The sequence below is a fragment of the Prionailurus bengalensis genome, chromosome E4 (assembly GCF_016509475.1).
Source record: "Prionailurus bengalensis isolate Pbe53 chromosome E4, Fcat_Pben_1.1_paternal_pri, whole genome shotgun sequence".
Taxonomy (NCBI): Eukaryota; Metazoa; Chordata; class Mammalia; order Carnivora; family Felidae; genus Prionailurus; species Prionailurus bengalensis.
Genome location: NC_057360.1, coordinates 60,075,337 through 60,142,470, shown reverse-complemented (window position 1 = coordinate 60,142,470; position 67,134 = coordinate 60,075,337). Strand labels below are relative to the sequence as shown.

The window sequence follows — 67,134 nt, the reverse complement described above, 5'->3', positions numbered from 1 at the left end:
TCTCTCCCTCTCTCTCAAATAAATAAACATTTTAAAAAAAAAGGAGGCAACAACCCCCTCTAGGCCAAGCCTAATTTTTAATTAAGATAAGCAACACAATGGAAACTTCAGCATACTTCCCAACTGTAATCCGGTGCCCTGGAGTACATTGTTATTCTCTACTCAACACGCGAACGCACAACATTCAGATCTACGTGCGTTTCAGTGTTGTCTTCTTGAGATTTCTGTTTTCCTATATCCAAGCAAAACTGGACCTTGTCCCCAGTTTTCAGGGGGCTTTGCCTGTGTCTGTGCGTCTGCTTCAGAATGTGAGAGATGGTTATTCCAACACCCCTCTTGGCGTAGATGTGACTGAGAGTGACAACAATCAGAATCCTACCGGTCATTGGAGGCTCGTCAACCCAGCAGACTCCGCTGTGTTTTCCGGCAGCTGTGCTAAACGGCAAGCCAGTCCAAGTTTTGACCCAAAACGACTCATACGACCTCTGCACGCATGACTCATTCCGTATTCCAATGGTTGCCAAGATGTGAAATGTATCTTTCTGAGGAAGTTGCATACAAATAGTGTCGTGATTTATTTGAGTGAAGAGAGAACACGAACAATGTGCTGAGCCCATTGGTTTCCTATAAAAAAAGAAAAAAAAATCAATTTGGGGAACGTTGGGGGACTTGGGGTCACTGAGGAATTTGGCCGAGTCCCTTAAAAAGCTATAAATAGGTAACTCACAGAATAGGAAATCTGGAAGGTTACTAAGGACAGTGGGAGGAGCCCAGTGTTTCTCCCGATCAGAGAAAGGTCTCACTGCATGTGCAGCACACAGAGTTAATCACTTGAATATACCGAACGCCGGGAAGGGCAGGCAGAAGTGGGCCCCTCGAGCATATGGCTGGGACATATCACTGCAAACCTCTCATGGAGCAGCGAGGACACGTTAGTGACATGGGCATGTGACTACAGTCTAGGCAAACCCTCTACCCTGGAGATGCCCCAGGAAAACTCCTGCACATGTAAGCAAGGAGACTCGGGCACGAGTGCCTATCCTGGTAAAGAACCGGAGGCCGCCGAGGAGGGTGCAGAAATGCTAGGCGGCAGTCAGGAGGAGTTAGCTAGAGTCACCGAGAGCATCACCGATGGACCTCAAAGCAGAGCACAGAGTAGACCAAAGAAGAGTGAGTCAAGGGGGCATTGATGGCGAAAAAAAATTACGTACGTTTTTAAAACACAGAGAAGAGTACCATGTAATTCTCACGGCTGTCATCTGTGGGAATCAACAAACGGAAGGTGGATTCTCAAGGACCTACTAGAAGTACCTGAGAAGTGGGTACTCTGGGGGAGATTTTGACCTGAGAGAGAAGATAAAGGGGAAAAAATAAGCCAAAGAGGCACCTTGGGGGGTCGGCTTCACAAGAGAAGCTAACGGGGTCTCCCCCGCACTGGAAAGCACCCTCTCGCCTCTGTCATTTAACAGAACGCTAAACCCAAAGCAGGGGCTCCCTTGAAACTCTGACAATGTTTAACCTGTTTCATCCTTCAGATTCTGAGCTTCCTGAGGACTAGGATCTTTCCGGGTTTTCTCTGGAATCGGCACTGTGAGGTCAGGGTGCTCCTGTGCCTGGAAAGTCACGGAATGGGGTCGGTCAATTTCTAAGAGACACGACTGACTCAGGGAGGTGGAGGGGAACTCAGAGATCACGCAGTCAGCGCCTTTGACTTTGCTGACAGGGATGCGGAGCCCTGCGGGGTCCAGTGACCTGCCCAGGGTCAGAGGAGGAGCCTCTGTGTAACCAGCAGAGGACCCCAGGCCCCTGACTCCTCGCCCTCTGCTCTTTCCACCGGGTCGCCACGTTGCCACCCGGCCTGAGAAACGAGTCTAACGGGAAGCATCACCAAGGGAGAATCTGCTGTCACAGCTAGCGGGGACCGCTTGGAGCCAGCCCTGCTGCGGCGTGACCCTCCGGCCTCCTGTGTGATGTCAGTGACGTGGCAGTCGCAGCTCTGTGTGTCGTTAGTGTTTAGCAGCTCCGAGGGAGGTGGTCCTTCCCAGCTTAGACCTGCTCCTGCGCTCAGCATCCCCCCTGGAGACTCTCCCCTGTTTCCTCGTTGAGATTCCTCTTGTGAGCCCGTGTCTCCAGAAACGAAGACGCCACTGAGTATCCGGCTGGCGGGGGGGGGGGGGGCGCATATTTGAGTCTCATTCTTCGAACTCTTCTTCCTTTTTTTTTTTTCTTCTTTTCCCATTTTGGAAATTCCAGCCCTCCCAGACTCCCTGGCCGCCGCGTTCCCAGGAAGGTGAGCGTGATGCCCCGAGCTGGCAGCAGAGGGCGCCCGTGCCCCACAATCTTGGCACCAAGCGTCCCGCTGGGGCTGGGTGGGTCGCACGTTTGCCTGCAGCCGCAGGGACCTCGAGGGGCTGCCCCTGGCGGGGGGGGGGGGGCGGGGAGGGGCTGGCCCCGGGCCAGTTATGGCTGTGGGCGCCAACGCTGTCACGGGAGACATTTCCGTGGAGTCTTCCATGGAACGGGGTGAGGGCTGCTCTTCCCTGGCTGGGAAGGAGTTTGCTTCCCCAGTCGTCTGCTTCAAGCCAGGGAGACCCACGGCGCAGGCCGGCCTCAGCGGCAAGGGTGGGGGGCGAGCTTTCCAGGGCACCGCCCACTCAGCCCCTCCCGGTAAACTCATCCCACATCGGGGGGCCCCCAGTCACCCTCCTAGAGGGAAAGACGTTACTGCTTTATGGCCTGAAGCCTTGAGATCATTGGGGGGAAGGATCCTTCAGAGCCCGAACCCCAGTATTTTGGATTACATCAGCGGTGGCAAATTCTCACTCTGGGAGCGTAGATTTGATGTTTGGAAACAGCCAAGACTCATTCAGAGCCTGACCAATTAAATAGATGAGGTGGGTATGAAAGTTCCGAGCCCGCCCGGGGCCTGATGTAGGGTGGGGTTTATCTGGGTCACGCGGGAGTTCTTGTCCTTGTTATTGGAGGAGCTTTTAAGGTAGAACCATGAGATCATTGTTCTTAGGGGGCCTCTAAAGCAGCTCTGGAGATAAATGTAAAAGAGGACTTTCAAAAAAAAAAAAATATATATATATATATACATATCATTGTAGCAAAAGTCTTAAAGAAGGTTTCAAAGCTAAATGCGATTCCTTTGCCCAGGTTCCGTATTTACTTAAAAACACCCTTCGTATTATTTTTCTGTTTGTTCATTGTTTATGCCAGTCCCCCGATGTACAGATATTTCTTGGGCACGGAATATACAGTTAGCCGAGGAGACAGGTGCAAAGATGTTGGAGGCGGGGTCGTGCTTGATACGTATGGGCAGTGACAGGGGCCGAGTTCCACGGACTGCCCACCATGTGTTTCCCGGCTCAGGTCTCTGAATTTCTAGTGCCTTGCTTTCTTCCTCCTTAAAATGAAGATAACAGGGGCGCCTGGGTGGCTCGGTTGGTCTTCGGCTCAGGTCATGATCTCGTGGCTCATGAATTCAAGCCCCATATCGGGCTCTCTGCTGTCAGTGCAGAGCCCGCTTCTGATTCTTGCCCCCCCCCCCCCCCCCGCCCTCTGCTCCACTCTCCCTCTCTGTCACACAAAATAAACTTTTAAAACAAATGAAGATAACAAAAGTTCTCTTGCCCACTTCTCCCAGGCCAAATTACAGTCACAGATCTTTTTGTGCTGTGTAAACTCTAAAGTGCTACATAACGTATCATTGTAGCCCTTGATCCTTGTGCCTTGTACATTTCTCGGCCGTAAGTGCCCCGAAGGCCAAGAACATGCCTCAACGTCTTGGGCCCCGCCCACTGTGCCCGTGAAGGTGGAGACCTTACGCCTGCTGGTAACAATCCACCGGAAGCTGGTTTCCCGGCTGACGGCTCCAGCGGGGAGGCTCCTGGGCTCGCTGCTGGACCGTGCTACACGCAACAGGCTTCCACTGAACATTTATTGAGTGCCAAGCCCCGGCTGGGCGCTCTGCTCAGAGCTGTCGTGGATACGCAGTTGAATCCGGCATGATCTCTGTTCTCGAGGCGTTTACAAGTAAAATTGATTGTTTATACCGCCAGTCAAGAATGTAAAGCACGGTGTAGACGTGTGCAGAATCCGGGCACAAATAATGATGAAATTAGAAGGATGGAGAGATTGGGAAACGGGCCAGAGGCATATAGCACCTGCACTGGACTCGAGCAGGAAGGGCAGGTGCATCCGTGGTGCAGGAGGGGGACGGGCTCAGCGAAGACAGTCAGCAGGGGCCGGAGGAAGAGCTGAACCGGCCGGAGCTGGGTGCACCGTGGGATGTGCGAGAAAGGGAAGGCTGGCAGGTTTTTCTTTGGGGCCTCGCCCTGGAGAGCCTTGACGGCCCTGCTAAAGAGCCTCGGCCGGTCTCAGAGGTGAAACGAAAACTTTGTGGCTGATGCACTGGGCCGCGGAGCTCCGACTCCTGGGCTCCGTCCGAGGGGACAGCCAAGGCTGAGGGCCGAGTGACCCAGGAAGGCAAAGCCAAGGTGGTGCCTGCCCCCCAGCGCCACTTCTGGGTAACGCAGCCCAGCCGGTCCTGGGAAGCAACGGAAGTCGCTGGGATGCGTGCAGGGAAAGCCTGTCTTTCCTTCCAGCCACGGCCTCCACGCCTGCTCGGTGAGGCCTCCACTGCTTGCCTGTGTGCAGAGACCTTTCCAGATACCAACCGCACATCGCATCCAAAGCCTCGTCCTGTCGGGCCTGACCGCTGCCTGGGGACCTGCATGGGGGGGGGGGGGAGAGGAGGGCAATTCTCTGACGGCTCCTTCCCCTCCCTCCCCCTCCCTGGGGTCCTCCCCTCTGTAACCGGGGAACTGGGCCTGGGAGGAAGGATGGCAAGAGGGGAAGCTCTTAAGGATGGAGTGTTGTCAGTGGCCTCCACGTGGCAAGCACCCAGCAGAGGGCGCTCTCCAGGGCCACACGGGAGTTCCTCAGGAGGCCCGTGGGGGACGCTACCCTGCCCAGTAACCAGCTATGGGCAGCACTTGCTCTGCTGACTCCCGTCTGATGCGATAGCTTCCCCCGTTTGACCCCTAAGTCACTGCCCCCGATAGCTCAACCTCTTACTGCTCCCCCCCCCCCCCCCAGCCTTGCTTGACAGGCGTTCTCTTGAGCTTGGTACCTTCCGGATATTCTAAGCGCAGCTACCTTGCGGAGTATTAACTTGGCTCATAGAAAATGCCACATCCCGACCAGACTGAGCACAGAGGACGGGGGAACGCGCACCGCCGCCCTCTCCCTTGTCCTGCGTCACCCTCGAGATGGATTCCTGTCTTCAGAGCTCTCTAGTCAAGAGGAAGGCTTCGGTCTCTGTGTTCACGAGGATCCCCGAGTCCCTCACTCCCACCAGGGCAACGCGGGGTTTCTGCCGCTGAGCAAGCAGCCAGCCAGGAGGAGGGGACAGCCTCCCTTCCTATCAGTACCCCCTTCTATTAGGTCCAGTCCCAGGGAGGGGTCTTTTGTGCTCCTCGTTCGGCTTGGGTATGGGGGGGGGGTGGCTCCTTCCGCCTGGAGGAGTGGGGCAAAGCCACAGCACTGCCCCCCAAGCACCCCTCCTTCTTAGGATCTTCCTTCTTAAATTTCAATCTTCTCTGAATACAGGCTCAAGAAGAAATCTAAGGTAAAAGTTACAGAATCAGTTCTTCTAGCTTAATAAGTTCATGTGGGTGCATCTAGTAATTCCTCTAGAACATGTGGGCGCCTCCTGGCCTCACCTTGGGGCTTTAGCCAAAATTCTGAAACCCAGGAAAGAGCCATTTGACTTCCTGTTCCGTTAGTGATGCCTTAGAGCAGTTTCTTAGTCTCGGCCCTGTTGACCTTTGGGGCCAGACGCCTCTTTGTTGCAGGGGCCCGGCCGGAGACCCACGAGGTCTCCCGAGTTGTGACAATCTCTTCAGACATCGCTAAACCTTCCTCGGGGGCAGAACTGCCCCCTGGTGACCACCGCTGCTTAATAGACAAGAAGTCACTGCAAGTTTTTGTGCAAAGAAGTAACATAAACCAATAATCACATGCCATTTGGCTGGTTTCGCTGAATGGTATGAACAGGCGTGGTCAAGGCCAAGAAGCGTTAGCTGTGCAGAGGACAGCTTTTCAGTCCTCCCTGCGCGTGTATGCAGGAATGTCACGAGATGCTGTCGCTGATGTGACACGGACCATCCGAGGAAGGCGGGGGCAGGGGGCGACGGTGCCACGGATGCAGGGTTGGGGGGGGGGGCTGCCATGGGGAGTGGCTATCGGGCTGAGGCGTGGAGGCGTGGGGGAGAGGGGTCAGGCGTGAGGGGGAGGCTTGTCCCTGGAGTCTAGGACCTTCTTTTCAGAGCAGGAATCTCGTAGAAATATTTGGGTCAATAATCGTGTAAGTGAAGCTAATTGAGAGCTCACCACATCACCCCGTTTGATTCTCTCCACGAGCCTGGTGCCATTATCTGTCTCAGTTCCCAAAGTCAGAAACTAAGGTTAAGCCACTTGCCCGAGTCGCTGAGACCAGAGGTGAAATTCTGATGGCGGCTGGCGGGACACCCACACCCTCGCGGGGAGCCCTCGCGGGGAGCCCCGGCAGCTTCCTTGGAACCCGGTCCTCCCGGCTCCCACAAGGCTCGCCCTGCAGTCTACACTGTCAGCCGTGCTGGGGGACGGGGGCGGGGAGGGGGACTTACTGCCACTGCACTCAGGAAGGTACAAACGAGAAGAAAAGTGTTAACCCAGACTAGAAACCAGAACTTTCTGGTTCCTTGTGTACAAACACGTTGGGCGATCCTGACCAGGTTGTGGAAGAGGACGTTCTAGTCATCCCCGAAACCCGGGATGCCAGTTTTGACTACGGTCTCACCCTCCAGAAGGAAATTAATTGAAAGCTTTGCTTTACCCTTCTATGCCAGGTAATGTGATAAAAGCTTCACACGCGTTATCTTACACATGATCCTCACAAAAACCCCAGAGCAAATAGAATTGTCCCATTTTACGGATCAGCTCATCGAGGCTTAGTGAGATTTAAGTCCATCACGAAAGGCAAAGACCCCGACCGTGTCTTGTGCCAAATCACGTGCCCTCACGCTGGACTCTGTGCATCCTTTTATCTTTTTGCCCTTATAAGGTGCGTATTATTACTGACGTTTACAAATAAAGGCAACAGGCGCCAGAGAGGTTGAGCAACTTGCCCGCAAACACAGGAGGACCAGCCCGTAGTTCCGGGAGCAGACTCTAGCTGGCTGCGTCCAGCATCCAACCTCTGCCCACCTTGGCCCTGTCTCTACGAAAACCCCGAGCAACACAAGGCTGAGTCCCTCGATTTTGTTACCTGTGTCAGCAGCCTGGGTTGTGGCGCTCAGGAAACACTAGTCGGCACCGATGGGACAACGTGCTGTCTCCACGGCCGACTCCTCCGGTGACCAGGCAAGTGGAAGGAGGAGGGGTTTCTCTCTGGGGAGGCTTCTCATGGCTGCTGCGGAGTTGAGCCTTAAAGAAGATCGAACATCCACTCAGTCGCTCGTCTTGGAGTGTGAGGGGGAAAGGGTCAGGAAGGAGGTGGCCTTTGGGGCCCCGGATGTCACGGAGCCAGCCTGGGAAGAGACACCTGCCCGTCTCTGGCCAAGCTCCGTGTCTGTGGTGGCAGCTCAGGGGACACCGCCTGGCGGGTGCACAGACACCCCCCCTCTGGGCCCCCATCAGGCTGAACTCTGCTCCAGGCAACAGCCACGGTTCTTTGCGGGAGGGGTCAAAGGTGAGGACGGGACTCGGCTTACCACGAATGTTACCATGAATGGCGGGCCATGTTGGGTTCCCCTGGAAGCCACGTGCAGCTGAACGTTTCCAGTGAGCTATGCTGGCCGAAGGGGGAGGTCAATTAAATCTGCAATTAAATCTTAGTCACCCCAGTCACAACCCCAGTCGCTTTCATCACGGTTCACAGAAAATGTAGATAAAAAAGAAAAGGAAAAAAAAGAGAGACAGCATAATTAAGATTTTAATTCCATTGCTTAATGTCCAAGGATAAAGGATCCCTACACTTTCCCCAGGAATAAAACAATTTTAATTTCTCAAAATTGTGTGCCCACTGACGGATGTGTTTGGACTGGAGAGTTAGCCCTAGGGTGTTCTGAGAGGACAAGGTGTTGGTGGGGAATAAAGCAACTGTCATCCACAATGCCCTTTAGGAAATTCTTTCCAGTTACATGGACCCCAATTCAACAACACACATTTGCTATGTGTCTGCTGTGTGCAAGACCCTGGGTCAGGTTCTGGTGTACAGAGAAGGTAAGTCGGCCTGACATGTGCAGTTGTTCATGTTGTACACTGCACAGCCCTAGCAGGTGTCATGTAAAGCACAGCACAGATTTGTGTATCCATTAAGTCCTGTTCCTGTAGATGGCAGGAAGGTGACTCAAGGAAGATGGGATATATATATACGTGTGTGTGTGTGTGTGTGTGTGTGTGTGTGTGTGTAGTCTAGCTGTGGTATCAGACATGGCCCTCAAGGAGCTCACTGTCCAGCAGACAGTAGGACTCTAGGACCACAAGGAAATCACTCAGAGGCTAAATGCTGGGAGAGGTTTCCTCTTTCCCTTTTAAGAATAGGCTATGTAGGGCCAGATAATGATGGAAAACAAACTAGATGTTCTCTGGTCGTTTTGCTAATGTTGCCAGTTAACAACAGAAAATTCCTTTCCTTTGTTACTACCCCCTATCAACTGTCCTGATCCCAGAATCTTCCTCCATCCAGATAGCATCTTCTCGTGGCCTTATGCTCAACTGCTCTCAAACAGGACAAGGCTGTTTGTACTCGTTATTCTTAGGAGGAAGGAGGGAAGAAAAAACAAAGCAAGCTCATTCTGAAAGACAATGTGTCTTACCACTCTCGCCAGGGGCTAAGCTAGCTGGGGACAGCTTAGACTCAGGCTGCCGAACGAACGGTGGGACTGATTTACCGTTTCAGGGCCACACCCCCATTCCCCAGCCCCGAACAACTTTCTTCCCACAGCTGAGAAAACTTCCCCCCATAACAATAACACACCCCGTGCTCCAGGCAATGTCAACATCATATATATTATTTTATTATTCGCTCGTTTGCTTTCCATGGCAAGTGAAAAAATAATTTAAACCAATTATATGTACAGAGGCTTGGTGAGTTTTTCCAAGAACTTCCAGAAAGATCCCCAGCCCCTCAGATTGCAAAGAAGGGTTTCCTTTAACATCTGTACAAAACCACCTATAAAAGTCGCACGTGTAGAAAGGTTTCTTTATTGTAAGCATCACATTATTGGAACGGGAAAGGGTCAGGGCGGGAGGCGGCGGGACGTGTGCAGGGTGGGGGGTCCACACACACCCGCCCAGGGGTAGTCCCAGGCTGGGGGGGCTGCGGCTGGGGGCGTTCAGGTGATTTGCAGCGGGGTCTCCAACATCTCCATGAGGAAGGTGTCAATGGGCGTGTCCCCGATGAGCTTGAAGAAAAACAGGTGCTCCAGGCACTTCAGGCCAATGGAGCGCAGGGCCGGGAGGCGCAGCAGCAGCTTGGCAAACCTGCAGGGGCGGAGGGTGGGGGGCGAAAGGGCGTCAGGAGCCCGGTGGCCGCTCCAGTTCGTCTGGTCTCCCCGTGGGAGAGAGAGTCTGGAAGGGGACACTGGGGTGGCTAGACAAGCTCTACTCCTAGGAAGCTTCAGCAATGGACTTTTAATTTTTAATGTTTATTTATGTTTGAGAGAGAGAGAGAGAGAGAGGGAGAGACAGAGTGTGAGCAGGGGAGGGTCAGAGAGAGGGGGGGACGCGGAATCCGAAGCAGGCTCCAGGCTCCGAGCTGTCAGCACAGAGCCTGACGCGGGGCCTGAACTCACCAACTGTGGTATCACGACCTAGAGCCCAGGTCGGAGGCTTATCCGACTGAGCCACCCAGGCGCCCCCGCAATGGAGTTTTTTAAAGGGGAAGCCGAACCCTGTGGCCTCTTGAGAGTGTTCTGAAACCTGCGCCCACGTCCCGGGATCCCGGGCAGGAGCAAGAGCCAGGCTCTGGCTCATCTCCCACCAACCAGCTGGGGCTCCCTACGTCCCCACCCCACCCGGGGCTGCCTGCGAAGGCCTGCGGGGATGCCGGGAACGGAGCAGGAGACACGGCTGTGCTGACCTGCGGTGGCCGTCGCCACTCACGTGCATGTGGGGGCACCTGCTGGGGCACTGCCAGGCCTCCCGGGAGGTTCTGGAACACGAGGTGAGCGAGGGCGGGGCCGGCGGCTGAGTCCGCCTTTCCTCTCACCACCCCTCCCCCAACAGACCATGGCGGGGGGGGGGGGGGGGGGGGGGGGGGGGGGGGGGGGGGGGGGGGGGGGGGGGGGGGGGGAGGGGGCGGGGGGGGGGCGGGGCGGGGGGGGGAGTCACCAAGGTTTGTTACCAGCTCGCAAGCAGTTGTTACCAACGCGAAGGAGGTGCTTCCTTTAAGCAGGAGGAGAGTGGGGTGGAATATACTAGTCTCGCCCCCGAGGGCAGTGTAGGGACACGACACACACGTGTGCAAACACACACATTCTCATTCTCACACCACACAACCCCACCACTGGCACGCATGCACACACACGTGCACACCCACACCCTCGCGCCTGACACACGTTAGGTAGACCCACTCACACAGTCTCACGCACCCTTATACACACTCACCCACACCTGCCTCACACGTGTCACACACATACACGTGTGTGCACACACACTCACCCTCTTACCCACCCTCACAGACATGAGCTTGTGCACACGCCCACCTACGCACACACACATTCTCCTACACTCACGTGCCCGCACACGTGCACGCTCTCTCACACGCATGCACTCACGTGCGTGTGCTGCACATTCCTGTACAACCAAGGACCTTGGCTGTGAGGTTCACCGCAGGGAGAGAGGCCTGTGTGTGAACTAGCCTCACATCTGCACATCCTCCTGGGTCCCCTCGATTTGCTGTTTTCCAACCTGCCTCGGTGGCCTTTCTCCATCTCTCAAAATCCTTTTTTTGCCAATAAAGCTGATTTTTAATGTTATTAATAATAACTGGCAATCCAGTCACTCATAACTTCCAACGAAGGGACAAGGACCGAAATCCTATCGGTCACCCCGGCCTGAAATCAGAGACTCTGGTCAGGCTGGCTCTTCACGGAGCGTCACAACATGAGTTCACGGGGGGAGTTTCAAGTTGGAATTTTAATGCTCCTGGAAAACGTGTATGTTTCTATATTCAGGCCACATGAAGTTTCAAAGAAATGGGGCAATATAAGAAAAATAAAATGGCACCATCTACAAAAAATCGGGATTACTTCTTTACCTAGAAACATTAAAGGTCTTAATCGGTTAAGCATCTGACTTTGGCTCAGGCCATGATCTCGCAGTTTGTGGGTTCGAGACCCAAGTCGGGCTCTGTGCTGACAGCTCAGAGCCTGGAGCCTGCTTCGGGTTCTGTGTCTCCCTCTCTCTCTCTCCCTCTGCCCTTCCCCTGCTCACGCTCTGTCTCTCTCTTTCAAAAATAAATGTTAAAAAAATTCTTTTAAGAAAAATCAGTCTAACCCAAGGCCACACAACCCTTCAGAAAGTTCTGCAGGGCGTCCCCAAGCAGGAAGAGCCATTTAGGTAAAGGCTGAGCTCCTGGTCCTGACTCTACCACGAAAGACTTTTATGGAATTAGATGAAGGGAATGGCTTCTCTGCAAAGTACAAAGAGAGGCTGAGACAGAACTCTGAAAATGTATCGTTCGCTCTAAAGATGCCCGCGTTTTACAATCCACAAAATGCTAAATACACTAGGGGACTGCTGTCTCAGCTGACTGGCCCTGACTTAGGGGCTGAGATCGGGACTGGAAACCAACACACCCGTGAAGGGCCACAGCCCTGGGGACAGACGCCGCGTGCCTCCCTCACGTGCTCGGCAGCCACAGCCTTTGAGGTGCCTGCCGCGAGAGAGAGACAATGTGCCTGCGTCCTCCTGAGTTCTGATCTCTGCTTCGCTGGAGCAAAGCGCACTTCCGAAGTGTTTCCAGGGAGTGGCAGCCCAGTACCACGGAGAGCACCCGGCCGTGCCCGGCCCTCCTTCCACCTGTTCCTGCCCAGCCGAGGTGACCAGCCTTCGGCACGCTTACCTACCTGCCTGAACCAAGTGACATCCCCGATGCACCTGCTCATCCTCAGGGTGGTCCCCCTCTGTCCAGGCTGTGCCGGACACACCCCGGGGACACGAGGGGGCCCCACCTCTACACCCCCTTCCCTGCCCTTCCAGGTCCCACCCCAGTCCGGCCAACAAGGAGGCAGCCGGGACCCCCTGGCAGGCCCGTTCCTAGGAAAACGGGTAAATTCCAAAGTTTTGAAAGTAACATTCAGCGGAAACAACCTAAATGTTCCACGGGCCAATGGCTAAATACATTAAGATCCGTCCACCCCATGAAACGTTACAGAATCACTGAAAATGATAATTTTGTACCTTTCGGCATCTGATAAAGTAGCTAAAAACGGCTAAGAGAAGGAAAATAATACACCAAACTGTACGATTTCATGTCTGTAAATGCACGTTTCTGTGCACACATGCACTGACACACAAAAATACTGGAAAAATATATACCCCCAAAATGTAGGATTCGTCTTGTCCCGCGGGGGCAGAGCAGAAAGCCAGGCAGCGGCCCTGGAAAGCACAAGCTCTCTGAAGCCAGACAGACCTGAGTTCACCTCCCAGCCCCACTGCACACCAGCTCCACGATGCCGGTGCAAGTGCCTTACCCTTTCCGGGCCCTGGTGCCTCGCTAGAAACTGGAGACACTGAGACCCTCCTTCATTTCTGCATTTGCTCGTCTGGGCAACATTTACAGCCCTATACTATGTGCCCGGCACTGCTTTAGGCTCTAACATTAGAGCGGGGAACGGCGAACAGGACAGGATCTCTGGTGTCACGGAGCCAATGTTTCGGCAGCTTTCAGCTCGTTAGAAAGATTAAAGAATACTTGAAAACCCTAGACGGCACCTGCTGCACGTTACCAGGTATGCAGGGCAGGAAGAGGCCTCACCTTGGCCATTAGATTCTTCCCGCACTCTCTCTCTCACCTGCCAGGTTGTTCCGGATACTTCTGCTTCGTGTAGGCCTCGAGGGTGGCATAAACCTTCTCTCGCAGAGTCTCTACCTCCGAGGGGTTGGACAGACCCTTGGCATCTGAAAAAGACGACTGATTTAGCCTGTGGGGACACATCTCAGGTGGACACCCTTCCAGAGAGGCTGTCCCCGTTCACTCTGGCCTCTGCCCCAAGAGTTACTAGATAGAGACGCCCTGGGTGGGGAACAACAGTGAAAGACACCAAGCTGGTCCCCTGGGCCCCCCAGCTCTCCCTCTCTGTGCCCAGTCCACCCAATAGACTCCTGGAGCAAAGGCTGAAAACGCCGTTGATGGCCAAAGGCAGCCACTACCGACTCCAAGGAGGAGAGTTTTACTCTATCCGCTCATTCTAGAACGATTGCATCCCCACATTTACCGAGTGCCTCCCATGTGCTAAGCCCGGACTGAATGACGAGATGGTACAAAAGCCAGATCCACTCACGTGCCGTATCAGCTAACGAACCGCCTGATTCCTGGGCTGAAGCCTGTGCAGAAGTCACCATGAAATTCTGAATGGTCATCCTTCCTGACCCCCAGCGGCATGTGAGGAAGCCCATCCCTTCCTCCTCCTTGAATCGCTTCTTTTCCTGGGCCACCAGGACATCACTCCTCCACTTCTCTCCCTGCCCCTCACTGGCCTGTCTCGGGCTCCTTGGCTGGTTCTTCCTTTTCTCCCCAGCCCCTACGTGAGGGTGCACCCCTGGGCCCACCTCTGCCCAGCCCCCTTCTCTGCCCCACTGCACTGACCCCCTACGTGAGCTCACACCTGTCTCAGAGTCTCGTGTGCCCGGTAGAGGCTGACAGCTCTCGAAGGCACATCTCCGGTCCTGACTTCTCCTCTGAGTCCCAGACTCACGAACACTAGCTTCCTGGACAGCTACTCTTGGATGTCTACTATCCATCTGAAAAACTTTTTTTAAGTAATGGGTTTTTTTTTTTCAATGTTTATTTATTTTTGAGACAGAGAGAACCAGCATGGGAGGGGCAGAGAGAGAGGGAAATGGAATCTGAAGCAGGCTTCAGGCTCCCAGCTGTCCGCACAGAGCCTGACACGAGGCTGGAACCCACGAACCGTGAGATCATGACCTGAGTCGAAGTCGGAAGCTTAACCGACGGAGCCACCCAGGCGCCCCAGAGATTGACTTTTTAATTTAAAAACACCCAGTGCTCATCCCAACAAGTGCCCTCCTTAATGCCCATCACCCATTTAGCCCATCCCCCCCACCCACCACCCCTCCAGCAACCCTCAGTTTGGTCTCTGTGTTTATGAGTCTCTTCTGGTTCACGTCCCTCTCTGTGTTTACTTATTTTTGCTCCCCTTCCTCTGTGTTCATCTGTTTTGTTTCTCAAGTTCCACATACGAGTGAAATCATACGGTATCTGTCTTTCTCTAACTGACTCATTTTGCTCAGCACAATACACTCTCCTTCCATCCACATTGTTACATGTCCACCTGAGGTTTTCATGTCCAGAGACAAGGTCCTAATTCCTACCCCCCCTACCCTTAGGATCCCCCACGTCAGCAAATAAAACTCCATTTTCACGATAACTCGGGAAAATGAACCCAAAACCCCTGAGAATTATATTTAACACCTCTCTTTTCACACTCTATCTCTAATCCCTCCGCAAACCCCACCGGCTTTGCCTAAAACTGTCCGCCAAATCTGATCCTTCCGACCACCTCCTTCACCGTGACCCCGGGCCACTGTCGCCTTCCCCACTCGTCCCCAAATATGCACACTCCGTGCTCCTTCAAGACGCCCGCAAGACAGGCTCTAGGAGTCGGAACCACGAAGGATCGACTCCCGGCCCTGCCTGCTCTGCCTCAGCTGAGCTGGGGGACGTCAGAACGCGGGAGCGCCGCGGCCGAGCTCGGAGGAGGGCGAACCACTGCCCAGTCACCTGGGTTAAACAGCACGATGGCCCGCAGGCACCCCAGCTCCGCCTTGTCCATCTGCATGTCTTTCATTTTGGAGACCAGCTCAGTCAGGACTCTGTTCACAGGACACAATGACAGGCGATGAGAAAACCGTGAACACCAGGCCAGGGGCGGATGAGACGCACGCACCCCACGCTCCTTATGTCCCCATCCCGTGTCCCAGATGACGCGGCAGGTGCTAGGGGCGCAGAGACGAAGAGGGTGCCGTCCCCGAGCTCCAGGAGCTCCCAGTCTCACTGAGGAAACAGGGAAACAACGCGCAGCAACACAAAGCCGTGAGCAAAGTCCAAGGGAGCACCGAGGGGGAAGCAGTGAACTCTGGGGGTTGCAGGGGAGGGCGGTGCTGGAAAGGCAGCCTGGAGGACTGGAAATCAGTAGAAAGGTAACAGGCTAAGCAGGGTGAGGGGTGGCCCGTCTAGAGGGACACAGCAGAGGGCAGCCTCCAGGGAGAGGGTGGAAATCTCCATGACGACGGCGGAGTCCATCAAAGACCGTGTTGGTCCCTGCATGGCCTCTGCGTGTTGTGGGAAAGGGCAGGGAGGGAGTAGAGACGCCTTGGGTGGACATTCACGTGGCCTGGAAATCCATTTACAACGGAGGGTGGGAAGGGGCCACAGGGCCCCGGCCCTGAGGCTATTTTCAACCCTATCCTCGTCGTTACCAGCTGCCCGTCCCCCTGCCCCACATCATTCATCCCTACTCATTCCGTTCATCTCTCTGAATCACATGCCTTAAATTTCCGTCAGCACCACTTAAGGCGCAGAACGCCAGGCTGGGGCTCCTGCTGCCTGACCCAAGTGGGTCCGCTCCTGCTGCGGCCCTTCCCCAGAGACCCTGCGACCGAGTCCAGCAAAAACCTCAGCTCATCTTCCCCGACTCCCTAAGTCAGGTCCTGGCTGCTTACCTCCATCCCGGCCCCCTGGCAGTTCAACCTCCCCACCCCGCCCCCGGGTCATGTCAACGATCCAGTCTCTCCTTTGGAAACCCGCAGAGGTAACAGGTTCACCCTCCTGCTCCAGCAACCGTGCTGGCCCCTGCCTGGCTCCACCTCCATCTCGTCATTTCAACCTTTCTTGTAATCCACACACGCGCGGGCACACACACACACACACACACACGCCCTGGAAGCAAACGAGAGCCACCTGTCATTCCTTCCTTGGTCTATGTTCCGATGTGTTCCATGGTCTCCGCTTCTTGCCCCGTGCAGATGTGTGGGTGGACCATCCTACATCCAAGCGCTGCCCGCAGGTCCACACACCCACACGCCCACGGCACCTGACGCACGTGCACACGCACAGGCACGCGCGCGCACATGCACAGGCGCGCGCACACACACACACGCACAGGCGCGCATGCGCACACGCACGCACAGGCACGCGCACGCACAGGCACGCGCACACACAGGCACGCTCGCGCACACGCACGCACTGGAAGCAGACGAGAGCCACCTGTCAAAGATGGAGCCGACCCCAGCGCTGTGGGCGCTGCTGCGGTGGACATGTAAGCCGGTGGCCAGAAGGATGCCGTCCTGCACGGAGACGGAGCGGTGGGAGAAGGAGGCAATTAGCAGTTCGTTCCACCCTGCAAGGAGAAGGAGGAGGCCTTGAGGGAAAACTGACCGCATTCTCGCTTCACCAATCATCATCCGAGGCACGAATTGTCGCCCCCGTATAACAAAAGCAGAAACAGAAATCCAAGGAGGTTAAAAACCAGCTCCAGACGATACAGCTCATGAGTGAAGAAACAGGATAAGACGGGGGTCCCCTGACTCATGGCTCTGCACTTCCCCCCTCTCCCCCCCAGTCTCCCCCAGGACAGCTCAGAATGGCAGCTTGAGGATCAGCACACTGCTCCTCCCCCATCCCAGTCAATCGACAAATACGGGTTGAACATTTCACAGGTAATCGTCAACATGTTAGCTGCCACGGTGGATAAAGTGAGGATACCTCTGCCCCCAGCACCTGACAACTCAGTTTTATTTCTTTGGTGTTCGCTGTCTGGCAGGACTCAGCACAGCGTGTAGCTTTCAGTCAACACTCAGAGACTCTTCATTATCTAACAGGGATGAAGTGAGGGGACTGGCTTCCAATGCTTAGCCAATCTTTATGAAATTTCCCTGCTGGCGCGGTGACAGAGGAGAGCGGTGGCACATGTCAGCTGCACAATGTTCCAGAAATGGAAGCCGAGAGAGAATATAGCACACAGAATCTGAAAATAGGAAGGGACCCTGGGGGCGCCGGGGTGGCTCAGTTAAGCGTCCCACCTCGGCTCAGGTCAGGATCTCACGGTTCGGAAGTTCGAGCCTTGAGTAGGGCTCTGTGCTGAAAGCTCAGAGCCTGGAGCCTGCTTCGGATTCTGTGTCTCCCTCTCACTCTCTCTGCCCCTCCCCTGCTCACACTCTGTCTCTCTCTCTCAAAATAAATAAATAAACTTAAAAAAAAAAAAAAAGGAAGGAACCCTGGATAAATAAGCTTGAGAAAAAAAAAAATCCTTGGCTTCTCTCATCCCACCTGTGAAATGGGAAAACCTCTATTTTCCAATTTTACAACACTGCTTTGGACTGTCATCAATAAAACTGACTTAACTGTATTTGAAAATTAAATGCCAATTATAAAACCACGGTAAAATTTACACGGAAGAAGAGTCTCACCCTCCATTAACAATGTTTCATTTGGGAATAAAGGGTTTGGGGGAGGGCCACCCAAACTTAAGAGCCTATAATTAATATATAAAGACTAACCCTGGATGGGGTTATCCTGTCCTCAACACGGCACACGGCTTGGATCGGTTACAGCCTCATTGGGTGACTTGCTTTAGGATCCCAAGGGTAATTTCAAAATGGCAGCCCAAGCGATTGGCCCAAGGAAACCCAAGCCCCGATGTCCTTTACCTGCCCGGAGCAGGATGACCTGGTCCTCCAAGGTGAGGTCAGAGAAGTGGGGGATGCGCTTGGCCCATTCGACAAGAGTGAAAAGCTGCTTATCAGCAGCATGGCATATGTTCGTGACAGGGTCGTTCGTCTAAGAAAAAACCCAAAGCCCTGTGAGGGGCAGATTCCAGGACTCTTGTCCACCCCTCACCCATCTCCAGCCCAAGAAAGAAGTGGGAGGCGGGTGGAGGTCTAAGACCACTGACCGAGTTCTCCATATTCATGTCACCATAGGATTCCGTCTTTGGTTCAACAGCAAGCTCGGCTTCTAGAATCCTCTCCACAGGCATATCTTCATGGCCACTACTGGCACATTCGGCCTCACTCTCGGCCCGCTCCCGGCTCCTCTGCCTTTCTTCTTGCACAGCTGGCACACGAGAGGACAGGCAGATGTTACCACGTGCCCAGGACAACTGTGGGAAAGCGAGTTACCTACCGGAGCCGAGCCTCAGTTTCCTCATCTGTCATGTGGGTGTCCTTGTGGTCCCTGACCAGAGGGGTTGCGATGTTGACAGACAAAACAAAGAAAGGAAAGCGATTGGCTTATGCGTGGGCAGAACTGTGGGTTTTTTAGTTCGCATCCTTTCCCGTTCGTTATGGTGACCAGTCTAAAAAGTCTGCATTTAAAATTTTAATAACCTCTGATTCTGCCCTCTCTTTTAATGAGCCACGTTCTCCATGATCTCTCTTCAGTCTCCTGGACTTTACCTCTAGCTGCTACCTCTAATAAGCTGCGGGCATGCGATAGTTAAGTGGCAAGGACATTACTTGGAAAATCCCTCTGTCAGGTCCTATGCATCAGCCTTGGCATTCACGTCCCATTAGGTCTGCCCCTAATGCACCAGCCTGAACACAACATCACCTGATCCGACTTGTCAGGGAAGATCTTCAGGGAGCCATGAGGGTATTTAGTAAGTGAGGAGGTGGAGGAATGTCACCTAGATGACATTTCAGAATCAGCGGCTGGTTTGGGGGGTGGGGAAGGGTAGGCAGGCAGAGGTGCGGACTGGAATCATCTCAGCCTCCCCAAACTTAGGGTTTTTTTTTTATCGAAGTTCGTTCTAACCCCCAGAACCCTAAGCGTCCATGCATTAGGATGCCAGGCAGACCCCCTTGCCAATTCTGTCCTCTTCACTGACAAACACTCTCTGTTGGGTTAGTTTCCATAATCTACAAAGCTGTGGTTTCCATCTTCCTTTCCCCAGCATTAAGGAGCAAAATTCAATATTGGTACGCTTTTTTTTTTAATCCCAAGAATCAATAAAATTATATTCGAAGCCGGTGGCTAATCTGGAATTCAGTGATAGCTACTTCACTAGCAACTTCTACCCTTCAGCTTCTGTCCTTTCCTCCCCTGGGGCCCACCCCCGATGGCACAAAGGCTGTAGAATGAGCCGGAATCAGACGTTGGACATCCAGTTTGTCATGCAAGTGATATCAGTGACCTTCCAAGGTAGGTCAGAGAAGGCTATGCCTACAAAAACACAACTCACACTCCAAAGTCTCCAGTAGAGACACATCAAAATGCCTCAAGATGAGAATGATATTCAGTGGTTGGGACGGAGGGAGGGAGGGAGGGCAGGAAGGAAGGAGTGGAGGGAGAAATAGAAGAGAGAATAAAGGAGGGCAGTGGCAAAAAGAAGAAACAGAAGAGAGAGAGAATGAAGAGAAATTAGGAAAGAAGAGAGCAAAAGTCATGCACCTTGGAGTCCAAGGAGCCTTTAGATGTCTGCTCCAACTCCTAGTTTCTCTTTCTCCCTTATCCTTCCTTCCTCTCCACTCTGTCAGTCTTCATTCTCGGACAGCATACAGACACATATGTATTTATATTATCAGCTGGATTTGCTGGTTAAAGTTGAATGCCTCTGGTATTAATTTCTTTAAGATTAATTTCTTTAATAGGCTTCTATTTGCCTCGATTTTAAAAGATGGGGAAAAAGCAAACTCAGTGAAGTTCCTTCCGCGGTCCTCAACTGATTTCTTCTGTGGATTTGTAACACGGAAGGAGAATAACCTTCAAGCTTCAAAGGAAATAACCTTGGCTTCTGGGAATTAGATTCTAATTCCAATCTTGCCATTAAGTGAGGGATCCTTTGCTCTTCCCCTCTCCACTCTGTGCCGTAAATCTTACTGTCACAGAAGAGGAGTCATATATCTGTTGCTGGAAGAAACCTTCGATGTGGCCGACATTCTGAGCCTGCCCTACAACATACTTCAGGATATATCCAGGGGACACTGGGTGATCTAACATGGTACCAAATTCCTGCCTTGGGACAGAACTTTATCCATTAGCCCAACATGTATTTATTGGACATGCTCTATAATAACCAAAATTTATTGAATTCTTTTCTCTGTCAGGAATTATGCTCAACACTTTATACAGATGATATTTCATTTAATCCCCATAATCACCCTCTCAAGGACTATGAGCCACAGAGTAGTTATGTAACCTGCCAGAGGTCACAGAGCTAAGAAAAAATGGCGCCAACATGTAGACCCAGGCTGATGGCCTTCTGAGCCCACCTCTCACCCCCCTGTACCACCTCTGAGGCTCTGGGCTAGTGGTACTAATAAAGACCACACAGGGCTCATGGGGATATCGAATACTACCCACTAATTGCCACAAAAGTAGTCCATTATCTACCCAAACTGTATTAAATGACCAGATATCATGGAAACGGACTTCCCCTAAGACCCCTGAGGACTGTGTGGTCGCCTGGAAGTCAGAGGGCCCCAGTCCTGTATCAGTTCTGCTACTAGCTCACCATGGAATCTTAGGCAGTTCCCCAGACTCTTAGAATCTGTTTCTTCTTTCAGGAAACAAAGGTGTCACATCCGAGAATATCAATGGCCACTCCCGCTTCCCCATTAGGCACCCTAAAAAGGCAATGGGTCCTGGCCCCTGGCTCCTGGCAGACACATTCCGAGCCCATTCCACTTCCATCTTTTTCTACCTGTTTTTGATCGTTTCTCTCAGCTAACTGTTCCAGAATTTTGTTATTCTTGTCTTCAAGGCAGTGTCCAACCTGAGCCCCCAGTTCTGTACATTGAGGTCAGAAACGATAGGGGTGAAGGAAAGGCTGTCAGGCAGCCTTCTGGAAATGGCCCTTCATGCAGCCAGATGAGGAATTGATTCGCTCCTTTGTCTTCTCTTCATCAGGGTAAATAGTACCAATTCCTTTAGAAATTTCTCTAGGAGCCTCTTTCCCCTCCTACATTTCACTACTCAGCTCTTCATTACTCCTCATTTCTCCACATTCTTCTCAAAAATGCAGAAGCCAAAACTAGACACCTGTCCATGAAAGAATCAGAACAGTGCCAAGTTTACAGGAAGGACTTCCCAGGCCCTTAGAATTCACAAGTCCCTGTCTGCCTTACTTTAACGAAAGAGCCACACTTCCCACCATGTGACCTGTGCACCAACCACTCTGACTGTAATGGAGCTGAGGGCCGCTGAGGCTGAGTTTTGAGAGACAGATGGTGAAGCAATAGAAATGGCCACTTCTCTGACTGAAGGCTTTCACCTTCCTTTAACTCAATCTCATCTGCATCAGGAAAACCATTATTTTTCCAAGTCAACCTGAAACTTATCTGTCCTGGGAGGCAAATGTGACCCTGGCAGCAAACAAGCTCTTGCTGATGTGAGACTTTCTTTGGGGGTCATTAATCTTATGTTTGACCATCATGGTGGCAGAAGCTTAAGGAGTATCAAGTCTATCTTGGTGAAGAGAAGACAGCCTCCACCAGCTGATTTTTTTCCTCATGTGTTCTGCTCTATAAATCATTGATTCCTTGAAGGCAAGGATGACATGAGCATGAGGCAGGCATTCGGTTAATACTGGATGGATGGTAGGATGGATAGATGGATGGAGGGATGGATGGGTGGATGTTGGCATGGATGGAGGGATGGATGGGTGGAGGGATAGATGGAGGGAGGGATGGAAGGATGGAGGGATGAGTGGATGGATGGAGGGAGGGAGGGAGGGAGGGAGGGAGGGAGGGAGGGAGGGATGGGTGGATGGATGGAATGATGGATAGATGAATGGAGGGATGGATGGGTGGATGGAGGGATGGATGGATAGATGGCGGGATGGGTCAATGGATGGATGGATGGATGGATGGATGGATGGATGGATAGATGGATAGAGGGATGGATGGGTGGATGGAGGGATGGATGGAGGGATGGATGGGTGGAGGGAGGGAGGGATGGATGGATGGATGGATGGATGGGTGGATGGAGGGAGGGAGGGAAGGAGGGATGGATGGGTGGAGGGAGGGAGGGATGGATGGCTGGAGGGAGGGAGGGATGGATAGAGAGAAGGAGGGAGGGAGGAAGGGAGGGAGGGAGGGAGGGATGAGTCCTTTTAGAAGCTCCTGCATTACTAAAACTTTTGGTTCCAATATTCAGTTTAAACTACTCATCCACTCATTCAGTAATTATTTATGAAGTGCCTCCTTTGTGCTAATCACTGGTGATATAGCAGTGATGGGGGGGGAACAGAAAAAAAAAATCTTGCCTTGGTGGAAACAGATAGTAGACTAAATAAGTAAGCATGTTAGACAGTGATACCACTGCAGGAAACAGACTAGGAAGTGTCCTGGGTGGCTGATGCAATTCTAGACAGTTGACAGTGGAGTAAAGGTCTGAAGGTGGAGAAGAAGGGAGCCATGCAGGTACCTGGGAAGAGGGCACTCTAAGCAGAGAGACTGCAAGTGCCACACTCCTTGAGAAGGAGCTTCCCTGGTGGCCCAGCAGAGACCAGCAAGGCTGGACCAGAGAGACATGGGGCAGTCAGATCATGTACAACCTTGAAGTCATAACCAAGGTTTTGCTTTTTTTTTTTTTTTTCTGAGTAAGAAGGGAAGGCATTGGAGGGTTCTAGTGCAGAAAGGGCTTGACCTGACCCACTTGTTCAAAGCCTCACTGGTTGCTCTGAAGAGTGTAGGAAGACAAAGAGGGACACAGGGGGGAGTTCTTAGGAGTCCGGGTGGATTAATACAGAAGGTAACAATGGCTTGGGTTATGCTGGCTACGTTAAAGTCGTGAGATGTGGTGAGGTTCTGGACATATTTTGGGGGAGAGACAAGGTTTCTTCACCCACATGGAAGAGGAGTCCAACGGTTTTTCATCTGAGCAACTGAAAAACCGGCTATTTCCTAAAATGGAGAGGACTGTGCAACAAACAGGCTAAGAGGGCAGATTATCAGGAGCCCGGGTTTGGGTCTGCCCCCTTGAGATTGCTGTCAGACAACAGAGTGAGGGCCATCTTCGTACCAGAACCCCTCTGCACCCCGGGAGGAGGGGAGACTCCAGATGGGCTCTGATCTGGGAGCACAAAGACCCACTCTGGGCTCGTCACCTACCTCTGGGACCTTGGAAAACTCACCTCCTCGGTCCATACTGGTTTCCTCCGCTGCAGAATGATGAGGGCTATTAATTACTCTAAAGGGCCCCCTCCGTCTACCTCAGACATGCTAGGCCTGCCATTCTTTCCTTCTCGGTAGCATTCTCTCCTAGAAGGGGCTCAACGACCTTCTCTTTGTGGATCCTTCCAGTCAGCCTCCCCTCTCCTCAGAGAAAAGAAGTTCTTCAAGCATGAGGAGTCTCCCGGGACTGACTAAATGCCTTGTTCCTAGTTCCCAGACAGAGACAAGACTTCCTCACTCTGAATCTAGGAAGGCTCACCACGTACACTTGTACTTGCCTGAGTTCGTGCGTTAATTAACTGCCCAATTCGATTTAGTTGTGTTACTTAACAGAAAGCCTTTTCGATTTTCTAAATGAACAGAAAGCACTTTCAGATTTTTTTTTTTTTTTTCATTCCATACAGCCCAGCTAAGCCACACTGTAAACTGGAAAGACGTGGAAGTTACACATGCGGGTCTCTCTGAATGAGGAGGCCGAGTCTGATTGCCCGCAACACCACAGAATACACCAGTCTCAGAGGACCTGTGGCAGCCCCGGGTTATAAAAGCCCAGAGAGACGACTCAACCCAGCGGGCTTCCCCGGTGAGGATTAGAGGCGGGAGGCCACCTCCTCCCAGAGAGGCTCCGTTTGTGGGGCTGCGCTCCGGGACCCTGAAACCGACTCGAGGACTGGCTTCCCAGGGCTCGGAAGAGCCAGGGAGAGGGTCCGGCTGGGGGACCGGGGGACCGTCCCCGAGCTCCAGGGCAAGGATGCGTGAGTGGGGGAGGAGGAAGGCGACACTGCTCTCTGTGCTCTGGGGCGCTCGCTGCCTGGGCAGGGGGCGCCCGGCTGCGGTCCCGGAGAAATCGCAAAGCGGTCTCCCCCGAGGGGACGGGGGCCTCACCTTCTCTCTTCATGCCCATCACCAGGCACTTCTGGTAGCGGCAGTACTGACAGCGATTCCGCTGACGCTTGTCAATGAGGCAGTCCTTGTTATCCCGGCACGTGTACATGAGGTCCTTGCGTATGGTTCTCTTGAAGAAGCCTTTGCAGCCTTCACAGCTATACACACCATAGTGCTTTCCTGCTCCCAGGAAAAGGCAAGAGAAAAGAAAAGAAAATGAACACTGCGGAGACCGTCCTTGTGTTTGTCTGGATCTTTCATTCAAAAGAGCCCCCGGGGCTCTCCCCCCAGGGACACTGGCACGTCACCTGGGCCCGGGGAGGGGACCGCAAAGGGTAACCGGCAGAGAAGGCAGGCTTGATCCCAGGAAGGAGACTAAGCAGGATGAATGTGCCCTTCCTTGTGTCTTCCCTCTGGAAGGCACTCTCTGGAATGGCTAATTCCGGAGAGCATTATTAGAAAAGTCTTAAGAGACTCTTAAAAACTGAGAACAAACTGAGGGTTGATGGGGGGGGGAGGGGGGGGTGACGGGCATTGAGGAGGGCACCTTTTGGGATGAGCACTGGGTGTTGTATGGAAACCAATCTGACAATAAATTTCATATTAAAAAAAAGAAAAAAGAAAAAAAAGAAAAGTCTTGACCCGAGGCTTTGTTTACATTTATTTTATTAAGGCAACTCCTGTGTTTAGTTAAGCTAAATGTTCTGTCTCCATTCAAGACATTAGTATACATAATAAATAAAAATATTTATGCTTGTGATGTATTATCTAATGGGGGAAAAAAACCTCAGCCTTCCTAATATTTCCCCATAATTGAGGCCCAAGGACATGGGGGCCCCACCGAAAAGCAGACGAGGAACCTGAGTTATGGATTTTCTAGATGCTACTGCTTGTTGGAGGAATAAATTAGTGTATGATCTCTACAGCATAATATGACATGCAGGCTTATGACATAAAGATCTTGGGGGGTGACTGGGTGGCTCAGGTGGTTAAGTGTCTGACTCTTGATGTTGGCTCAGGTCATATTTCATGGTTCGTGAGTTCAAGCCCCAAGTCTGGCTCTGTGTTGATAGGGAGGAGACTGCTGAGGATTTTCTCTCTCATCTCTCTCTGCCCCTACCCCTCCTTTCTCTAAAAATAAATAAATAAACATTTAAAAACAATTAAAGAGGGGCGCCTGGGTGGCTCAGTCAGTTAAGTGTCCGACTTCAGCCGAGGTCGGGATCTCACAGTTCATGAGTTCAAGCCCCGCGTCGGGCTCTGTGCTGACAGCTCGGAGCCTGGAGCCTGCTTCGGATGCTGTGTCTCCCTCTCTCTCTGCCCCTCCCCTGCTCATGCTCTGTTGTTCTCTCTCTCTCAACAATAAACATAAACATTACAAAAATAAAAAATAAAATACAATAAAAACAATTAAAGAGACACCTACTGATCAGAACAGCTTCTCTCTTCCAGATACACATGCAACACAGTAACTCCACGGAGGGGCTTCCTGCAAAGCCAATCCTTAAAACCGAAACCATACTTTAAATTCATCCGGATTTCCGGCTACGAGCGCAGCGGCAGAAACTTACAGCCTGGGCCCCAAGCTGGACCATCCGAAAAGGCCCTTTTCCTTCCACTGGGTACAATGTAGCCAAGTGGTTAGTGGACCAGGTGCCATCTCTGAGACCCTCACTGTGTGGGACACCCCAGAGTGACATCTGCTTCTACATGTACCTGAGGATCTGTCCCCGCAGATGGCACAGATGTGTTTAACCAGGGATCCGGGGCTGGTTGATGGGTAGTTCATGTTTCCAATCCCAGGAAGCCCTGGTAAGGGCTTGATGTCCTCTGAAATGCTGACACTGTTGACCACATTTAGCTGCGAGAGAAAACACACAATAAAACACAGAGCCAGGGCAGACCCAACGCCTGAGACCAAAAGCAACAGGGGTATCCTTGCGGGGAGAAAAAAAAAAAAACAAGTTCTATTTCAAGAAGAGGTTTCCAAGTACAGAGTATCCAAAACTGTCCGTGGGGGATATGAATTTAAGGGAGGGAGGGAGAAAGGGGGACAGAGAGGAACCAAATCATTCCTAGACACCAAAACCTAAATCGAAAATCACAACACATCATCGGAGTGCTCTGCCTTCACTCATTTCACTCGTCTGTTTCGTCAGAGCTAGAAATCCACCCAGGACACGCTTCAGACACACTTAGGACAAGCCAGCTGTGTGTTTTTAGATTCTGTAAAACTACTGTGTGTCTATTCAGCAGTGCTCCAAGAGGAGCTACAGCTCTTAGGCAAAAGATTTAGACTCCAAGAAAACCAAGCAAAAAATGCAAATCCATTCAGTCAGTCTATAGACACTCACTGAGTACTCGCCATGGAGACACCGTGCGAGGCGCTGGGGTACAAAGGGAAGGTCTAAAAACGCACACTTTTAAAAAAATGAAAAATTAAAAAAAAATGCACATTCTTAAAGAGTTCACAGTAAAATGGAAGAGAAGATACGTGTAGTCGTCACCGTAACGAACCCACAGAGGATGCCAAACCAAATGCCCAAATTATTCCAGTAGCACCCAGAAAGTTGGGCAGAAAGCCCCAGCTCGTGGTTTTGAACTTGAATGTAAGAAACAGACCATCTTCCTGTGAAACTGGAAAATCCGTACAGCCAGAGACTGGGTGCTTTGTCCTCCCTGTGTCTGACGTGGTCCCAGCACCCAGGGTGGGGAGTCAGTGTGTTTGGATTGGATGGCTGAAGAAATGAATTTTATGTGCCTCCTATCCCTCGTCTTTTACCACACGTTCACATTAGCTCCTCACCACCACCACCTCCAAGTCTCCCAGTGTCTGGGGAGATCACCGAGAAGCCGCTAAGTGTTCCATATTCATCAAAGAAATCTTAAGTGATCATGACTAGGTCATCCGATTAGCAGAAATTCTGAGTGCCCATGTACACAGCTCAACATTCTAAGCACTGTGAAAGGAGATATAAAACCTAGAAGATCTCGGGGCATCTGGGTGGCTCAGTCGGTGAAGCGTCTGACTTCAGCTCAGGTCATGATCTCACGGTTGTGGGTTCAAGCCCCACGTCGGACTCTGTGCTGACAGCTCGGAGCCTGGAGCCTGCTTTGGTTTCTGTGTGTGTGTCTCTCTCTCTGCCCCTCCCCCGTTCATGCTCTGTTTCTCACTCTCAAATATAAATAAACATTAAAAAAAAATTTTTTAACCTAGAAGATCTCTCCTTCCTCAAAACTGCACACTTGCACTGAAGAGTCACAACATGTGCCAAAAGGAAAAACGCTTAGTTAAGTAAACGCAAACAAAGGTGGTTAGGGAGTATGTTTAAATGTCCAGCAGAGGCACCTGGTAAGGATCTGGGAGTTTCAGAGAGATTCCACAGACTACAGACTTCTGTATGGTCCGTGTGAATTTCAAATCATACTGCCTCACCAAAGTGACTGTAATTCCTAAACTAAACCAAAGGTAGGATTTGTTTCTCTATTCAAGGCCTTTGGGACAGAAGGAGTGATCAATAAAACATAAAACACAACACAGCCTGAGTTAGGTTCCTTTTAAATTTACCAGCTTTTCAGTTCACTAAGCAAATATTTATTGAGCACAGGAGATGGGCAGAGGCTTGGGTCAAGTGCTCTATGGGATGCGGAAAACACAAGACAGCCTTCAGCTCCTTGCTTCAAAGTCAAAGTCACCGGGAATTTTTAAAATTAATTTGTGTGAAGGGTGAAAACACACATGGGATGGGAGAATTCTCTCTCTCTTCCTCTCCCCTCCCACCTCTCTTTACAAGGCTAAGACAGGACATCTAGAACTTGTAGCCAGTATTTGGCTTTGTTTTGGTCTCATACTGTGGTTCTCAACCCTGGATGTATACCTGGGAGCTTGGAACAAAAACTGATGCCAGGGATCCACACCCAGAAATTTTGAGCCAATGGGTCAGATGGCCATTGGTACTGACCTTTCTTCAGGTTTCCTGGGTAATGCTATGTGCATCAGGGCTCGGAATCACCGGTATGGTGGGAAAACATGGCTTGGGAGTCCCAGGGAACTGGGACCAACTCCCAGGCTGCCCTTATTGGCTGCGTGACTTCAAAGAAGTTACTAATCTTATTCGACCCTCAGTTTCTTTATCTGGAAAATGAGCCTAGTAAGACCTAGTTTACGTAGTCACTGGGAGGATTCAATGAGATAATGATGTAAAATCCCCATCACAGTGCCTGGCACACATTAGGGGTCCCATAAATTGTGACCTTTATCATTCCCATAAAATCTGGTTGATCAAGACAAGAATTCTAGTGTTTATTATAAGCCAACAGTCTATTAGGTGCTGGGAATCCTGTAGTAAATGAGGCCACATTCACCAAAGGGGTTAAATGATTCCATTTCTTGGGTGAGCAGGGGGTGGTCAGAAAATTATTTAACTTGTCATAATACATTATCATCACTTCAGATAAGGGACATATTTAGACGTGTCTATTTTTCAGAAATCAGGTGAGGGGGGTTTCCGTCGATGTAAATTCTAGGCAACAACTTTCCTTGAGTGCCTCAGTGACACAGATACTAACCACTTAGATCCACCCATGAAATGGAAGCATTTCAGGTCAGACGACCCTAGAGAAAGAACCCGCTAGCTGACTGAGGAGGCTCTGTCCCCAAATCCTCAGACGGAGGAATGAGGAGGAGGCCGCCATCCCCTGAGGCTCAAGAGACGCTCACTCGCCTCCTCCTTCCACAGCCAGGACCGGTGGAACCAGCCTCACTGTCTCCAGCCCAAAGCGGTCACACAGCGGTAGGTACCGTTACTGCTGCTGTTAGCCCCGCCCACCATGAGCCCCGCCCACCGCTAGCCCCACCCACCACAGAAAGCTCCCCACGCTGCTCCCTGCTCTCCTAATCCTTGCAACAGCCCTATGAGGTCGTTCTATTTTCCAGATGAGGGAAGTAGGCCTTAGAGCGGTTTATTCATGTGTTTGTTCAGAAATACCGTGGGGATACCGAAAGGAGGAGGATGTAGTACCGCCTCAAGGCCATTGACAAGATTAAAAGTCAGTTGGGATGGTTTAGGAAGGAAAGACCCCAAACAACGGAGATTTGGGAAGGCTTCCTGAAGGTGGTGGCATTGGAGCTAGTCCTTGGCCGCCTTTAAAAGTGGGTCAGGTTTGGACGGGCCCCTCACGGGCTAAAGGCTCTGAGAGCAAAGGCCCCGGGGGAAGCCCAGGGGTTCCTGTGGGTGGGAGGCAAGGCCGGGGGCTGGGCTGTGACAGAGGCCTGAGGCCTGACCGCCCAGCTAAGGAGAGTGGATCTAATCTTGAGAAGCAATTAAGAGCAGCCACTGGAGGTTCTGGGCTGAGGAATCCTGCTCTCGAAACTCCGACTCGGGGAGATAAATGGGGGGGCAGCTCGAGGAAAGCCTGGAGGAGAGAGACACGGGGGCTGTCAGAGCCGCCCGGGGAGACGCGGAGCCTCCCCAGGCTAACAGGCCAGAGCTCCAGCGCTGGGCTCCCAGACCAGTCCTTTACCACAAGCTCTGTCTTGCTGTGGCAGGAGACTCCGAGTCTCTGAGCCTCCTGGCCCACCTCCTTGGTGGGGAGCCCTCTCTCTCCCAGCTGGGAGCTGGCCGCCCCCCCTCCACCCTTCTCTTCCTGGGTCATGGGGGCAGGGGGGTGGGCAGGTGGCAGAAAGGAGGGGTTGGGACAGAAGGGCTGATACCCACTGGCCTCTTCACTGGCTCAGGGTTTGTGTGGGCTCCGAGCGAGGGCAGACGGGCTAGGAGGAACCCGCCAGAGCGCAAACCCATTAGCTGCCTGGCCCCCCGAGTCCCCCGCCTGGCTGTCTGGTTCCATTAGAAGCAGCCCCGCGGAAGTGAGCACTTTTCAGAGCGGGGGTTCACCAGGCGGCTGGCTGCTCCCCGAGAACAGGGTGGAAACACACTTGACTGGCCTGGCTTCCATTTGCAGACTCGGCCAGGGACCAAATGCTTCCTGGATGCCCCGGAGCCATCACGGAACATCAGCTCCCACATTTCTGAGCTGCTTTCAGCCAAAATTATCCCACTAAACGCAGAGACGTGGCTGGCCTGCCAGGCCACAGGCAGGCACTCTTTTTCCAGGGAGCGGACTGTATACGGGGCGCTGCTTTAATCTAGAAGAGGGCCTTGTCATGAGGAGTAAGGAGCCTGCGCCTTCTACATGGGGGAGAGGAGCCCTGGGTTTGGTGGGGACCAGCCTCCTCCTCACTGTGTGATCTTGACCAGGTCACTGCGTCAGAGACACTTTGCCTCATCTACAGATTAGATCGGTGGGTTTTCCAACTCAGAGTGTGCGCGGCAGGGCAGCGGGGAAGGTGAACAAGAAGGCTTCAGATCTGCTCCTAGTTCACCCACACCTGTTTGTAACATGCACATTAGGGGGCACCTGGGGGGCTCAGTCGGTTCAGTAACGATCGGCTCAGGTCATGATCTCACAGTTTGTGAGTTTGAGCCCCTCATCAGGCTTTGCACTGACAGTGAGGAGCCTGCTTGGGATTCTCTCTCTCTTTCTCTCTCCTCTCTCTGCTCCTCCCCCATTCATGCTTTCTCTCTCTCAAAATAAATAAATAAACTTAAAAAAAAATTTTTTTTAAAAAGAAAGAAAATGTACACATTAACCTTCCAAACATGCTTTCTCTTGGAGACAAGACTTCATGGCTTAATTTTTTTTAATCATTAAACAAGACGGCCTTTAAGGTCTGTTTCAACTCCAACATTTGTAATTTTTATTATTTGAGTATTCTCTATAAAAATCTGAAAGGAAAGTACTACCCGAGCAGGAATTATCAGGGACAGAACCCAGGTCCAGCAGCAGGGTTCAGGAGGGGAGAAAGAGGTAGGGGCCTTCCAAGAACTTTCAGGGCTTGTTTCCAAGTGCAGGCAACAGATCTCTCTCTCTCTCTCTCTCTCTCTCTCTCTCTCACACACACACACACACACACACACACACACACATACACACACAGAGTCAGGAAAATGTGGCCTTGATCATTTTGTCTGAAAGCTGCATAAGTATCTTCCCAACCACATATTTGGTGTTTCTGGAAATTGCTCCCTCAACTTAAATACTCCCCAGAGCAGAGACTGACTCTTTTTCTTTTTCTTTTTCTTTTGTTAAGTTTTATTTATTTAAGTAATCTTTACACTCCACGTGGGGCTCAAACTCACAACCCAGAGATCAAGAGTCACACGCTCTGCTGACTGAGCCAGCCAGGCGCCCCACAGCAGAGACAGATCCTTATAATTTTTTTTTTTTTCACTTCCAGGGCCTGGTTCAATGAATGCTTATTGAAATGAACTTTTCTAGAACCTCTCAGCAAGAGAATACCCTGGGAGCAAAGATCCCATAGGGGTAGAATGTAAATCACTGAGGTGCGTATCACCTAGGTATAATAATAATAATTATAATGATAATAATAATAATGCCACCTTACTGCCACCAGAGAGCACGTAAGAAGTGACTTTATAAATCATAGCTCCTTTAATGTTCATAAAGCATGTTACCCTGAAAGAGAAAAGGAAACTGAGGACAGACATAAGCTTAAGTGGTTTGCGAAAGGTTACACGGTCCCCGTGTCCGGAGTATCTGCTCAGTTCTCTTTACTCCTCACGAATGAAAGTCCCACAAGAGCAGAAAGACTTGGTCAAGCACCGGAACGACAGGGCAGGGAACAGGAGACACGGCCCTGCTGCTCCCACACCAGAGCACCCCTCCCCTCCCCCCGCAAACTGCACTTACCCTAGACCCAGGTCACAGGAGGAGCACGCTTCCCGTGCGGGTCCCGCTCAGACCCATCCTGGGCGAGGAAGGCAGGATGCATAGACAGTCTATCCAGGTGGTTCAGAGTCCAACTCACCGCAGCTAACACCGAGGGTCCTAGATGTCCTGTGTCATCTGGTTAATTAGGCGAAACGTGTCTGGAGCCCGAGGCCACGACGCCGTTCAGTGTCCCGGGGCCGCTGAGCTCCCCCAGAGCTTGGCAAGCTTAATATAGCTCCCGGAGTGAAACTTGGCCTCGGCCTCTGCACACAGCCCAGTTGGCCAGGACCGAAGCTTTCAGCTGACCTTTCAACCCCAATCCCTCTGTACAGACATACGGTCCAGGAATAGCGAGCGTCCCTGCCACTCACACGGCTGTGAAGCCGAACGTGTCGGCTAGGTTTGGCTCCATCAGACCGGAGCCTGGTTGCTAAAAGCAGCCTTGAAGGATGGGGCCTTGCCCACTCCCCACCCACAGGCCCTGTCACTGTCTGTCACCTCACCCTGCCTCACTTCTTCGCAGATAGAACGATTGCTATGTGAAACCACCTCGCTCGCTTGTTTCGTCTCCGTCTCACCTGCTGCGGTCTAACTGCCGTGAACGTGAAGACATTAGCCACCTTGCTCCGCGCTTTTCCCCAAACCGACAAGAGCATCAGGTACCGCCAGACGCAAAGTCGGTCCCCGTGAGTAGTTACGTGAAGGACCACGAACGCCCCAGCAAGAGTTTCCTTGCAGCCCGGAGCCTCAACGTGTCCTTCTGTCTCTTGCCTGCTGGCTATGACCTGCCTTCCTGGGGTCCGTTCACAAGGAAGAGCGTGAATAAACCTACCTCATCAGGGTCTCACCTTCTGAAGGCTACGTGTCACCAGCGCTGCTGGCATAAATACCTGCCCATCCCCCGGCCGTCTGGACCCCGCTCCTCTCGTGGAACACACGCCTGGAAAGATCCGGAGTCCTTGGCTTCTGCTCCTTCGGTTCTGCTCTTAGCCCACCATAGCCCACAAGACACTGCCTTGCAATTTGCCCACATGACGTGCCACGTCCGCAAGAGACACCTTAGGAGCACTGATTAGTCATCTTTCATTTTTTTCAAGTTTGATTTATTTATTTTGAGACAGAGAGTGAGTGAGTGAGCAGAGGAGGGGCAGCCCCCATGTGGGGCTCGCGCTCAAGAACCGCGAGACGGTTGGGGCGCCTGGGTGGCTCAGTCGGTGAAGCGTCCGACCTCGGCTCGGCTCGGGTCATGCTCTCGCGGTTCGTGAGTTCGAGCCCCGCGTCAAGCTCTGTGCTGACAGCTCAGAGCCTGGAGCCTGCTGCGGATTCTGTGTCTCCCTCTCTCTCTGACCCTCCCCTGCTCATGCTCTGTCACTCTCTGTCTCAAAATAAATAAAACGTTTTTAAAAATTTCAAAAGAAAAAAAAAAAAAGAACCGCGAGATGGTGACCTGAGCTGAAATCAAGAGTCGGACACTTGACCAACTGGGCCACCCAGGTGCCCGGATTACTCATCTTTTAATCCTTGGTGGCCAACGGAAGATCTTGGGGTCACGGATTGAGTCAGCACAGACCACAGCAGCAGGTGAATGCAGCGTCATGAACACACAGCGGGGGTCAGGACACCTGGGCTTGAACCCACGCTCTGCTGCTGACTGGCTGGGAGATGCTGGATGTGTCGCTTGAGCTCACTGAGTCCTGTTACTTCATTTGTGGGATGAGGGCTTAGACAGAATTCGTGGTTCTCAGCTGGGCTTTTACCAGCTCTACAAGGGCCAAGATCTGGGATAGGGGAGAAATGTACACTCTGAAGAAGATCCTATAGGTGAAACCATCAGATGACAAGTCGGGGTGAAAAGGGCCAGCCAGATGTGACCCACAGGAGTACTTTGCTTGGCCTGTGCAAGCTTCACGTCTTTGAATTGCAACGGCTTCAAGGGAAGGGGGCAGCTCCCTGCAGACCCCACCAGCCCCGCTGATCTATGTGCACCTGGCCCTGGCTCCCGCACTCAAAGACCCCCAAGGTATTCTACAGATTCTCAAATCCCTGAATCGAGAGCCTTCTGGAGCCGTTACTGGCTCTAGAGTTCTGTGACTCCACACGGCTTTGCTTTCAGACCCTGAGCACACGAAGCCTCTTGAAAGGGATGGTCTGGGGATAGTCTCTGAAGTTCTCCCTGCGGTAGAAAGACTGACACAACGGGAGTCCTGCCTCTTCTCCCAAACTATTTATCCCAAGGAAGCTTCAGGACCTACTAATTCTGCCTCTAGATGTGCTGGCGTTTGGGGCAAGATGGCACCAGCCCCAAACTGAGATACCCATAAGTGGAGCACATGGTGGATGGGATTATTGCTCCTAATTCTTCACATCCTTTGCACTGTGTACCTCCTGCTAAAATAGTCACAGCCTATTTCCCTGCCCCACAATGTTGGAGTCAGCCATGTAGTTTTCTTAGGCCGAGGGGATACCAGAGGGCATGATGCGAGCAGAGACTCCACTGTACCTTTCTGGTTTGGTTTTGGCTTTGTGCTCCCGTGAGACACCACGAGAAAAGCACGCCCCAAGTAGCTCCTTCAGCCTGGGACATGAGGAGCAGACTTGCACCCAGCCTGCAGCCCAACCCAGCTCGCCTACCACCTGAAACAGAGCCATCCCAGCCAACATAAATTTGTGAGTGAGGAACACACACACACACACACACACACACACACACACACACAATGTGTGCGTTTGTGCACCATGACAACTTGAGGACTGTTTGTTACACAGCATCACTGCAGCAACAGCTGACCACTACAAGAAGGGAAGGTTGCTGACCTCACTGCGACACTACTAGAAGGAAGGAGAGGCAACTGGCCATGCTACAGCAGCGTCTACTATGCACACACCCCCTCTCCTCTGTTGTAGCAGAAGCACTAGGAATTGGGTGAGGCTTCCTTCCTTCCTGAGTTTCCAGTCTTTTCCTCTATCTCAGAGACAACAGGTAGATAACACAGTCTGCCATGTTCTGGATTTATCCGTGTGCCATCCCCACCTATTCGTCTCTCAACTATAAGCTCCTAGAGAGCAAAGACCATGTCCTGAGCGTTTCACGTCCACCACGGCATGTAAGAGAGCACCAGGCACTTCAGTGACTTGATAAGTGCTCATTAGATTGAGAAGAACAGATGGGGTCCGTCCCAAGGATGACAAACATCGCTCAGAAATGGTGAGATCAGTGCCAGAGCTGAACCATTAAGCCACAGGGTGACCTCTGAGCCACCGTCTCCTCCATCACGAGGCGTCATCAGTTCTCGGGGGCTCCCCCGCCTGAGGACACCCTTAAAGAAGGTCCGGCAGGAGACACGTCTGCAGAGACGACCCAGAAAGTACACAGGAGGCACCCACCAAGTGCTGGCCCGGCTCCAGGAGCGGCACGGGTGACACCATACAGGGTGGCTGGAAAGACCCACGGGAGGACGGGCACCTACCTGAGAGCTGGGCGGGGCAACCAGATTGATTCCCGCAGGCGCAGCCAGTGCTCCTGAGGGTGGGCCCATGGCAGAGGCGATGACTCTATATGGAGAGCCCAGGGCATTGAGGGGCGTCCCCACCGCGCTCAGAGTCCGTGGGGCACTCACGGGGGTGTCCGTGTAGTTGGGGTGGCTGTCCATTGGCTTCCCTGTGGACAAGGCTGTCAATGGGCTCATAGACGTGGAGCTGGAGTGGCCGGGGGAGCCTGGAAAGAGAAGAGCAAAGGTGGTGGGAGACTGGGGGGCACAGAGGTGGCCCCTGTGAGGACAGAGACCACCCCCAGCTTGTTTCCCGTGCCCTTCCCCGCCTTCCAGCCCCACTGCATATCCGTGAACCCCAGGCATTCACACCCCCACTAAGCGCATAGAATAAAGGCAAATGAAGAAGAGAGAGGGAGAGGGCCTTCTCTAGGACAGAACATCACTCACTCATGTGCGGTGAACGTTGACTGAGGTACAGGTACTATGCCAGGTGCTGGGGTTTCAGAGCCCGGGAGAACCCCGTCCCTGCCATCAGGGGTCATGTTCCGCCATGACAACGGGGCAGCAGACGCTGTTGTCACGCCCTCGACTGCCCGTATCTTTCGCAGCTTTGTGCCTATAGAGTCCTTGCCCTGCCTGTCTCTACCGCACGGGGCTTTGTCAGCCCTCAGGGAAGAAGACGCAGGATGGCCGTGCGTGGCTTGATGGCCACAGGAGCCCAGGAAGGCAAGGGCGCACAGGCCTGCCCAGACCCTTTCTACCTCGAGGCCCAGGGAGCTGTGGTTCCAGGTGTCCACGGAACAGCCCCTGGGCACGTGGTTGTCTGGTACCATTTTTCCCAGGCTGAGCTGACTCCAAGCTCCCTGAGGGTCAGTCCCAGCTCAAGATGACAGAGAAGGAGGGTGCCCCACTGTCATCTGAGGCACCCAGCACGGAACACGCTCTCCCTAAGAGAGGAGCTCTACACCTCAGGATCTGAGCAGCAAAGAAGAGACTGGAAAAATGATAGGGCAGCCCACCCGTGTCACAGAGCTACTTCCTTGTGTGGTCTCTTGAGTACCTACTACGTGCAGGGTGCTCTAAGTCTTGGGAGATATCAGGGGCCACTAAGGGTAGTGTTAGGAGCAAGATACGTGGGGCGGGGGCGGGGGGGGGGGACATGCCCCCTTTGAATGCTGGGGGCAGCAAAGCATGTCAGAAGTGCACCTGGAGAACTATTCTTTTTTTATTATCGAGATATCATTGACACGCAACATTGTATTCGTTTCGGGGGCAAAACCGAATGATTCGGTATTTGTTTATACTGCAAAATGATCACCCTTAAGAAGACCAGTTAACATCCGTCACCACACACAGTTGGAAATGGTTTTTCTTGTTGGTTTTTTTTTTTTAATGTTTTATTTGTTTTTGAGAGACAGAGACGAGCGTGAGCAGAGGGAGACGCAGAAGAGGAAACAGGCTCCGGGCTCCAGGCTCCGCGCCGACCCCGACACGGGGCTCGAACCCATGAACCACGAGATCACGATCTGAGCCGAAGTCAGACACTCAACCGACTGAGCCGCCCTGATGGTTTTTTTTTTTTTTCTTGTGATGAGAACTTTTAAGATCTACTCCCAGCAACTTTCAAATATAGGGTACAGTACTATTAACTATAGTTGCCGTGCTGGACATCACATCCCAAGAACTTACTTATTTTATGACTAGAAGTTTGTACCTTTTCACTCCCTTCACCCATTTCTCCCGCCCCTATCCCTACCTCTGGCAACCACCAATCCGATCTCTGGCGTATGAGCTCAGTGTGTTTTCATTATTATTATTAGATTCCACATAAGTGAGATCATACAGGATCTGGCTTCCTCTGTCCGACTTACCTCACTTGGGCGTAGTCCCCCAAGGTCCGTCCGTGTTGTCACAGACGACAAGAGTTCACTCTTTCTGATGGCAGAATAATACTCCATCACATACACAACTTTTATCCGCTCATTGATGACACCTAGGTTATTTCCACATCTTGGGGATTGTAAATAATGCTGCAGTGAACACGGGGGTCGATACACTTCCTTGAGCTCATGTTTTCCCTGTGCAAAGACTCTTAAACATAAATATTCCACTGGAAAAAATGTCAGCCTAGAGTTTTCTCTTGAGCTTCTGCGAACACGCCTAAGGTCTCTCTGGGGGGAGAACAGCCAGTCCCACGTCCAAGGAAGCTCTGACCCTCCTGTCATCCTACCCGGGGAGTCTCCATCAGGGACAAATGTCTCATTAACAAATAAATCCCAATCACCCTGTTCTAAGCAGCACAGTTGATGGGGGCAGGGGGTGCCTGGGCAGCCCAGTCGGTTAAGCATCCAGCTTCCGCTCAGGTCATGATCTCACCGTTCGTGAGTTCGAGCCCCGCGTCGGGCTCTGCGCTGACAGCTCGGAGCCTGGAGCCCGCTTCGGATTCTGGGTCTCCCTCTCTCTCTGCCCCTCTTCTGCTCCCACTCTGTCTCTCTCTCTCTCTCTCAAAAATAAATAAACATTAAAAAAATTAAGTAGCACGGCTGAGGATGAATCACTTTCCAGGGGTCCACAGAGGAGTGGCAAAGGGGTTCAAATGAACAGGTTGGACACTTACCACCTATCCTGAATAGCATTAGGCAAATTCCATGCGTTAACTCACTTCCTCCTGACGATAAGCCTGTGGGGACCATTTCAGGGGCTCAGCCTCCCCCCGCCCCCAAGCTGCTCTCTGTTCCAGGATGATGTGCTCTCCTCTCCATTTCCATGACGTTCTTATTCCTCCTTCAAGGTCTAAGTCAAGTGTCCCCTCCTCCAGGAAGACTTCCCTGGTGTTCCCGGACTCGTCTGATGCCCTTTTCTGTTTTCTAATAATAGCCTGTGTTTACTCCTATCCTAGCACTGATTCCACTGTGTCGCCATATTTGTTTATTGCCCTGGCTTTTCCACTTAACCGAGAGAAGGGGAGAAGTGTCCATTTTCGCGTCCCCACCCCTAGCGTGGTACCCGGCGCTGCCCAGGGGATAAGTGATAGAGCCTAGATTCGAACTGTCAGTTTGAAACCCACGCTGCCCCCGGTCTGTGTTGGCAAGGACAGCAAGGATGACTGGGAGAGCCACCATATCGCAAAGTGCAAGATGACTCAATTACGAAGTGATCTCAAGCTGCAAGTTTATCTGAAGGAGAGGGAGAAAAGGGCAGCTTCCAAGAACTCAAGCCGGAAAAACCAAAAATCTTCCCAGATGGCCACTGATTGGAAAGAACAATTTTAGACTCTTCTGAGGCCCAGGAAGGCTGTGACATTCACAGAGGCCAACGTATATCTTGAGCCTGTTACTAAGATAACATGTGACAGGTGAGTTGGAAGCCAGCCTGTCTTGACGGGCCAGGAGCCCTGCTCTCCGCTGGGACAGCGGCCGTCCGACCCCCTGGCCGTTCCCTTCCGGCTTCGGCTTCAGACCAAAGGACCCCGCAACTCTCCTTTTTACTCTGCTTGCGTGGGTCCCAGAGAGTCTGTGCCTTGTCACTTCTGCACCCCGACAGCAGGCCCAGAGCCGTGGGACAGACAGGAACACTACTTAGCTTCACACCCGCATCAACCCAAGAGCTCCCGAGGTGTGCCGCCTGTAACGCAGTGGTGAGGGACACCTTCGGGGGTATTTTAAGTGGGTGTGGGTGTCAAAATATTAAGAGTTTAAGAATTACTTTTACTGTTTCCTTCTATTTATAGCAGGTGACTGGGCTTCTATTTTTGTACAAGATTGCCTTTCTAAAAATAGCTATTTAAGTTTTCAAAAAGAGAGTGAACTGACCTAGGACAAAGGATACTCGGTCCGGAGAAGATCACCGGAAGTGTGTGCAGAGGGAATGACGGGTAAGGGAAACACAGACCTGCACAAAAAATACAGAAAACGTGGACTTTGGGGAACTCACAAGTTGTTCCAGGAATAAAAGGAGATGAGCTGAGAGCGATTGAAATTAAAAGTATATTGCTTTTGGGGTGCCTGGGTGGTTCAGTCGGTTAAGCAGCCAACTTTGGCTCAGGTCATGATCTCGCGGTCCGTGAGTTCAAGCCCTGCGTCGGGCTCTATGCAGACAGCTCAGAGCCTGGAGCCTGTGTCAGATTCTGTGTCTCCCTCTCTCTGACCCTCCCCTGTTCATGCTCTGTCTCTCCCTGTCTCAAAATAAATAAAAAGTTAAAAAAAATTTTTTTTAAGTATATTGCTTTTATTGTTAATAATAATAATAATATTATTAGGACAATCGGAATATACCATGATGCTCTGAATGGTGTGTGGCTGGGACACCTGGGGGGCTCAGTCGGGTAAGCGTCCAGCTTCGGCTCAGGTCACGATCTCATGGTTTGTGGGTTCGAGCCCCGCGTCGGGCTCCATGCCGACAGCTCGGAGCCCGGAGCCTGTTTCGGATTCTGTGTCTCCCTCTCTCTCTGCTCCTCCCCCACTCATGCTCTGTCTCTGTCTCTCAAAAATAAATAATCATTGAAAAAAATTAAAAAAAAAAAAAGAATGGTGCATGGCTGAGACAGAATGAAATAGAGTTAAAGCTTGGTTTGCAACGGCCTTAAATATGGCGTGTTTCTGCTGAGTCAGTGACCCAGAAGAGGTGGGCTATTTTAAAGCTACATTTAACAAAAAGAAATTCGCCCAGCATTGGGCCCCAGGCTGCCAGCCTGACGGCACAGAGCCTGTTTGGGATTCTCTCTCTCTCTCTCCCTCTCTCTCTCTCTCTCTCTCTCTCTCTCAAAATAAAACAAATAAACTTAAAAAAATTTTTTTCAATAAAATTCACAAAGACAGATACATCTTACGCGATCCCATTTTGGCTCTTTGCCTCTCCCATGACCCAGTGGCTCTTAGACATGAATAGCTTTGTTTTTAGAAGAGGTGGAAAGAGGGGCGCCTGGGTGGCTCAGTCAGTTAAGCATCTGACTTCAGCTCAGGTCATGATCTTGCGGTTCACGGGTTTGAGCCCTTGTCGGGTTCTGTGGTGACAGCTCCAAGCCTGGAGCCTGCTTGGGATTCTGTGTCTCCCTCTCTCTCTGCCCCTCGCCTGTTGATGCTCTGTCTCTCCCTCTCAAAAATGAACATTAATTTTTTTTTTTTGAAAAAGAAAAAGAAGTAGAGAGAAAGCCTCTGATGACGAAGTGTTTCCCAATGGAAAATTAACCCGTTCTCACAGACAGACACCAGAGCACAGCTGTTGATGGCACTTTTACCGGCTTCCCTCCCTCTCTTTCCATTTCCTCATAGCCACAGGGGAGCCACAGCCAAAAGGTACTAGACGGCTTCCAGAAACCTGGTTTCTCGTCCAGATCCAAAGTCACGGTTTCCTCTAGTGTCTCCCTCTTGCCCCTTCAGCCCCGTCCGCCCTGGCCCCCGCCCCGCCCCCCCACAGCCCTGCTTGCTCCCTGACCCTACACCCTCCTAATCTTCTTTAGCCATAGCCAGATTGTGCCCAATGCCCGATGCCAGGGAAATGCACAAACCCTCTACTCCGCAGAGCTGATTCTCTTTGCTCTGGCAATGACTTTTTAAAATAAAACCTCACTCATCTGACGGGAAAGGGCTAGTGCGTTTTCCCAGGAATTTCCGTTCTCTGTTGGCCAGACACTTAAGAAAAATCTTTCATATTTCTGGGCCTCATTCTGCCCAGGGGTCTCCAAGACCCCTCCCAGCCCTGCTCCACACACATGGGCGGTAGGAGATGGCCCACGGGCATCTCAAAGACGAAGGGTGGGTCCCAGTGATCTGACATGGTCTGGGTCTGGACCACTTTCCGAGGGGCCCCTGCTTTCGGCAACTGGACAGCGTTAGACCTTCAGTCTGAGATGCTGAGTGTCACCAGCAATCAAAGCTGTTCGGGGCACATACGCTGTGATGATTGCAATGATTGCTGAGGTCGGTGTGTGCCTCGCGGCACGACGGCGTCCGGAATGCAGCCCGTGCACGATATAAGACTCCGAAGCCAAAAAGTCCCAGGCCGGATTGAAGGCTGCACCTCTGTCCGGTCCCATAAACTTGAGCAAGGAAGCTGACCTCTCTGAACCACAGTTTTCTCACCCGAAACGGAGGCACACATGCCTACCTCATCGGACTGCGGGCAGCACCTGGGAGTACGGCCCCTGGGGTAGCAGGTGCAATAATTCACCATCCAGTAGATGCTGTGAGGGAGGGCTGTGTCTGGCTCGAGGGCCATTATAGAAGATTATGTACGTGGAGGGCTTAGCCCAAGCCAGCCCAACAGTTAATGCTCTATTAAGGATGGTCCTTGCCATACGCTGGTAAGGACATACCAGTTGTTTACAATATCGAATTTTCTGGATTGGCTAGTAAATAGCCACTGCTCGGAGCCCGGAGCACCCCTGTCCCCCCGGCCACTCCACCCTTCCCCCAGCATCCCCCAGATCACCCCGTAATCGAGCCTGGCACAAACAGGTCCTCCACACGACCTCCAATCTGACTGTCTGCTGCCCTACTGGATGTTACACACTTTTCATTTCTATCCCTTGCTGCTAACGACTGCCATTGTGGTGCCCAGCACTGTGCCTGGAACACAGCAGACGCTCAAAACATACTAGACAACGGGATGGGGTTGGCATTGGGATAATTTTTTGTTAGTGAGTAGAACTATATAGAGTCCATCAATAGAAATTCCTTGCATAGGGGCGCCTGGATGGCTCAGTTGGCTAAGCGACTGACTCTTGACTTTGGTTCAGGTTATGCTCTCACGATTCCTGAGATCGAGCCCTGTGTAGGGTTCTGCGCTGACAGCACAGAGCCCGCTTGGGATTCTCTCTCTCCTCCTTCTCCAACCCTCCCCACCTCCCACTCTCTCTCTCTCTCTCTAAATAAATAAATACATAAAATTAAAAAAAGAAGAGAAATTACTTGCATAAGAAATCTACATCCCTGGTGTTTACCAAAAGTAAAATCTCTGAGTAAGGAATTGCACGTGTGTGTTGGGGGGAACAGGGGGGTCTTTGAGAAAGAGAAGTCCCGGGGACCCAGAAGGACGGAATTCTTAGCAAGGTGAGGAAGTTGCTTAGCAACTCATCCTCAGCCAATGGAAGGAAAATGTCAAGCATGCGTCTTTCTGATTGGCCAGACAAGGGAGCGAATGGCTTGGTGTTTCCACCCCTTTGCTGCCGGCCCACTAACAAGCCTCTGCCGGATGGAATGAAAAGTTGTAATGAATCACTGGCACTGGTTAATACACACCCACAGGGAAGGGGACGGAGGTGAAGATGTGCTATTTCTGAGAGTCAGGACTCTCCATTTGAAATCAAAGGAGCATGGCAGGGCCCAGGCCCGTGTAACTCCCTCCCACTGGGTCGCAAGCGACCACGCACACCCAAGCCCGGTGCCTTGTCTCTAGCGGAGGGACACGGTGCACGAGCCCCAGGATCGCAGACCGGTCAGACAGCCGGCTCATTCTTCCCAGCCTAAGGGAAACTTACTCACACATCCTTTCCCCTCTTGGCTCCTAACACACAGGCAGGCTGCTGAACGAGGTGGGCAGAGGCCTGCTACCGAGGCCACTTTAACTGACACTTTAATCACCACCTCCTTCGATGACTAACAGACAAACAACAACAACAGATCATATTCATTGAGCACGTGCCACAAGCCAGACATGATTCTCAACACGTTAGGTATATGGACGCATTGCATCCCTACAAGCCCTGTTAAGGTTGGGATGCTTCTTCCTACCGGACAAAGGCAAAAGCTAGGAGACAGATTAAATACAGCCCCCGAGGGAATGGGACTAGGAAGTTAGACAAGTGGCACCTGAACGGATGAACGGCGAAGGGAAAGCAGGGGATCCGCAGCCCCACCACGCGTCCCCTGCTCCGCAAGTCCCCCGACCAGCTGTACAGACAGCTCTCCCCGCCCTCCCCACCCCGACTTGAGGCCTCACTCTAGACTTTGACTTTGATCCTGGCACTTTTTTTTTTTTAATTAAAGATTTTATTTTTTTTTAAGTAACCTCAACACCCAACGTGAGGCTCGAACTCACAACCCCGGGATCAAGAATCACGTGCTCCACCAATCGAGCCAGCCAGGAGCCCCCTGACACTGGCACATTCTAAGATACTCACCATCCTGACTCTGGCCCCTCACGGCTCCAAGCTGGCCAGGGCTCCCTTCAGCAGGGTCCCAGCTCAGCCTGACCTTTTCCCCTCCCTTCTTCAGTAGAAGGGGTGCTCAGTGCCACCAAGCTGGTACACATTTCTGACATTTGAGTCATGATCAGTGTGTTCAAAAGCACCGGCACGTAAACCTCAGCCCTTCACAGCCACCCTGACACTGGGCAGAAAGGTGTTTTACAGGCACAGAGCTCTACATTTTAGCAGGTGCCAACCCCAAGGTGGGGGACACTGAACTCCTAGGGAATGAGGAGCAGAAGCAGAAGGCACATCTTTCAAGGAGAAGCCTTCTCTGCTACCGAAGCATTTTCTGGGTTTCTCAACGGGGAGAACAAGGGAACGTGATAGAAGTGGAGAGTGTGTGTGAGAAGGGGCTCAGCGCCCTGGCCGCAATGTGAGGACCCAAAGACCAGGGGCTGATCCCTCGCCTGCCCTCCGCCCTCCCATCTTTCAGAGCCTCCTAGGACAGCTCCTCACGCTTCCTGCTGTCCCTGAAGGGGGGCTCCTGGCTGTTGGGGGGTGGGGAGGGGTTGCTTCCTCTGGTGCTTGGAGGAGGGGGAGGGCCCTGTGATATCCCTTCCTCCCTCTTCCTCCCCTCCGCTCCCTTCCCGTGCCCGCCCCCCCCCCCCCCCCCGCCTTCTGCCCCACCTCCCCTAAAATCCGCAGAGATGGAGGTAGTGAAAAGCAGGCAAAGACCGATCATCAGCCTCATTATTACCAGCATTATATATCATTATAGCAAAACCTTACTCATTTTGATCAATTGAGAGAAAAAAAATCAGTCTCAGTTCGTGACAAGTTGGCAGATTACTTTTAAATTACAATTGTCTTACTTCCAAGTAACACACGGGAAGAGTTTGTATTTCGAGTCCCACAAGCTGACGGTTATGAAGTGGAGATTTTATAAAATCTGCTTTAAAAAGGCTTTTGTAATTAACACCCCGTTAATATGCTAATGACGCTCCTTTAGCCTTTTTAAGTTGCTTGAAAACAGATGTAACTTAAATGGGGCAACATTGCTAGCATCTTATTTGCCCCACAAACCCTTCTTTGTTTTTTATTTATTTACTTATTATTATTATTTTTTTTTTTTTTTTTTTTTTTGGTGAATGAGCCAATAGAAACTAGTTCATACCAGGACCAATTTAATCACCTTTCCAAATTAATTGGGTCATAAATTAATAAGGCAATATTGTTTGGGCTCAGAAACCAGACTTTCAGGACTCAAAGAACCACCGCATTTTAAATTTTTTTTTTTTCAACGTTTATTTATTTTTGGGACAGAGAGAGACAGAGCATGAACGGGGGAGGGGCAGAGAGAGAGGGAGACACAGAATCGGAAACAGGCTCCAGGCTCATGAGCCATCAGCCCAGAGCCCGACGCGGGGCTCGAACTCCCGGACCGCGAGATCGTGACCTGGCTGAAGTCGGACGCTTAACCGACTGCGCCACCCAGGCGCCCCATAGAACCACCGCATTTTAGAGAGAAGAGACAATGATCGCTGAGAGGTTGCCCAACTCGCTCAAGGCCGAAACACTGGGTCTTCTGACTGCCAGGTTCAAGGTCATTCCCTGTACCAGGTAGCATCTTGCACTCATTAACTGTGCACTACTTATTTCCACGTCAGTCATTGGCTCGGGCAGTCAAAAATACATTCGTTGAGTGCCTACTAGGTGCCAGACCCCAGGCGAGGCGCTACGGACAGAGTGGTCCCTCCTGGGCCCCCCTGCTTATTTCGTGTAAGCTTCAAACGGACTCAGAGTAGTCGCTAAGGCAGAAATCATCCCCATTCTACAGATTTAGAAAAACACGTTCAGAACGATAAAGTGGCCTTTTCAAGCGCGTGTTGTGAATCATTAAAGACCTAGAATGTGAGTTTGGTCTAGCACAATTGCTGCCAACTTTTCTGCATGTAATTAATGGCATTTTGCTTGCATCCCACCTTTCCCACTCAGGACCAAGTTATGAACCTTGATGGTGCAGGTGGAGATCATGCTGTCTCTAACTCCTAAGAGGGACCTGGGGATCCTGGGAGCAGGCGCTCCGCTAACAAGGAACACGGCCTGTCCCTTTAAACCAGTCCCACATACTGGTTCACAGCGCACTACTTTGGTCCACCAGGACACTGCCATGAGTGGTTCAGGCATTTGCTGAGGGCGCTCCCTCCTCGCCCCTTGTTCCTAGAATCCTTGAACATCAATTTACTCCACCTCCAGCTCTCGAACCCACTCCCTGTTTCTGTCTCTCTGGACTTCTTTTTCAGATATGCTCTCCCTGATCTCTAAATATGGATGGACTTCTAAAGACTGCAGTCTTCTTGGGGCACCTGGGTGGCTCAGTCGGTTAAGATCCGACTTCAGCTCAGGTCATGATCTCACGGTTTGTGGGTTTAAGCCCCGCGTCAGGCTCTGTGCTGACAGCTCAGAGCCTGGAGCCTCCTTCGGATTCTGTGTCTCCCTCTCTCTCTGCCTCTCCCCCACTCATGCTCTCTCCCTCTCTCTCTCACTCAAAAATAAATAAACATCTCTCTCTCTCTCTCTCTCTCAAAAATAAATAAACATTAAAAAAATTCTTTTAAAAGACTGCAGTCATCTTAAAATATAGTGAATAACATCCCTGGTGCAATGTGGTCATTCATATCAATGTTATCATAGCATCATTTGTTCTCAGGTACTAAAACCCTAAATTCCTTGGACCCATCCACTGAACCCCAGTCCCAAGAAACATGTCGAGAAATAATTCATCTCCAAACGTATGCAGATTTCAGAGCTTGTAACTAGTTTATCGTTCCTTCAGGACAGGAGATGAATTCTAGCTCTCCTCATCCGGCAAACCCTTGCACAAGCCAGATACTCAGCCAGTGTGCACTGAACAAGGGACTGGAATTCCCAGAACAGTCTAGAATATTCTCTCCCTGATGACGATCTCTAACCTTTGCTCTGCTCCCCTCATCGCTGGGACTGAGCAAACACAGGTACCTTGAGCCCCAAACTCTCCAAGAGACTGCTTCTCCATGACACTAATGACCAGCAAAGGAGGGACAAAGGAATGCTGAGTCACAGAAATGAAACTCAGGCAAACCAGCCCGGAAGAAACATCCCGACATACGTGTTAAGCACTTTCGTGGCCACTCCTCTGACTTCTTCTAAACACTTTCTGAATTAAAGATCACAAGCTTTTCCATTTTTTTTTTAAGTTCAGATGCTGAATTCTGAAATGCCATCAAGAATTTGAGCTTGATTTCGAACCTAGAAACTTCCTGTCTCCCTTCCCCTCTCTCAGTCACAGCGTCTGATAAAGGCAGCAGGGCAGGCCAGGTTGTCTGATGACTCATCAGAGTCACTGGCCTGGGGCCAGGGTCTCCTGAAGACTGGAGGGGCTGGAGGTCCCCCGTCAGGGCTCTCTTCCTGCCAGATCTCAGAGCGCTTGCCCTAGAACGATTTGCTAAAACAGAACTTTCGGTAACAGGCACAGCATCCACGTACTTTGCTTTGTCAGCACCTCGTGGTTGTGCCGTCTGATGCTTTCAGAGCAGGCACACCTCCCCGAAGAAAAAGCAACGTACTTTAGAAGTACAGTGTCCAAATTTTCTGAAATGGAAAAGGGGACCTTTCACCAGGTGTCCACGACTTGTCCAGGCTTTCTTTTATTAACCCTTGCACTGCAGACAGTTAACACTGACCCTACGTGGTGAGTAGTACTATTTTACCAAGGGGCGGGAGGGCTCTCTGTGGCTTCCCCGTCCCCCACCCTTTCCTGCCACCCAGATGGCCCCCAGGGGGCTCAGCGGAACCCAGTCTGAAGACCACAAGAAGCTTCCTGGGGAAGCCACACCTGCTTCCCCAAGCGTCCTCACCTGTGACTAAGGGGCCGCCCTCATGACCCACAGGCCCCTCTGTCTAGCTCTGAGGATGGCACTCTGTGGCAGGGAGGCTGGGGGAAGGGCTGTTCAGAGCTGACGATCGCAACCACTGCAAACCGGAGAACATTCAGAAATAATAACACTTCTCCAGAAGGATCCCCTAGGGGTCAGCAAACATTCTGAGACACAGCACATCCCTGTGCCTTCGTTTATGCGACTTTAATTATGGCTGCTCTCCCACACACCCCCCCACAGGAGCAGCAAAGACCCAAAGGTTTAGAATCTGGCTCTTCAGAGAACAAGTTTGCTGAATCGCACCCTAGAATGTAAAACTGGGTTCTACATGTTAGAATAAAGTGGGGTCCACCTAGAACTTTCTTTTTTCTTTTTTTCTTTCAAGGTTTATTTATTTTTGAAAGACTGAGAGAGAGAGAGAGCATGCACGAGCGCAAGCAGGGGAGGAGGAGAGAGAGAGAGAGAGAGGGAGACACAGAATCTGAAGCAGTCTCCAGGCTCCAAGCTGTCAGCACAGAGCCCGACGCGGGGCTTGAACCCATGAACCTCGAGATCATGACCTGAGCCGAAGTCGGACGCTTAACCGACTGAGCCACCCAGGCGCCCCTCACCTGGAACATTTTTTGGATTTTTGTTTTCTTCGTCTCTTCACGTGCCCGGTCCCCCTGCCCCCACCCCATCATTTATTCATTGCTGCAATTATGCACGGTCCAAGAGATACATTGTGATCCCTAAGAAAGTTGTCAAGGGCAAAGAGTAAGATCTGAATATGGTAGTTGTTGTTCTCATATAGAATTCATCCATTGGTGGCAGATCTGGGACTCCCATCTCCCCACCCCACCCTCCCTCCACTCTACCCCTCCCCCACCCCAGCAAGCGCAACACGGGGCTTGACCCCAGCAGCCCTGGCACCTGCCTGGATTTGGATCCTGGGTCCGCCCCGTATCAGCCAGCTGATCTTGAGCAGTTTACTAAACCTCCCCGAGGCTCTACATTCCCATCCGTGAAATGGGGATGGCGATAATAGTGCCCTACCTCCAGGGATGCTTGACAATAGTAAATGAGATGGTGCTTGTAATGCCCGGGTTAGGAGGGTCCGGCACATAGTAGGTGCCTAACAAACATGAGCTATTACTCTCACTCGTTTCTGAAGCTCACCGAGCCAGGACCCGGATCAGTCTCCTGAGAGCCACCCAAAGCCAGGCGCCCTAGAAAATAAGCGACTGCCCTCCCTGGGTCTGTGGGTCTTCTCCTTTCAGACAAGAAGGGAAAAGAGAGCTTCCTCTGGGAGCCTCCGGCAACCCAGCCACCCAGTCGTGGTGGCAAAGTTCTCCGCAGATACAGAAGCTACATAATGAGGGGAAGGAAGAGGTGGAGAATTTAGATAACTCTTTGCACAATTTCTTTCCCCGGTTGCTATTCAGCTCTCTATCTCCTGGTAAGACTGTAAATGTTTCAGAAAATAGTTTACACTAAATATGTTCCTTCCTAAATCTCATAAACAGTTACTCCTTCCTACATAAACCCTAACCACTTACGTCCACGGTAAGGTCCCAATTAACCACCCACGCATTTGTGGAAGGGAAAAATATGTTCTGGCGCACGCATCCGTGCACGCACACTCACATACACACACACACACACACACACACACACACACACACACACACATCCTCTTATTGCCCCCCCCCCCCAAACATACACATAGGCGTGTGCACACCCGTCCGCCCAACTCACCCCCCTCCTCTATGGCTACTCTTGGGTAAGAAGCCAGTGTTCTACACAAAGGGTCAGGGCCAGCGGGGCGGGACTCTTGCAAATCAGCCGGCCTCCAGGAGAAGCACCAGTTAATACTCCAGAGGTCCCCCGCTCCTGAGTGACTGCTGAGCTATCCCGGGTTCTTATTCCTCAACGGCCAGGGCCTGTGTCTGCAACCACTGGGCAGTGCCGAGGCTGGACTGGGCTCCTCACCCCAGCAAGGGGGTGCTGTGCCCCATAACTTCCCGGAGCGAGTCCGTGGCCCGTGAGGGGCAGCTCAGCAGAGCAAGGATTCTGGAGCCAGACCACCTGGGTTCAAATCCCTTGGCAGGGGGGGCGCCTGCGTGGCTCAGTCGGTGAAGCGTCCGACTCCGGCTCAGGTCATGATCTCGCCGTTCCCGAGTTCGAGCCCCGCGTCGGACTCTGTGCTGACAGCTCGGAGCCTGGAGCCTGCTTCGGATTCTGTGTCTCCCTCCCCAGCAGCCCCTCCTCCCTTCCCCCACTCGCTGTCTCTAGCTCTCAAAAATAAATAAACATTAAATCCCTAGCAGGGCTATTTTCTAGCTACAAGACCTTCAGCAATCTTACTGCGCCGTGCAATGCCTCAGTTTCCTCGTCTGTAATGGGAGTATGATAATCATGGGGGCTGCTCAGAAGGTTGTCGTGAGGACTGAACAAGCAGAGTGCAAAAGCTTACAAGGGTAGCTGGCCCTCAGTAAGAGCCACAGCCAGCGTGCTTGGTAACTGAAATGCGAGCCTCCCCCCCGCCCCCCATCTCCTTGTCACCCCGAGGATTACCGCACACTTGGATGGGGGAATTACAGGCTTTGTTTTGCCATCTTCTTAGAGGCAGCGACCGTCCCATCCAGGCAAACGGATCTCTTACTGAACAGCTGGCCCTCATCACGGGGCAGGGCGGGGAGCAGGGACGCTGGTACCTCTGTGAGGTCACAGCAGCCCAGGTAGTCGCCACCCTTAGGCCGGCTTGACCAGTCCCTTGTTCGCTGAGGGGCTGATGATCTCACATCTGGTGAGCATGGCCCCAGATGTCAACCCTCGTGCTGTTTCCCAAGGGTGACTTTGGGTCCCCAGAGAGCCTCACGCAAATCGCAGGAGCCCCCTGTGGTCCCATTTGCTCACACATGAAAAGGCAGGGGGTGTGCCAAATCACTGCATGTGTACAGGGTGGCTCTCCGCGTTGAGGGTGCAGGTGACAGCCACCGCAGTCCTCAGTTTCCCCCTTTCCTGGGGGTGGGGGGGGGGGTCTCCCTCACCACGGGCAAGTTCTCAGACAGACCTCCCCGGAGCGGGGGCTGAGCTTCCGCTCAGCGTTTCAGCAGCCTCTCCACGGGCGCGTGCAAACAAAATGGAAAACATCAACAGACCTAAACAAAATAACTCTTCTCCTCCCTCAGGAACGAGGAAAAGTCGCATCAGAGGGAGACGGTTCCGCAACCCGATTGCCCTCTTCCCTCCCACGCCCCCCATTACCGCATCCTATCAACCTCCACGGCTGCACTCTTGTGTTTCCTTTTATCTGAAACCTACTTACGCTCAATGAGCTCCCACCACGGTGAGAATCTGAACCCGCAAAGTGTGTGGGTCCTTGCGGTTTTAATTTTATTTGCCCAGGTTCCTAATTCATTATTCGACAGGAATGTTTGATCTTTAAGTGAGTTTGTATGTGACTACCTTGAGCAAAATGCAGGGGATGAAAATAATAATTTTTATTAAGTACCAAATACATAGACAACACTTTATGACTGCTTTGTCAAGCGTGAGCACATTTAATTCTCCAGACAATACTCGGAGGCTGGGCTGATCAACTCCATTCTAGTGATGAAGGCACTGAGGCTCAGAGAGGTTCAATATCTTGTGTAATATCACACAGCGAGTAAGTGAACCAAGTTCAGTTCTCTCTCGCTCTCTCTCTCTCTCTCTCTCTCTCTCTCTCTCTTGCCTTTTTTTTTTTTTTTTACTATATCAGATTGAAGGAGTATTAGTGTAAGTCTGAGTCAGGGCTTTTATCTCCCATTCAATCCCACATAACCTTAGACTGTTCCCTGCCTTTTGGAGACCTCAGTTTCCACCTTGTAAACTGAGAGGTCTCAGAGGCTTTCTCCAGGTTCCTTAGGAAGGCTACCATTCCAAGATTCCAGCGGGCAGCCCCTGTTGAAGTTGGGGATAGACCTTCTTTCTGCAGCCTTTCTCTAAGCTCACTCCCTAGACCTTTCCACCTTCCACGCTGTCATTCGCGCCCACCGTCTCAGTGGCTGTCGTGAAGCCATGACCCCACAGACCTCGGGGCGCCCGAGAATCTCACAGACAAGCACTGAATTCAGAGGGAAAAGGAAAAAGTGTTTCTCAGCCGTGAAGGGGACCAAGATGGGAGCCGAGAAGGCTCTTCACACCCAGGACCCAACTATAAACTGGAGATCAGATGTCCTGGCCGCAGCCTTGGCCACCACTCTGACTGGGTCATATCACAAGATTGGCCCCAATAAGTTAAACATCACCTCTTCCAGGAACATCTCTGTGGCCCCCCACCCTGTGCGTCCCAGCAACAGCTTCCTCCTGCCTCCAAAAGAGCACACAGCACGAAATACTATAACGTGCCTGTGTGATAAGCCTACCGTGTCTCCTTCGCATCTGTCTTCCTAGAGCCTAATACCATGCTTGGATCACAGAAACTACCCCCAGACACCCTGAATGAAGGAGCAAGCCCCCTGGCCCAGGCACCGCCCGGGCAGGGACCCCGTCCACCTTGCAATGCCCCTCCACGCCTCACAGAGGGTTCTGCTCAGCAGTGTAGGCAAGCTTTACTCCCTAGCCCTCAGATGACTTGCCCGTCTGTCCACACAGGGGGTCGGGAGAGCAGGGACTCTTCAGTTCTCAAGACCTAACAAGAATTTCTGCTTTGTCCTGTCTGCCAGCATCCGCAGGGCAAACGCTTCTCTTCGGCTCCGGAGAACACAAGCTACATGCCACCAGCTGACAAGTGACAGGCCAGCTGGTCAGCTGGTGGTTCCATTTATTCAAAGCTGGGGCGGCTGGGCAGTTTCTGACACTGAATCAAGGGAGCCTCGGGACTCCCGTGAAGGCAGCCCCTGTGAAGTGTGACCAAGCTGCCCTGCCTGGCTGGCAACTCGGATCTTCAGCTCCCCCCACCCCACACACACCCCCAGATCCCACCCTCAGAGTACAAGTCACAGCGGAGACCCTGGAAATGGCATTGGGGGCAGCAGCATGGAGGGGGCACGAGGCTAGTAGCAAATCAAAAGGGAAGACCACAGAGGAAGGAAAACACAGCGGCAAATTAAAGTGCTACGTTTTCTTTGCAAAAATCCAATTACAGGGAGATCTGCTGTTCAATCACGCCCTTGTTACGAAGTATCCCAGGGACCCTTACTAGATGGGTGAAGCCTTTTGGCTCACGCTTTTCTCACAAGTTGGATAATAGGTCCATCATAGTAATTCCCTTTGCCTCTTGCACTTTTCACACTGACACAAACACACCGGCTTCGAACAATGCTCTTATGCCGTCTGGGTCTCAGACAGATTCTCAAGCAGGTGGCTTAGAATATCCGCACACCCTCCCTTCGGCTCACTCATACTGCTCTGCCCAGCTCCTCACCTCCGACCATCCCCTCTCCCTCCCTCCCTCCTGCACGCCCAGACACACTCACAGGGGAAACACACCACGAATGCACATCAACATACGTGCCCTCCTCCTGATGCGCGACCCTGCGCTCGTCCGCAGGGCCCGATCCCCTGGGGTCTGTCCGGCCAGGTCCCCCCCCCCCCCCGCCCGCCCCGGGGGGCAGCCCAAGCGCAGTACTCACCGCCAAAGCCTGCGGGAAACTTCATGAAGTGAGAATAATTCCCATACATGGTTACTCTTCAGTTCATGTTCCTCGCTCTCTCACTCGCTCGCTCGCTCGCTCTCTCGCTCTCGCTCTCTCTCTCTCTCCCGCCTCTTCTGGAGAGCACGGCCTCCGGGGCTCCCGAGCGCAGCCGGGCTGCCTTCAACTTGGGCTAACAGGAGTGGTCATCGCTTCCTCGCAGCCCGGGCAGCTCGGGCTGGGCCAGCCCTCCGGGATTAGTCTGGAATCCGCCTGTCGCTCCGAGCGGCCACATAGCGCGGCAGCTGGTGCCTGTCAGTAACCACGCACAACGCGCCGCCGCCGCGCCCCGCCGCGCACGGGCTCCTGTTGCTGCTTGGATTCACACGGGGCTGGGCCGCGGAGCCTCCTATTATCCCTGGGAAGCAGGGAAGCAGATCGATGTGCGACCGCCCCCAGGGGGTCAGGGGAGGGAGGCGGCAGGGGCCGGGGCGGGGGGAACTCTTCAGGGGCCTCCTCCCTCACTCGCACCCACAAGAAAAAAAAAATCAATGGGGTTTTATTCAAATGCCTTTTCTCACTCCGGCTTCTGTCCCGTCCGTCTGGCGCACTTGGTATTTGATCCGGGGAGGGGGGGAGGGGTGGGGGCCAAGAGAGAACGGAGCCCCTTCCAAAAGCACGAGATCGGAAAAGGGCCAGACTGCATCCCCAGCTGTGGAAAAGTCAGCTAAAGCATCCCTTCGGGGTGGCCAGAAACATTTGTCTGGGCTGCAGCGGGGGCAGCGTGACAGGTGCAGTTGGGAGCCTGAGTTGTTTCCCACGGAAAATGTGCAAGTAGGGAGGGCGCCTTGGCTGGACGTGGCGGTCATTCGCTGAAGCGACGCAATCACCTTATATACCACTGTCATCGAGCCACCTGTTCAAAAAGCACCACGGAGTCCTCACCGAACCAGAGACTCTTGGGAGGGACGCGGCCACAAATCAAAGAGCCTAAGTATCCCTTTGCTGTTTGGATCTGTTACGCAGCTTTCCTGACAAGCCACTGCTTGAACACCTCTGGTAACGGGGAGCTCACTACCATCCCATTCCATTCCTGGACAGCTCTTACCGTAAGAAAGTTTTTTATTGAGCTGAAATCTGCCTTTTCTCTGCAGTGAAAAGGGTGATCCCTGAGCCACAGCAGAGGAGCCCATGGGGTCTTTCGCAGCGGCATCTTCTGCAAATTCACAGATAAATCTCCCGTGCCCATAATCGACTTCTCTAGACACTCTTGCCTCTTTCAACCCCTCCGTGTATCACCACGCATTCCAGCCTATTCACAACCTATTCTTTTTCTAGGAACGTACTCCAATTTATGGAGGCCCTCATGGAGGGGAAGGGGTTGGCCAGACTTGAATACAATACCTCAGATAGGATCCAGATCTTCTCCTCTCGGGGTCTGTCGGCAAGGTAGCGGAGGGGCTATCGGCACACCGCCAGGGGCATGGGCTGGGCTCTGAGGGGCTGAGACGCGATGAGAGGTTTGCCCCTGGCACCACATGGCACATAGAGATGCGAGCCAACTCAAGCCCCCACAGGAAAAAAATCAAGATTCAAATGCTAAGAGAACCCAGAACAAAAACTTAAGAGTAAAGGCCCAGAGATGAGAAGAGCATCCAGATGACGAGGGACGAGAAGGGCCAAGATGGGGATCAGAGCAAAAGTTGGTGGGGAAGGAAGAAGAGAGGTGAAGGCCGTCACCGAAGGCCGGTGCGCCTGGGGCTCCCTCGGGTGGGTGCCGGACTCAGAGCATGGGTTGAGAACCAGCATAGACACGGGCAGTGCAGAATACAGGAGGACTCTGCCTATACCCGTATGAGCTTCTGGGCCGCCCTACATGTTAATCGACGTAGAACTAACTTCACAAGTTACCCATCCACCCAGTTGTATTCTCTCTCGTACACATTCCCCAGCCTATTCTTGGGCGATTGGTTTGGGGACCCACCTGTAATATCATCCCACATATTCCCCTGAAACGAAAACATTTGGGTTCATTCATCACCCCAGATCTTCCGGCGTCCTGCTTCTTTCGTCCTGTGTGTTTGTCATTCCTCCCCCACCCCCGCCCCGTTTCATGACTTCTGAAGATCTGATGAACTGTTTCCGTATTTTGTCTAACTCATGGGCAAGAAATGAAAAGGATATAGCAAGGGCGCCTTACAGCATATCACCAGAAAGTCCGTCTGTTAGTACCACGACACTTTGCTCATGCGGCACTCGTTGTGTGACCTGAAGAGGCTGTGTCTGCAGAGAAAACAGCAAGTCAGAAGCCAGCCTTGCTGGGTACAAATCTCGGTTCTGTCATTCCCAGCCTCACAATATTGGCAAGTTACTGGCCCTCCCTGCACCTCGGTGACCACCTAGGTTTGTTATGAGGATTGCTGACTCCACACGTGTTAATCACTTAGAATATGCCAATATGCCGGGCACACAATTAACGCTCATGTATCCGCTCGTGTGCCCGCAAGTTAAGCAGATCCCTTTACCCCTTGTTTCTTTTTACATCATTTGCAAAATGATGGAACAGGGCCAGATGCGTTCCAACATCCCCTTCAACTTTCAAATTAAAGGCAAACGATTCCACCACGCATCCCATAATGGTCCATTTTCTCCGCAGAGGTGTCTGAAGCAAACATCTTACAAAAGTACAAACTACAAATAGGTGCGCCTGCCCGAGAAAGGAATGCGTTTTTCTGGCCCCAATCGGCTTTTTGGTGAAGACGCACTGGCAAGGGCTCTTCCAAGTACTCAAAAACCATCCTTTAAAAAGCTCTCAGAGCCTCGTTCAAGGTCAGCGTCAAGATGATCGGTCAGCAGTTTGAGGTAGACTCTTTTCTTCCCCTTTTGCTAAGCCAGGTTCCTGTCCACTTTTCCTCACAGAACAGAGACCGAAAGCCTTACCTTTTAAGCTCCACCTGGAGGAAAGTGCCCTGGGAGAGTGGTCACAAGGCCCAGGGCCCGCCAGCCCCACCAGCCTCCAGCGGTGTGACTTTGGGCAAGCTCATGTCCTCTCCAGGGAAACGGCCACACCACTCACCTCACTGAGGTGTCTGGGGTTTGTGTCTCGTGACCAAATGTGGCAAGTGGAGTACATGTGTTCTGCTTTGGTTTGGTTTGGGATTTTTGTGTGTTTGTTTCACACTCTAGAGTTCTGTACAAATACGAGGAGGTAATATTTTGTTTGCTTGCTTGTTTGTTTGTTTTTTTTCTCGCCTTCCTCCAGGGGTCCCTTCTGGTCTGGCTGGTTTGCTCACCCTGGGAGCAGAGCGTGTTCCTCCCAACTACGGCCCCATTGCCCAGACCCACTTCCCTTCCCCCACCCGCTTGCCACAACAATGGTTTTCCCACATAACTGCTAGAACACAGGAGGTGCTCAATATGTCCTTTTGCATTAAAAAATGCGAGATCTGCTTATACCAAAATATCCCGGCATGTTTTCCTTGTGACGCCTTCCATGTGATTTAACATTCCGTAACAAGCCATAAACTTTGTCTAAAGTACAAGAAATATGAATGTGGCTTTTCTTTCTAATCCGCATTTTTTGCTGGCACCGCTGTGTCTTGTCCAAGACCATTACTGACATAACAGCATTAGCCTAACCTAAGCCCTTCCCAGACAACGCCACTGACTTCAGCCTCTCCACTGCCTCCAGCTGTTACTGGATTCTCATTAGGATGTCAAATGAAAACGCAAATGCTCGATGTCCATAGTGGGAATTAGCTAATTCATTCATAAGAATTCTGAGCTCACTTCTTGTCAAGGCTAATTATCTATTCCTCTTAAGTGATATGTTCTGCGTTTATTAAAGCCATTAGTGCCTTTGAGTAAATGAAAAGGGCATGTGTTTTCACTAGTATGTTTGACATAGACTCAGCACATCTTATATTCACCCTTGTAATAAAAGGATATAGCTTTTCCACTGGTCTCTTTGTGTGTGTGTGTGTGTGTGTGTGTGTGTGTGTGTGTACCCACATGCGTGCACACACTGTTGACCAATGGCAATGGAAAATAATATTTTGCAGTAAACACACATAAAAAAACCAAAGTCGTTGATTAGATATAAAATTTAGATGCAAATAGCTCGACGCTGATGATATGGATTAATATTTTTACATTTATGTAGCACTTCACCTGCATAATAGCATATAAACTTTCAACGTGTTTCCCCAAATATTAGAGTTAAACAGGGCATAGTGTGCTACCCTATTACATAAAGGAGGCGTTGGAGTCCAAGGTTGTGAAGTCAGAGAAGGAAAGGTAGCTACTCCCACAAGTCAGATTTCAGATGTGGTCTCACAACCAGGAAGTGACAGAAATGGGTATAAAAAACCAGGCCCCCAATTCTGACGCCCAGCCAACGTGTCTTTCACTTGACCTTGATCCTTCCCTTATTAACAAGGTGTTTCTAGGGGTGCCTGGGTGGCTCAGGCAGTTGAGCAGCGACTTCGGCTCAGGTCATGACCTCAAAGTTCTTGAATTTGAGCCCCGTGTCGGGCTCTGTGCTGACAGCTCAGAGTCTGTAGCCTGCTTCCAATTCTGTGTCTCCCTCTCTCTCTGCCCCTCCTCCACTCACACTCTGCCTCTCTCTCTCTCTCAAAAATAAAATAAAAACATTAAAAAATAATAACAATGTGTTTCTTGTATTGTGTTATGTGTTGTGGGGTGGGAGTTTCTTACTTACATATTGGTTTTTTTCTCTTCGCTGTCACTCATTCACTCAATTATCATCTAGTCAATACTTAATGAGAGCTTTGTACCTGTCAATCATCGGGGATACACTCCGAGACAAGATATATCAAGTCCCTGACCTCATGGAGCTTATGTAGGCTGATGGAGAATACGGACATCAAATAGTCACAGACACAAATATATCATTATAAGCCATGATAAGTGCTTTGAAGGAAAATAACCAAATGAGAAGAGGGACTATAGCAGGGAAATCTAATTTAAATTGAAAGGTCAGGGAGACTTCTTTGAGGAAATGACAGTTATACTCAGATCTAAAGAATGAGTAAGGTTCAGTTGGAGGAAAAGGAAAAGGTAGAGGGAGGGTATACCAGTAGACCTAATAGCCTTGAGGAGGGGATGAGCTTAGTGTATTCAAGCAGCCAGGGAGCACAATGTTCAGGGCTCGCCTTTAGAGGATCTGGCCTCCAGGGTTCCATGGGGGCAGAGTCTCGCCCCTGATTCTGTGTTCAACATGCCATGCCAACCGTGTACTGCGGGAAACCTCCCTTCCTGGCTTTGTCTCTCCTTCACATGCTGTTCGAATTCAGATAACTCGCTGTTTTCCAGTGGTGCCACCCCAGTAATCCATCTTTGTGGATGTGCTCATTCTGTCCCTCTGCTCAGAATAGCCTCCCCTCTTTCCGTCCTCTGTCTGAATACCACCATTCCCCAAGGCCATTCTCACGGGCAATTTTAGGTGGCCCTCCATTTGAACCACGTCTCCTAGAGTCCCACAGCCCTTGGTCGGAACCATTCTTGGGTCACTCAGCATGTTCCTTCTTGTGTGATTATCGTGAATGCATCTGAAAACCCCACGTACTAGACAGGAAACCCTATAACTGGCATCAGAGCACGAGTCATTTTTGTAGCACCAACAGCCTTTACAACACAGTCTCACACATAATAGAAGTCCAGTAACTGCACTACTGATGAATGAATAAATATTTATTGATTAGGCTGACCTCTCCCAGGGTACCAGGCATGAGGAGGTAAGTGTTCCTAGGCTCCAACAGTTTTTACAACCCAAATTTCATTTGCATGGGCTCCTTCTCCTAGAGCCATACACCGTGTGTGGACAGGCTTGATAGTGGCATTCGTACATCTGTCTTGGTGACTGAGAGTCTCGGAGGACAGAAATGAGGTGCCTGATTCAGAAGGAGGCCTGATCAGCTTGAAAACTGTCTCAGCTATCACCCAAAAGTGAGCCATTTCCATAAGGTCTAAAATGTGTCCAAAGGCCCATGCTGGATCTATAAGGTGTCATCCATACATAGCTTTGCAACCAGTCACGTTTGTATCGTAGCTAATTGTTCCAATCACTAGTGAGACAAGGGGAGTAAAATTTGCCCTAAGGGAGTTGTTCCCAAACTTGGCATTAGAATTACCCAGGAGGCTTAAAAAGATTACAGAAGCTTTTATCCACCTCCAGAGATTACTTCATTGGCTTGGGGCTGTGGTCTAGTTTTCCGAACTGCTTAAAGAAGCCCAAGTGATTCTGATGTGCAGCTAGATGAGTTTGGGAAGTACTTACTTAAAGAAAGAGACCTTTCCTTTAACCGGAAGCTAAGAAGGACCCACCAGCAAAAAAAAATGAGAAAGCCCTTCCCAGGAAAATTCCGAGAAACCAGGAAGATCCACTTTGCCCATTCGCTGGTACACACAGTTGGAACTTATGAACACAAGCTCTTGCTTAGCAGGATTTGTGGTGGCTGAGGATGTCTGCTGTGTAGACTTAGCATATACTGCCTTGAGGCTTACTGGTATTGTGCTCGCACCCTACCTCCTCTGTCATCAAAATCTTATTCATTAAAGGCACTACCTGGGGCGCCTGGGTGGCTCACTCAGTTGAGCATCTGATTCTTGGTTTCGGCTCAGGTCATGATCCCGGGGTCATGGGATCGAGCCCCGCATCCAGCTCCACACTGAGCATGGAGCCTGCTTGGGATTCTCTCTCCTCTCCCACCTCCCATCTCTCTCTCTCTCTCAAAATAAATAAATAAACTTTAAAAAATAATATAAAATAACGGCTGCCTCCTCCATCAATCTGCCCGTACAAATAGGCAATACTTCGACCATTCTCCAAAACACTTGCTTAAATATTTATTACAGCACTAGTTTAATTTCCCTTTGTATCATAATTACTTATTAAACTGGAACCTTCTTCTTGAGGATAGCGACAACTCCTTCATCTTTATAATATCAAAGAATCTAGCATTTGGCTTTGTACACAATGAGTGCTTCATAAATGCTTGTTGAACGGATGCTAAGATTACCACTATGACCCGGACAGACTCCGTCCCCGCTCTCGTGCAGCTATAAGCTACGAAGTTGAGGGTAACTTTTAATTGCCCCTAACTCCAAACTAAATAACATCGTCATAAAATTCTCAAGGTAGAAAGAATGGGTTACATAGATGCTTCCATCCCTTCAATGGTTCCCAGTCAAACTATGGTCATAAAACCCTCCCCTTGTCACATAAACAACTCGGCCACAGCTGCAAAGCACATGGGGGCTCTCAGGATATAGAACAACTGTGATCACACAGAGTGGAGACCAGAGGGAAACATCTGGTCCCTTCTAGAGAGAGGTCAGCAGTTCAAATGTGGGACACTCTAATCCAGACTGGGTCCGGATCCAAGGAGTCACAGCCAAAGAGGTGGATGTCAGCACTAGACCTCAGGAAGGCCTGCTCAAGTCCCGTGAGGGAAGAAGAAATACTGGAACAGAGCCCAGCCCCCAAGACCGGGCCCCTGGCACTTGCATTCCGTTGAACAGACATGGATTGACCCGGTTACTGGCTACATACATTCAGGTGTCGATTTAGAGGCTGCAACCCAATCACACACAGGCCAAGCGATCTATTTTCAGATCCCGCTCACTCTTGGGGAAGAGGCTCTAAATATACCCTCCAGTGACTGCAGGAGGCAGATTATCATTGCCGGCAGCTGAGCAGGGCGGGGCAGACCGGGACTTCCAGAACCTCACCATTACCCTCGCACAGCCCAAAGGCCCCACCACTTGTAGAGCTATATTTACATAAGGGCAAGTGTCTGTTATATTTGACGGGGTTTTCATTTATGAGCCCCCAGCTGTGGGCTCTGTATGGCAACAAAATCGCTATTTTGTTCCCTCGTAAGATCCACTGAGCATGGCGATGCCACAAAGGAGGACTTAGGCAAAATGGACCTCGTTCTGTTCTCAGGCATTTATAGCATAGGAAGGTCTTGCAATTATACAGGCAATGGTAATGAAATCTCCCATATGTGTAACACCCGATAGTCTACGACATGCTTTCATAGCTTATTTATAAGCAGGTATGATGTATCGTGGAGAGCAAATCCACAGGGGGCTGCAGTCAGAAAGGACGTTGGATATCAGGACACGAGAATTTATCTTGCTGTCATGATTTTCTCTGCAGCAGGGAAGGCCTTTTGAGTTAGTGTCCCACCAAGACATAGTTCTCTTACTGCCAAAAGCCAAATGCTGTATAACCAATGCTATTTCCAGGCAGCTAATCCCAAAAGGCCGGAAAGCATTTAGTTTCCGAAGGAACGGAGTGAGAGCTGCACTAACCGGCAGCATTCAGGTAACCCTGCCTGACAGCAAAAATGAATAGAATTAGCTAAAGGCAGAGAAATAGTCGATTAGGGCAAAAGTGTGGCACAAGGAAGTCTTAAAGTCAATGTTTAGCAGTAGCAGACAGAGTTGGAGAAAGCTCTGTATTTAGTGTATTATCCTAGTCTCCGGGGACATACCGGACCCAGTTTCGCCAGAATCGACCATGGGACACTGAAGAGAACCAGTGGAGGAAGTCGGCATCTGAGGCGTCTACCCCCTGCAGCAGGGGTAGCTCAGAGGGTCGAGGCACCATCTGCGTGAGACTCGTCTGGGGGGGACTTGTTAAACCCAGAGATCTCTAGGCCCTGCCTGGACCTTCTGGATCAGAATCTCTGGAGCTACAGAGGCCCTGGGCATGAGCATCTCTAACAAGCTCGGCAGGTGATTCCTATAAGCAGTGAAATGTGCAGCCTACAGAATGGCACCTAAAGAAGGCCAAATCTCAACCGGGTGTTCGCACCATGTTATGGTGTTAGAGATTACTCATCCGCGCCTCCCGGTTACGCTGTAAGGCCAACATTAATCTCTTTTTACAGCCTGAGTTCCTAAAGCCACGGTTATTGTAAGTAGTGGGGTCAAGCTTGGGAAATTCTTTTGACTGTAAATATTGTGTTCTCTCGGGGCACCTGGGTGGCTCAACTGGTTAAGCGTCCAACTCTTGATTTTGGCTCAGGTCATAATCCCACAGTTCATGAGGTCGAGCCCCGCGTTTGGCTCCGTGCTGAGAGCATGAATCCTGCTGGGGATTCTCTCTCCCTCTCTCTCTGACCCTCCCTCATATACACACACATACACACACACACACACACACACACACACACACACACACACACCTCACTCTCTCACTCTCTCTCAAAATAAATAAATACACATTGAAAAAAAAAAAAACGGGCACCTGTGTGGCTCAGTCGGTTAAGCACCCGACTTCGGCTCAGGTCACGATCTCACAGTTCGTGGGTACGAGCCCTGTGCTGGGCTCCTCTGCTGTCAGCACGGAGCCTGCTTTGGATCCTCTGTCCCTCTCTCTCTCTCTCTCTCTCTCTCTCTCTGCCCATCCCCTGCTTGTGTGTGCTCTCTATCTCTCAAAAATAAAACAAACATTTAAAAAATTTTTAAAAAGTTCATCTTCCTGGTAAAATGTGGTAGAGAGAACACAATATTTACTTTTTTTAAGTGTGTATTTGTCTATTTTGAGAGAGCACGATCTGGGGAGGGGCAGAGACAGAGGGAGAGAGAGAATCCCAAGCAGGCTCTGAGTTGTCAGCATGGAGCCCGATGCGGGTCTGGATCTCATGCACCGCGAGATCATGACCCGGTCAAAATCAGGACTCTGATGCTTAACCGATCGAGCCACCTAGGGGCCCCCCCACCTTTGTTTTTAATGTGCAAGATGCACTTCCTGAACTATCCAAACCTCTGTCCCTGACAAGCAGGTGGCCCAGACTCTGGTCGGACGAAGATTCTGGAAAAAGGGTTGAGTGCGAAGGTGAGGTAGGGGTGAAGTGGTGCTTGCTTGCAGCTACGGGTTTTGGGAAGATTTAGTTGGGAGAAAGTAGGCCCAAGAGACAAGAAATAGTTGAAAGCATTCAGCGCGCACAGGACCGAGTGAAGAGGAAAAGCCTGGCGAAAAGCAGTCTCAGAATATGTCCAGTTAGAGATGCCGCTACAAAGTCTGATGGACAGCGGGGGAGAGCAGCTCTAGAAGCAGTTTCCTGGTGCGGTGGCATGTGGGAAGAGGAAGGCTGTTCTGGCTGCCTGTGACGTCACCCATGGGCAGCTGTTAAGGGTACGGCGTTATTTCTGGCATTGCCCAAACATCAGTGACTCTTAAGGGGGAATTTCAGACACATCAGCAGGCTGGACACAGATATTTAAGGATTGGAGCCTTTCTGACGCCTAATCAAAGCCTGCATCTGAGGCTGATGGTGCCCCCCCCCCCCCCCGCCATGACCCTGCACGGATGCCAAGGCTTGGCCAGCCAAGACTGGAAGGACTCTATAATCAGAGGTGGAGAAGGCAGGGGCAGAGGAGAGGACTTCCCCTCGACATCCTGGCAGATGAAAACAGCTCCCAAGGACTTCAGGCCCCCAAAAGCTAAAGTAAGAAGAGAGGAAATTCAATTAATCCTGTATGTAGTTCTCGAACGTCCATTATTCTATCACCTGTTTGAGGGGCAGGGATATACCCTCTCAATACTTCAGTGAAGGATCAGTCATGGCAGGTAATTTAAGAAAGCAATCATGATTAGGGCCAAAAATTAATCAGCCTTTTTCCATTGGAAAGTAGGCGGAGGACTGTGTTCAAACTTCCATTTAGGGGCACCTGGGTGGCTCAGTCAGTCAAACATCCGACTTCGGCTCAGGTCATGATCTCGCGGTTCGTGGGTCTGAGCCCCGCGTCAGGCTCTGTGCTCACAGCTATAGCTCAGGGCCTGGAGCCTGTCTTCAGATTCTGTGTCTCCCTCTCTCTCTGTCCCTCCCCTGCTCGTGCTGTCTCTCTCTCTCTCTCTCTCTCTTTCTCTCTCTCTCTCTCTCTCTCTCTCTCTCAAACATAAAATAAAACATTAAAAAAAATTTTTTAAACCAAAAAACTTCCATTTATCGATCAGTTTGCCAGGGGTCGACCAGGAAGACACCAGGAGTGGCATAGAAGGAGCAGCTACCATCCCTCCTCCCTCCCGTCCATCCATCTTGTGCACTCCTGGCAGATTAATCCTCCTAATGCATAGGGCTCGGATGTGATTCCTCAGGCCAAATACTCTTAATGGCTCCCCCTCCACCCACAGAGGTATCTGCACTGGGTCCCCTTCCATCTCTCCAAACCTTTGGCCCTCGCCTTGACTCAGCACATTCTAGTCTCCAGAAAAGGGCACTGTGTTCTCTTCCCCAAACCCACCCTGCTCGCTCCTTCGCCCTTGCTCCCTGCTTTCACTCGAGCTGCTCCATCCCTTCTGGAACACCGCCTTCCCCACCGTTCGTCCCCATTGGCTGAATCCTAGCTGGCCCTTCTCTGGGCACCTAAATGCCACCTCCTCCTGGTTCCCCCAGTTAGGTATCTCTCTCTCTTTCTCTCTCTCACTCTCCCCCTCTCCCTCCTCTCCGCGTGGCTGTATCTCCTTCTCTCTCCCTGCTCTTGGCACTTCTACACCCACTGCCCAACTTTGAACACCTCTCTGTTGTGACCCACCACTAGCTCAGCCATGTGACCCTTGGGTTTTCTTCACATGAAGCCTATGCACAGACTAATGTCACTGAACTTGCTGTTATTAAAACCCATCTCGCATGCCCTTTTTAATCCACGCTCTTTCCTCAGTGTCTACTGAGGGCTTGGCCTCATTGTGATGAGGCAGGGACCTCAGTTTCCTTGGGGCGGGGGGTAGAGGGACATTGGGATGTGTCATCCCACTCAGCGGATCAATGTGTTCTTCTTAGGAAGCTTCCCGTGCCACACCCCCATCCCCCCACCCTAGCAAATGTCGGACCTCTGCTTCTTTGCTCTCGCCACACATCCACTCTTCCTCGCCAGCACATATCCTAATTATAATCAACCAATTGTATAACTCTTTGCTTAATACCTGCCTCCCTCCATGGACAGAAAGCTTCATGAGAGCATATCTCTTCTACCCATCATTGAATCCTGGGACGTGGCTGGTAGGCAATGAGTAGCTGGCGAATGGATGACTATCATTTATCACACTCCATGCTAGATTATAGCATTGTGAGCATAGGGTGTGTCTAAGAATACAGGTGTCTAGGGTCACCTGGGTGGCGCAGTCGGTTAAGCGTCCGACTTCAGCCAGGTCACCATCTCGTGGTCCGTGAGTTCGAGCCCCGCGTCGGGCTCTGGGCTGATGGCTCAGAGCCTGGAGGCTGTTTCCGATTCTGTGTCTCCCTCTCTCTCTGCCCCTCCCCCGTTCATGCTCTGTCTCTCTCTGTCCCAAAAAAAAAAATAAATAAACGTTGAAAAAAAATTAAAAAAAAAAAAAAGAATACAGGTGTCTAAGAATACAGGTGATGTAGGACATTCTTTGTATACCCCACCACTTCCCGTGGTGCCTTGTTCATAGCAGATGCTCAAAAGGAAAAAAAAAGCAGAAAAGAAAAAAGAAAAGAAAAGAGGAAAGAAAAGAAAAGAGGAAAGGAAAGGAAAGGAAAGGAAAGGAAAGGAAAGGAAAGGAAAGGAAAGGAAAGGAAAGGAAAGGAAAGGAAAGGAAGAAAAAAGTCGTTGAAGCTATTCCTCTACTGGGAAGGCAGTCCAAAGTCAGTAATGGTGAGTCAGTAACATCACATTGGATTCAAAGTGGACACGTTGAGTCTATAAATCAACAAATTATTACTGAGCACGCAATTGGCATAGAATTTTTTGTCTATCTGTGTGCCTATCTGTCTGTCTAGGATAAGAAAAGGGGTTGTAGAGACAGCAGAGGGTCTGGTTTGAGCCCTAGCTTTGCCCCTGAGTGTCTGTATGACCTTGAACAGTCAGATTCCCTGAATGTCAGCTTCCAGTTTCCTCAGCCTTTAAAATGAGCACAAAATTCTTAGTCAACAGGGATACTGTGAAGATGGAAAGTAGGGATGTATTTGAAAGCCTTTTGTAAAACGTGAAGTGTGATAACGTGTATAATTATTATGAGTGCATGATGAAAAGAAAAGGCAATGAAGGCAATGAAAGGGAAGGAGGCTGTGAGAGTCCCAGTCACTCTCTAAGCAGTCAGGTGCAATCCAGGAGTGGGGCATGAGGCCCGAGCTCTCCGAGCCTGTCTGTCCTGACCCCCTGACAGTCCCGAAACCTCCAGAGACTCGGGTTCATAGTCTCATCAAATGGGCTCCGAGGCGCCTGACTTCCTGGGAGGAGCAGGCTTACTAATAAAGAGATTGTCTTAATAATGTGAAGTACCGGGTGCCATGGTAACGGGCATTACATGATCTGGAGAACAGGAGCAGCTTTTGATAAGAATAGGGAGTCTGCAGCTGGGAGAAGGGGGGTAGGGATGCACATGGGATGGGGGTGGAGGAAAGGCAAACATGGGCAGACACAGAGTAGGCACCAAAGGGAACGGACAAGCAGGATCCGTGGTACCTGCCAGTCGGGGCAGCCTCTCCTGTCTGAGCCCTGCTAGCTGGGGTGTGTCTGGAGCCTCTCCAGTTTTTTTCTGCTGCTAGTGAAGATTAGGATCCCCCTGTGTCCTTGACCTGGAAGCCCCCAGTGCTGTTTCAAGATATGAGCGGGTACAAATACTTGGGTAAAACCAGGTTGTGAATTTACAAAAGAAAAAAACAAAAACAAAAATCAGAAACATGGGTTTTATTTGTACTCACCGAAGAATGACTTTAAGAAGTTCTCTTGTAACTCAGTTTGGCGTGGCCTCTTGGTTGATGGTATTCTGGGTGAGTCCTACCAAAGGGGAGAGTCAGAGTTCATACACTATGAATAGAAGGTCAAGGCCGATGCTGATTTCCATACCATCAAGCTTCATTACTCTATTAGAATACTGTCTGTCCATCCGGGGACACGCCGTAGAGCAC

At 51.3% G+C, this 67,134-nt stretch overlaps 1 protein-coding gene across 4 annotated transcripts; it reads right to left on the bottom strand.

The window, feature by feature from the left end:
* Positions 1-9,046: 9,046 nt before the first annotated feature.
* Positions 9,047-53,604, bottom strand: RXRG (retinoid X receptor gamma). 4 transcript variants are annotated; one of them, XM_043569551.1, is made up of 10 exons: positions 53,225-53,604; positions 35,556-35,803; positions 26,014-26,158; positions 24,298-24,477; positions 18,192-18,352; positions 17,947-18,076; positions 16,505-16,637; positions 15,020-15,111; positions 13,071-13,176; positions 9,047-9,534 (listed from the first exon to the last, which is right to left on the bottom strand). In XM_043569551.1, exons 1-10 carry the CDS (start codon positions 53,271-53,273, stop codon positions 9,387-9,389), a joined length of 1,392 nt encoding a protein of 463 aa, XP_043425486.1. In that variant the 5' UTR covers positions 53,274-53,604; the 3' UTR covers positions 9,047-9,386. The 4 variants fall into 4 exon arrangements, with proteins under 4 accessions (XP_043425486.1, XP_043425487.1, XP_043425488.1 ...); XM_043569552.1 differs by lacking the exons at positions 35,556-35,803; positions 53,225-53,604 and adding an exon at positions 32,068-32,305; XM_043569553.1 differs by lacking the exons at positions 35,556-35,803; positions 53,225-53,604 and adding an exon at positions 32,186-32,300.
* Positions 53,605-67,134: the final 13,530 nt, after the last annotated feature.

Coding starts and splice junctions, on each gene's coding strand:
- RXRG (XM_043569551.1), bottom strand. CDS start 53,273: ATGTATGGGAATTATTCTCACTTCATGAAGTTTCCCGCAGGCTTTGGC. Junction 18,353..24,297: donor GATGGGCATGAAGAGAGAAG/GTGAGGCCCCCG, acceptor CTCGTGTGCCAG/CTGTGCAAGAAGAAAGGCAG. Junction 9,535..13,070: donor TATCCGGAACAACCTGGCAG/GTGAGAGAGAGA, acceptor CCGCCCCTGCAG/GTTTGCCAAGCTGCTGCTGC.